This window comes from Pinus tabuliformis, chromosome 3_2 (genome assembly GCF_031772625.1).
Source record: "Pinus tabuliformis cultivar Carrire ecotype Pingquan chromosome 3_2, CPIR1, whole genome shotgun sequence".
NCBI classification, from domain to species: Eukaryota; Viridiplantae; Streptophyta; class Pinopsida; order Pinales; family Pinaceae; genus Pinus; species Pinus tabuliformis.
Window position 1 is genome coordinate 652,987,957 of NC_142302.1, and position 69,943 is coordinate 653,057,899.

At 37.7% G+C, this 69,943-nt stretch overlaps 1 long non-coding RNA gene across 14 annotated transcripts; it reads right to left on the bottom strand.

Moving 5' to 3' along the window:
* Positions 1–10,798: 10,798 nt before the first annotated feature.
* On the bottom strand, positions 10,799–29,978 carry LOC149182354 (uncharacterized). 14 transcript variants are annotated; one of them, XR_016257119.1, is made up of 9 exons: positions 29,618–29,956; positions 29,321–29,408; positions 27,694–27,779; positions 27,033–27,408; positions 13,434–14,297; positions 12,556–13,282; positions 12,184–12,331; positions 11,868–11,964; positions 10,799–11,726 (listed from the first exon to the last, which is right to left on the bottom strand). It is a non-coding gene; the product is annotated as an uncharacterized LOC149182354 (long non-coding RNA). The 14 variants fall into 14 exon arrangements; XR_016257109.1 differs by adding an exon at positions 26,783–26,882 and having other exon boundaries at positions 10,799–12,331; positions 27,033–27,102; positions 29,618–29,978; XR_016257114.1 differs by adding an exon at positions 26,783–26,882 and having other exon boundaries at positions 10,799–12,331; positions 29,618–29,957.
* Between the last annotated feature and the right edge of the window lie 39,965 nt (positions 29,979–69,943).

Sequence of the window (69,943 nt, forward strand, 5' to 3'; positions counted from 1 at the left end):
GAGAGCCACATGCCCAGCATGGGCTGCCACGTGATGATCAGAGGACTTTAATGCCTCTCGCCACCGAGACATTAAGCCGGGAGACGCATAATGGTAGCCTTAATGAAGGCGCTGGAGGCGATGGCGAGCCTGCAGAGAGCATTCAATGCGGGCAAGTTCCAAGGGAATGTTAATGGGTTTAAGAATGATGGAATGTTGTTGTGCGGGGCTCAGAGCGCCGAGAAAGCTACTCAGATCTCTAAGCGAAGATGTTGTGATATTGATGCTGAGAGCTCGGACGAGGTTCGCTCCATGCTTGTTTTTCCTGGTCTTTGTCTATGCTCAATTGAGCTCTGCCTCGAGCCAATTTGGGGACGGCAATCAATTGGGAGGGAACGCAGTAACAACAGGCCCTCCTCTGCTCTGGAACAAGATAAGGAAGTTGCGGACACCATGGTGCGACTGCGTGAAAGGATGTCGTGTAGAAGAGGCTCAGGGCGTGGTGAATCAAGCAAGTCATTTGGCTAACTAAGCTAGGAGAAAACTTGATTTTCCCAAGGTCACTTTAGAGGTGCATCAATTCTCCCGAGGCAATTGTATTTTTAACATTTCTCTAAAACCATGACACCTGTGTAAAAAGTGAAAGAGGTTTTTCTTCCTTGGCCTATTTTGGACAAAAACCTCTCTCAGTTTTCCAAAATTCATCTTCTCTTGCTCAAAAACATCATTTGAGTGAATTATTGAGCCTTCCTCTGGCCTGCAAGTATTATTGCAGCACTTTGAGAACAACAATTTGCAAACCTTAGACCTAATGACCAAGTTGACTCTTTGCTTACCAAGTGATAAAAACAAGACTGTAAATGATTTCAAGACTGTCTTAATGAACTTTAATAAACAGAGTTAAGCCAGCAGGACATGGCATGAGGACTAGGTCCTTCTGTCAGAATATGGCATGCTCCTAAATGGAATGCAGGTGATCGAGCAGAATGGGACACCTAAAAATGAAATGCAAAAAGAGTTTTGATCTCTGAGGAGGACTGAAAAGACCGACTCTAACAGACTCTAACTTCCCTGCACATACAGCTGCAGGGGTCGGCGCACTCAGCTGCGAACTTCTACCCTAGGCCTCTATGCACTCAGCTGTAGAGCCTCTTCCTATGCTAAGATTCTTTGCTCTTAGCTCTCACAGACCCATTACATCAATGACTCATCCATGATCTACTGAAATGAACTACTAAGAGACTCTTCTAGAACTTCTTTTTATACAATCCCATGGTCCGTGGACAATGGGTAGATCTCTAAAGCTGACATGACTTACAGAAAAGAAGGGCAGAAACCCTTACTGACTTACTTCATCAATGAAGTTGACCTAAATAAATGATGTTGATAAATGTCAATTCAAGGAACACGACCAGGTCTCTGCAAAAGAGGAAAGGTAAAATCAAAGGAGGTACTTATAATTTTCTATGACCTATATAATTTTATAGGTCATGATAATGATCATAGAAACAATCTGCATAAATTAGAGACATTAAAGATAAAAACCATGTCAATTGTTATGGTTTTGCAACATGCTTATAGAATTTTGAAAATGACAAGTCTTAATAACTCTGATCAATCTAGGGTTTGTATAAAATATGTTATTTCTAACAAGACCTTGAATACCTTAAAAATATAGGGTTTTGCATCTAACTATTTTATGTGGTTGTACAACTTTATAGTTTGTAAGTGGCAGGTCTTGGTATCTAGGATTTGTAAACCCTAGAAAAGTATGGAATGAAAGAATAAACCCTAGAAATAGAAACCCTAACTAATTTCCGCTTTGAAAGGAAAACGAACCTAGATATTGCCAGATATTATATCATGATGATGTGAAAAACAGGATTTGATAAAAAGGGGTCCAAGAGTAAGATGGAGTCAACCTTTCTCCAGAGATAAGTATTTGACACCTTGATTATTATTAATGCTATTGTCTTTATATTTTGTCTCCTTTTTCTTTTATAAGTCTTCTAGTCAAAGTTACATGTCAAGGCTAAGTTCTATGTAAGGCTTGAATAAGTAGATGAAATACTTGAAGGAATGTGGCTTAGCATGAAGACTATGAAGGAAGGAGTAGTTTGATGTATGTATCAAGAAGGCTATCGGATGGGAAGCAACAAGAAGGAAAGATAGAGCTATAAAGGTCCTAATGGTTACGATATTGAAGCCTCCTGATTAGTTCGAATTGATGATTGAAAGCTAAAGAGCATAAAGTTGAAATATGTTGTAATATGAGATAGATTGTGCAAGGGATTATTGACCTCAGAGGGAGAAAGTAACAAAATTTGACACCTTGACTTGAGGCCATTATGATTTGGCAAGGCTGATACTGATGATTTATTTTAGATGTGATTTGGCTCCCTGAAAAAGCATATTGCAATAGTATATGCAAAGGATGGAAATATATAATTTGTTGGATCTAAACTACGTGGTTTGATCATGGAACACATAGATTCTATGGATAGCACTATTGATGACTTGGATAAGCATGAGAGAAAAATTGATATTGGAAATTTGATATGACTTTTTGAAGAATATGAGGAATAAAGTTATTATGAAGAAAGAATACATGTGTTAGAAGTTGTGAGGAAGCTCGGCTCCTTGAAGATGATAGATGAACATTTTAATAATAATTGTTAAGATCTTGAAAGGTTGAATTTTGATATGATGTGATGCTATTAAGAGCCAAGAAACCCTATCATGAAGATGAAATGTGAGATAATTTAGCTCCATAAATTATTTGACATCTCAGAAGGTTGAATCCCAGTAATGATGATACATGAGAAAGGGGCCTTGCATCTACAACTATATATCCATGGAAGAACAAGTAGATGATGTATGCGACCAGCTAAGGATGGTGATGATGTCTCCTTGATTGAGAGGGAGAAATAAATCTCCTCCATTTTTTGAGGAGTAAGGATCTCCTCCCTAGTTGAAAGAGAGTGATGATGGACACCATATTCTTCATATGTGTCATACACTAGGCCATGATTAATTGCCACATGTCTAGTTTATGGCATTGGGAGGGAGAATGGAATATTGGATAAGAATCTAGTAATCATTACTCCTAGAGGATTGGGAATCCAGGATAGGAAGCAGTCCCATGGAATAAAACTCTTTGAGGATCTGATAACGTATCCAAGGTAAGATTGGTCGATGAGGAACGATATTTTTTAAGGATTGGGAATCGAAGATAAAAATAGTTTTGGAAGGAAATACCTTGTGAACATTCGAACGGGGAATGTGTTTTGAGAGGCTATGATGGTGTCCATGTGTATGCCTCCCAACATTGTGCTCCCAACATGGCTTATCAATATAACTCTTCTTATGATAATATTTCAATTTGAGAAGTATCCTTGTACCGATTATGTAATAATGAATACATACCTAGTTAAGAGGGAGTGTTGGAAAATGTAACTAGGTTTGGTATTCATAATGATCCATGTACTTAGGTCATTGTATATTTTATGTACAAGCAAAGAGAAGAAAAAAAATTATTATTATTAATTTTTATTAGTTAAGAATGTTCGTCATGCTTATAGGATTTGTTGAATCAAAATCCTCATTGGACTTCTTGTAAAGAAAAAGAGAAAATATGTAATGTTGGGTTAAAAATGCCTCTATATGTCAAGTCGGCCCTACCCAAAAAGGAATGCCTATTCAAACCCCTTTGGACAATATAAATATAGGGTGATATGATCTCATTTCGACACACAATTTTCTTGATTCGTTCTGAAATTTCGTAGAAGAAGGAGGGAGTCTGAAATTGAAGAAGGGTTTTTGGAAGTTCTGCCTTATCATATCTCTTGTTTAATATTTGTTGTTGGTCTCCTGCTATTCATGACTTTTTTTGTGTAGCAGTGTTTGACTTGGAATCTAGAAGGTTGAAGTCTTGGATATCTTACTTTGATCTAATTCTATAAGAAAATATTCTTTCTCGATTTTCCCCTTGGAGGGGTTTTGGCCTGGCTTGGAGCTTATATCCTGTGTTCATTATTTTTCTTGTGATCTTCATGTTTACGTTTTGGTAATTGTTTGATGGAATAACATAATAAATATCAATAAAAGGCCAACACACTTCATAAAAAAATATCAAGGAAAGAGAAATCTAATATAAATTGTAAGCCTCTTGATTTCTCAACAAGATGGGTGGTTGGGGGATGTTAGAAGAAAACATCTCTCTTATAGAAAAACTCATAAATCCATTAATTTGTCTTATAGCGATCGATCTCTTTCCCATGCATGGCCTAGAGGGTCTTCAATTAATATGCATTAATTGTATTCTCACATGTTTCCTATTTCCTTATTATATATTTACCTTCCCATAAATATTTCTTTTCCTTATGTCTGCTTCCATAGTTTTTTTCCATTTTTTCCAACAGGTGTTAGTCTTTTGCAAGATATTCAATCATCCAAATATTCTTCCTCCATATGGTTCTCGAATCCCCATATTTTTGTTATTCTTCGTGCATCTTTAAATTCCACTATTTTCTATCTCAACAAGTTTAGTGATTGGAAGCTTAAACAACAAAGTAATATATTGATCTTAAAACTACATCATAGACCTAGAAACAAACCAAAAAAGTATATTGCAAACATGGAAAAAAAATAATTATATCTATCACAATGCCAAACAGTTAATTGTTGCCTATATCTTAAACTATAAAAAAGATTAGTAAAAAGGCATAAATGTGCAAAGGGGAAATCCAATGTTTCACCTATTTTTATCTTGGACCTAAAATTCAACCTAACAACTTATATAATGATATTCACGACTACAACATAAATCTACAAACAAACCATCAATGTGGACAGAACACACAAAAAAGAAGTTTTATCCAATACAATGCCAAAGAGTTAATTGTATCCCATACCTAATTTCCAACATATCTATATCATAAAACGAAATGTTTGAACTCTATAAAGTAATGATGAAAATTAAGAGTAAAACACTGGCATAATAAAACAAATGTGAAAGGATTAAAAAAAATTGAGGCAACAGATAGAAGTACATTTTAAGGTGTCAAAGGCTTGTTCATGGGAATGCAGTGACAATGGCACGATTAGGTAAAGGGTTGTACCATATTTTATACATATATACATACATAACACAAAAACATTAAAATCATATTATTCACCACGTCTCATCAAGTATCAATATCAACATTGATAGTAATATAATATTAAATGGAAAGAGTCAGCATTTTCAATTTTTACAATACTACAAATTAATTGAGAATCCAATTCAAAAGATGTCATACCTAGACATTTAAAACAAGGCTAGATTTCTCATCAAAACCATGATACAATGCCATGAAAGATGGAATACTTATTGTCCACATCCTATACATACTTCACTAAGATGCTCTCTTGGTTTTGGAACATTTATGAGGGCTTCAAATCATAGGCAACAAGAGAAGCCAAACTAGTTGAATCTCCTAATCGACATGCCATATTCATTGGTTGCATTTACTCAAAAGACCTTTTTGTACCATATCCCAAACAGGTGCTCTAATTCCTCTCAGGGGAAAAAGAATCGCCACATATGGGGGCAGACATATAAAAAATTGTAGTAGCTCTAGGATATGTTCGTATGAAGCTTTCACTAGTTTATTGAATTCTACCAAACATCTCTATCATATAAAGTGTCTATTGTGCCAAATTTTCTCACTTGTAAGTGAATAGGCTAAACAAACTCCTAGTACGATACATGCTCTTCCTATTATGTACCTAAGCACCAACAAGGTAAAATTGCCCATCATGAAAATAGTTATAGGCTTCAAATTATATCATATGAGTCAAATCATGCATAAACATACTTGCTAAAGCCATTATGTATTAATAGTTGAGTATATATCAAATTTGATTAGGCATAATAATGCCTAGACAATGGATAGGACTAAACGGTCCCTGGAAAATGTTCATTTTTTCAATTTAGCGGCCTTAGTATACTTCAACTAAGAGCGTAATGCTTTGTGTAGAGTCAAAATGAACATTTAGCTTTAACACATTGTACCAAGCCACCGACAGAGGGCCCACAAATGGAGACATTGTCTATAATTACTTGTGCAAGTTGTTGCTTGATCTAGAAACTATTAAGTGAAGAGAGCTTGATTCTTGTTCTTAAAGTAGTTTTTCCACCATGATAACCCACTAAGGGTATATGGATGTTGAATTATTAACATTAATATCTAGGTGTGCATCATCGATGTCATCACTTCTATTGTTCGATATTGTTCAATAAGAAAGGCATTGACCTTTTTGGCCAACAAGTCGTGACAACATTCATTATCAAAATGGCAATATTTCCTATTGATAGAATCAATGTTTCTTCTTCCCTTCGCCAGTCAAACTAGGTGTTTCTTGATTATGAGCAAAAACGAGCAACTTAGCATCTTGGAATATATTTAGGAGGGAAGATCCAAGAAGGAAATTGGTAAGAGTTTTAGCTTTGTGTCGATGCGAGAAAGAAAACCTAAAGTATACTTTATGCAAAAGGGTTAGCTTTTGACGTTTAGTTGTAAAAGGTGGATACATTCTCCATTGGATGGGGCATATTTCCACATCCTACAATCCCAGCCCTACCATCCAAATTGGTATTCTATGATAACAACATCTAAGAGATAACTCATAGTCCTTATGAGAGGAGAAAAATGACAGAATAACTCATAGTGCTCATCAGAGGAGAAAATTGTCATAGCGTGAGGGCACTTTGATTATTTTAATTTGGTTCAATTATTTAATCCCTAAAATAGGATATGAAAATGTCATCATGATGACGTGATCTTACAATCTTTCTCATGAAAGACATCATCGTTTGTAGGAACTGAGGTGACAGAAATAACCTAATTGGATATTAGAAGAATGGATTTTGAAATGAGAGTACATGGAATAATTACAACAACATGATGTTGAGTTATAGAATGTCCTCCTAATAAGATTAAGTTAATCATTTGTAGCAGAAACACCTATGCAAAAGATATGACCTTCATATCCTTAGTTGGAGGTGCACCATGGAGAAGATGCTACCTAGGGCATGGTATGAAGTAAGTTGAGGATTGGAGTTGGACTCGGTGCTCAGGAAGACATCTCCATGCAAAAGTGTGAGTACTATAAAGCAAGTAGATGAATGCCAACAAGGATGAACATTAGAACATATTAAACATTTTGAGCTTGTGGATATCTATATGGTTATTAACTTATCTTCTAGCAAATGCAAAATAAGGGAAAGAAGAGATGACATTGTAGACCTTATTTTCCTTGCAGAGCTTGTAGAAGTTATAATACCCACAATTTTATGTCTTTATGTGAAATTGGTAGGGCTCAGAAAAAATCACATCTCAACAATAGAAGGGTGTATCATCACAATCAATTGTATCAATGAATGGTCTAATGGAAACTCTGATAAACCACTACAAACATAAAGTAAATATTGCTTCATGGATCCATCCAAAATGATATGGTTGAGGATGAGTGGTAGAAATTTGAATTTTTTCAATCAATTGTTGAGAAAGCAAGTTCTTTTTGTTTCCATTGTCTATGATTAATTGTGCAAGTTGTTGCTTGATCTAGAAACTTAGATGAAGTGAAGAGAGCTTCATTCTTATTCTCACAGTGGTTTTCTTCCATGAGAACCCACTAAGGGCAGGTGGAGATTGAATTAATAACATTAATATCTAGGTGTGCATCATCAATGTCAACACTTATGTTGTTCGACGTTTTTCAATAAGAAAGACATTAACCATTTTTTCCTACAAGTCGCAACAATTAAAGAAACCATTCTATATTTAAAGAAATCATTCTATATTTAAAGAAATAAGAATTTAATTCAAACCCATTTCGATTTTTAATTTATGAAAAAATTTCAAATACCATACATTTTATAAATTTTATATTTAAAGAAGAGTCTAAATATAGGAATTTAATTCAAATCCATTTCGATTTCGATTTTTAATTTACAAAAAACATAGATTAGAAATCAAATGCATTGAATCCAAACTGTTTCGATTTCTAAGAAAAACATAATTAGCAAAAAAAAAACATGATTAGAAATAAAATGCATGGAACAACTTTGAAATATCTATAATCAAATATATATATAAAGCTTTAAGAAAAGCTACTTAGCGAAAAACATGATTATAAATAAAATGAATGGACCCACTTTGAAATATGTATAAAAGTGCATAACACTAAAATGCATGGATCAACTTTGAAATATATATAATCACTTTAAGAAAAGCTAATTAGCTAAAAACATGATTAGAAATAAAATGGACCCACATGGATCAACTTTGAAATATCTATAATCACTTTAAGAAAAGCTAATTAGCTAAAAACATGATTAGAAATAAAATGAATGGACCCACTTTGAAATATGTATAAAAGTGCATAACATTATTAAACCAAAACTTCAAATATCATAAATTCTATAAAAGTGCATAACACTATTAAACCAAAACTTCAAATACCATAAATTCTATAAATTCAATAGAAGTCATATATCATAAATTCTATAAAAGTGCATAACACTATTAAACCAAAACTTCAAATACCATAAATTCTATAAATTCAATAGAAGTCATATGCACCCACCTTGAAATATGTATAATCAAATATGTATAAAGTTAAGTTATATAACTTTAAGTACCATAAATTCTATATTGCATTGAAATCTTATGAAGCTACCTTTAAATATTTATATTGCATTGAAATCATATGGAGCTACCTTTAAATATGTATAACAAGTACCATAAATTCTATATTATATTGAAATCATATGGAGCACCTTTAAATATGTATAACAAATACCATAAATTCTATACTGCATTGAAATCATATAGAGCAACCTTGAAATATGTATAATCAAATCACTTTATATTTCAAATGCCATAAATTCTATATTGCATTGAAATATAACAAATACCATAAATTCTATATTGCATTGAAATATAATATAGTCAATGAATTCCATAAATTCTATATTGCATTGAAATATAAAGTACTATAAATTATATATTGCATCAGAATATTCATAAATTCTATATTGCAAATAACATAAATTCTATATTTCATTGAAATCATATAGAGCAACCTTGAAATACGTATAATCAAATAACTTTATATCACATTGAAATCATATGAAGCCATATAGAACAACCTTGAAATATGTATAATCAAATAACTTTATATTGCATTGAAATCATATGGAGCCATATAGAGCAACCTTGAAATATGTATAATCAAATAATATTGCACTTTATATTGCATTGAAATCATATGGAGCCACCTTGAAATTTATATAATCACATAACCAAAAAATGATAATAATATTGTTAAACCAAAACTTCAAATACTCTTTAAAAAGAAGGAAGTCTTTGAACATAGGAATTTAATTCAAACCTACTTCGATTTTTAAGAAAAACATGATTAGAAATAAAATGCATTGAAGTCACCAATACTTGCTCTTTAAAAAGAAGTAAGAACCTATGTTTTGCTCTTTAAAAAAAGTAAGAGTCTAAACATAGGAATTTAATTCAAACCTATTTCGATTTTTAAGAAAAACATGATTAGATATAAAATGCATGGAAGTCACCCAAACTTCGAATACCATAGATTCTATATTACATAGAAATTTAACTGAATATGATTAGAAATAAAATGCATTAAAACCAAAAACATGATTAGAAATAAAATGTATTAAGAAAAACACGAGTAGAAATCAAATGCATTGAAGTCATATAGACTCACCTTGATTGAAGTCAAATGCATTGAAGTCATATAGACCCACCTTGATTGAAGTCATATAGACCCACTTGAAATATGTATAAAGTTCACGAAAACTTCAAATACGATATTGAAGTCATATAGACTCACCTTGAAATATGTATAAAGTTCAAGGAAACTTCAAATACGATAAATAAATTCAAATACGATAAATTCTATATTTAAAGAAGAGTCTAAACATAGAAATTTAATTCAACATGATTAAACATGATTAGAAATAAACTGCATTAAAAAAAACATGATTAGAAATAAACTGCATTGAAGTCATATAGACCCACATTGAAATATGTATAAAGTTTCATAACACTTTTGAACTAAAGTTCAAATACCATAAATTTGACTTGCTGAGTATTCAGTGCATTTAAATTTATTGTATAACTCAGGAACACTATCTTTTTAAATTTATTGTATAACTCAGGAACACTATCTTTTAACAAAGGATCTGCACAAACTTCCTAAATATGAAGTCATATAGACCCACCTTGAAATATGTATAAAGTTCCATAACACTTTTGAATTAAAGTTCAAATACCATAAATTTGACTTGCTGAGTATTCAGTGCATTTAAATGTGCATTTAAATTTATAGTATAAATCAGGAACACTATCTTTTAACAAAGGATCTGCACAAACTTCCTAAACACGAGGATTTAATCAAATCCATTTCGATTTTTAAGAAGACATTGTTAGAAATCAAACGCATTAATGTCATATGGACCCACCTTGAAATATGTATAAAGGTCCATAACAAGTTCAAATACCATAAATTTGACTTGCTGAGTATTCAGTGCATGCATTTAAATTTATAGTATAAATCAGGAACACTATCTTTTAACAAAGGATCTGCACAAACTTCCTAAACAGGAGGATTTAATCAAATCCATTTCGATTTTTAAGAAGAAATTGTTAGAAATCAAACGCATTAATGTCATATGGACCCACCTTGAAATATGTATAAAGGTCCATAACACTTTTGAACCAAAAGTTCAAATACCATAAATTCAGCGCCCTTTTATTGCAAAAGCAAAACCAGCACACTCTGCAGTTTTGGGCTCATAATCTTGCAATTTGTGATATCCAATATATGCAATATTCAATTGGGATCCCATATTGTATGAATATAGACTGGCAAGCGATTAGATCCAAGACAATATTGCCCGTGACTTGCTGATTGTTGCTTTCTTATTGTAAAAGCAAAACCAGTACACTTTGCAGATCTGGGAGCAATGTTGTTTATGGTGCAATTTACAATATCCAATTGATTGTCCAAGATGGCAATATTCAATTGGGATCCCATATTGTATGGACCAACTGAAGTAGTGATGTGAAGACTGAGCATCCAGGAATCATTAAACCTGAATATGATGATGCCACTGGAATTGAAGGAGGGATGTGAAGACAGAATCCAGAATTTCTGCTATGGTATGCTTCGATTTCTGATTTATCGGCTTGAAGGCTATGAGAATCCCAAACTGAAGGAGGGATGTGAAGGCTGAGAATCCAGGACTTCCTGATCTGGAATCATTAAGCCTGAATATGATGATGCCACTGGAACTGAAGGAGGAATGTGAAGACAGAATCCAGAATTTTCTGATTGATGACATTCTGCTATGGTATGCTGCGATTTCTGATTTGTCGGCTTGAAGACTATGAGAATCCCCAACTGAAGGAGGGATGTGAAGACTGAGAATCCAGGACATTCTTATCTGGAATCATTAAACCTGATAACTGAAGGATGGATGTGAAGATAGAATCCAGAATTTTCTGATTGACGATGACATTCTGCTATGATATGCTTCGATTTCTGATTTGTCGGAAGACTATCAGAATCCTAGAGTTTGTAATTGATGACGACCTTCTACTATGATGTGATTCAATTTCTGATTTCTGATTTGATAAAAGCAGCCCCAAAAACATCTCTGCCATCTGCATCTAACACTCGGGATATGAAAAGCAATTTTTAAGTAATTTTTTCAGATCTAACAACTAACACTTTATCAGCAGCTAGGGACGCAGGAAGTACTGAACACACAAAGAATGAGGAAATAGGATAGAGATCCGCTTTACCCAAGAATACAGATGCCAAAACCTCTTCAGTAAAGGGTAGATAACTTTGCCAAAGAGCTCCCTTTGAGTCGACAAGAAATATGCACATTGCATCAATCTGATTAAAATTGTTGCAGAGACATTGACATATTCATTAAACTTGATCTGGAAGCATTAAACTTGAATATGATGATGCCACTGGAACTGAAGGAGGGATGTAAAGACAGAATCCAGAATTTTTTTTATTGATGATGACATTCTGATATGGTATGCTTCGATTTCTGATTTATTGGCTTAAAGACTATGAGAATCCTCCGAGTTTGTAATTGAGAACGACCTTCTACTATGATGTGCTTCAATTTCTGATTTCGGCTTTCAAATCTTATTTGATAAAAGCGGCCCAAAAAACAACTCTGACAGCGGCATCTAAAACTCTGCTTGCCAATCTGATTTGATAACAACAGCCCAAAAGACAACTCTGCCATCTGCATCTAAAACTCAGAATATGAAAATCAATGAAGTAATTTTTAAGTAATATTTTCAGATCTAACAATAACAACACTACATCTAAAACTCAGAATATGAAAATCAATTAGGTAGTTTTTAAGTAATATTTTCAGATCTAACAACAACAACACTACATCAGATAGTGACGCAGGAAGCACTGAACACACAAAGAATGAGGAAATAGGATAGAGATCCGCTTTACCCAAGAATAAAGATGCCAAAAACCTCTGAACAAGTCTGAAAACATTGGTATAAATCTTCGTGTCCAAAATGTTATTGGATGCTCTGCGTTAGAAGAGCTGCCAAGTCTGACTTGCTGCCTCGCTGACTTGTTTTTTTAAGAGCTGCCAAGTCTGAACACATTGGTATTCATCACCAGTCTGAACACATTGGTATAAATCTTCGAGTCCAGAATGTTATTGGGTACTCTCCGTTAGAATAGCTGCCAAGTCTGACTTGCTGACTGTTGTTTTTTATTGTAAAAGCAAAACCAGCACACTTTGCAGTTCTGGGCACAATGTTGTTTATGGTGCAATTTACAACATCCAATCGATTGTCCAAGATAAACAGTATTCAATTGGGATCCCATATTGTATGGACCAACAGAAGGACGGGTGTGAAGACTATGAGAATCCAGGACTCTCTGATCTGGAACACCATTAAACCTGAATATGATGATGCCACTGGAACTGAAGGAGGGATGTGAAGACAGAATCCAGAATTTTTTGATTGATGAGGACATTCTGATATGGTATGCTTTGATTTCTGATTTATCGGCTTAAAGACTATGAGAATCCTCCGAATTTGTAATTGAGGATGACCTTCTACTATGATGTGCTTCAATTTCAGATTTCGGCTTTCAAATCTGAATTGATAAAAGCAGCCCAAAAACAACCCTGCCATCTGCGTCTAAAAATCTTCTTGCAAATCTGGTTTGATAACAACAGCCCAAAAAAGAACTCAGCCATCTGCATCTAAAAGTCAAGATATGAAAAAGCAATTTCTAAGTATTTTTAACTCATGCTATATCAGTGCTTTGAACTGTTATGGAAGACAACATTTATCATGGCCGAGTTATACCTCCAAATGGTGTAACTGCGACGGACCTCAGTTGTCGCTGTCAGCAGATTGGTAGACCTTCCTTCCATGATGAAATGCCCCTTAATCTAGTTCTGGCACCACAACCCTGCTCTCGGATACTCTGTATCTATGTATCTTGTATCTGCATCCTGTCCACCAATATTCTCATTAATATCTTAGTAGGTAATCCACTTGCAGCTACAGTCCGTGTCTTTTTAGGATCCACTGGTTGGCTTGAGGGCACTGATTCCAGGAGAATGCAAGTCCATCAATACTCTCATTAGTATCTTTGTAGACAATCTCCTTGCAGCTATAGTCTGTGCCTTTGTAATATCTTAGTAGATAATCTACTTGCAGCTATAGTCCGTGTCTTTGTAGGATCCACTGGTTGGCTTGAGGGCACTGATTCCAGGAGAATGGAAGTCCATCAATACTCTCATTGATATTTTAGCAGACAATCTCCTTGAAGCTATAGTCTGTGCGTTTGTAGGATTCACTGGTTGGCTTAACGGGGCTGACTCCAGGAGAATGGAACTCCCTACCTTTCTTGCTATTCATCGAATCCAATGATCCATCCCGTAGAAGGTGGTTCTAGTGGAAAGTGGTCCAAACGATAGAGAAGCCCCGTGACACATGGAGACTTCATCTTCCAGTAAGGGTGCCCATACAGCTTGAGGTTATTTATATTAATGACATTGTGAATACCAAAATGAGACCGCAACTCCCATCTCTTTTTCGACTCTGGGCTGCCCTCTGCTCTGGAAATTGTCAATTTTGCTACATTAATAATACATTGCCATTTGGCACAATTTTCTGTTTCCTCGCATTTCATTCATGTCTGTCAAGCTGCTTAATAGCTATACCCTGCGCACAATAAGAACAAATACTTAAAAACAAAAATAGATGAAAATAATTTAACAGACAACGATAAACAAATAAAAAAGTGATTCCGGGAAACATGATTTCTAAGGTTGTGCAACTCTGTCATAAATGTTTGCAGAACTTTCCTATTGATCACCAAGAAACTTGATTGTTAAGACTGATCAACATTGTTATAAATGGTTGGAGGGAAGCACAACATGGGTTGAGTGGAGGAGCAGAACTTTACTGTTGATCCCCAAGAAACTTGATTGTTAAGTCTGATCAACATTGTTATAAATGATTGGAGGGAAGCACAATATGGTTGAGTGGAGGAATAATAGTTTTCGTAATCCAAACATTGGGAAGAGTTCTCTGTAAGGATTCCTTTTGAAATGGCTCTATTCAAAGACTGCCGAGGAAGCCAATACATGATAAACTAATGATGATAAATTTAGTTGGTTGGTTCGCATGCCATTATGGCATTTCCTTTGCACAACTTGGGTTCAATGAATCTCCCACGGGATCTGTTAGTTTTCCTGATGTAGGAATTGCTTCATAGGAAATCTAGCAGAAATTTTTACTAGTCTCTTAAGAAGAATGCTCGATCTGGAGATTGGTGCCAGAACCAATAGAGGTCCCGAGCTTATGAAAATAAAAGACTATGGACTGACAACATGTAATACTAAAGTTAAAAATGAAGATAGAAGGAATTGTGAAGATGTTGATGTGGTAATTTTGTCATGCAACACAACCGATTAACTATTAACACTAAAAATTGACAATTTATCACAGTAAGGATTCTATTAGTAACATTAGATCCAAGAATCATTAAACCTTATTATGATGATGCCTCCAGAACGGAAGGAGGGATGTTAAGTGAAGACTGAGAGAATCCTTAAAGGAGTTTGTGATTGATGACAACCTTCTGCTATGTTGTGCTTCAATTTCTGATTTTTGGGCTTGAAGTCTCTGAAAAAACTCAATCTGCTTCGATTTCTGATTTTTGGGCTTGCAAATCTAGTTTGATAACAACAGCCCAAAAAACAACTCTACCATCTGCATCTAAACCTCTGCTTGCAAATCTGGTTTAATAACAGCCCAAAAAACAACTCTGCCATCTGAATCTAAAACTCAAGATATGAAAATGAAAAGCTATTTTTAAGCTTGTCTGCTTAATTCATGCTCTATATAATTTTTCACAGGGCCCTTTCCCCCAAAGCTGGATTTTATATCTAAATTCAACATGATTGATGTCTCACAGAACAAGCTCAGTGACCCCCTTCCGCTAGATTTGTGCAGTGGAGGCAAGTTTCAGTAAATTCTTGTCTACAGGGAAAATCCCTCAGTCGTGAGGAAACTGTCAGAGTATGTTGTGTTTTCATGTGACTAAGATTAAACTGAAAGGGAGAATTCCCAGGGAAAATTGGAGTTCCCACATGTTTCGATGCTGGATTTTAGCTTCAACACTTTTGAGGGGGAGATTGCTCCTGCAATTGCAAATGCAGGAAATTTGTCTGGATTATATCTGCAAAGGAATGGATTCTCTGGAAACTTGCCAGCAGAGATTGGACATGCTTCGCGGTTGACAAAAATTGACGTTAACTGGAACTGTACCTTATGAGAAGGACCCATACCAGGTCAGATTGGACACTAAGTTTCTGTCTTCCATTAATCTTGCATACAATAGCTCACAGGAGTCATTCCCTCCACCCTCTGTTCTACGGAAGTCCTTAATTCTCTGAATCTTTCCCACAATATGCTTTCCAGAGAAATAACGAACAGCTTGGCTTCTTTGAAGCTCAGCTCTGTTGTTTTCTCTAGGAATTCATTAACAGAACCAGTGGCGATTGAGCTCATCAGCCAGACCAACAATAGAAGCTTTTCTGAGGACCCTTGCCTATGGTCAAGGCTTGGAATCTTTGTATCCCTGCGATTTACATACAAGAGATGTTTATCAGGAGAGATAGATAACTGGATGGAATTCAGTCCTACTTGCAATAATGGTGAAACGCTCCGTGAATGCAACCTAGCAAATGTGAGTCCATGAGTACATCATCAACTCTTGCAGATTTAAAGACCAAAAATATCTAATGGAGAATAGTACTCGCAAGGTACACATCTTTCAGAATATTGTCTTTTGACATGGCATTATTCAAAGACTTCCAAATAAGCCAGTGTGTGTTATTGTTGTGGGATCCTATTTTGGGTGTCCATTGAATGAACGAGTTGCATGAGATCAAGTTGGGGTGGGTATATCAATGTGATATCTTTTGATTATTATTATCAAAGTGATTCAATGCCATTTTGTATCACGTCAGGTCTGTGTTGCTCGAAAAGGTTGAAGATATATAGGGAGATTTCATGTTCAGTGCAAATTTTCTTTCTTGAGGCTCGACCTTGATCATGGTCTTGTAATGATGGTTACGACACCATAACAACTCCTCTTCCTACTACTCTTGGTTTGCATCATTTATTGTTCCTTTTCTACAGATATTTCCATGCTGCTTTGCCACAATTTCTTCTTTCCTAGCATTTATTTCCTGTTAAGTTGCTTAATAGAGATAGCCTACTCACAATGAATAAACACAAAACCTTAGAAACAAAAGTATATGAACACAATCAAACTAACAACGATAAACAAATGAAATGGTGATTTTGGGAAACCTGATTGTTAAGGTTGTGCACCATATTATAAATGTTTTCAGAACTTTAATGTTGTTCCCCAAGAAATTTCACTGTTAAGTTTGCTCAACTTTGTTATAAATGGTTGGAGGGAAGCATAATATGGATTGATTGGAATAATATTTTTTGTTATCGAGACGTTGGGAAGAGTTTTTTGTTATACTGTCATTTGTAATGGCTCTATTCTGCCATGAAAGCCAATACATGATGCAACAGATGATGATAAACTTGGTCGGTTCGCATCCCATTATAGCATTGCCTTCGCACAATTTGAGTTCAGTGAAGCTCTTACGGGATCTGTTAGTTTTCCTTATGTAGGAGTTCCTTGCATTCGAAAACCAGCAATTAATTTTGCTAGTCTTTTAAGTAGAAGGCTTGGTCTCGAGATTCGTAATGTCCCCAACCGCTTAGGAGATACAAGAAAATGATCCACTAGCCTAATAAGTTTTCGTAGGCTAAGGTAGAGAATAAAAAGACATGATTCAAGCAGGAAAAACATTATAAATGCTTAAAGAATGAAAATGGGGGCATATGCTCGGCTAATGAAAAGTCACTTTCATTTTATAACGTGAAAAAATTCTAAAGTGACTTTATGAGATTATAAAAGATAAAATGTGAGCAAAAGTGGCCATCACAAAGTTATAAAAAGATAAAAGTGAGGAGTCTCTCATCATTCTATCACTTGCAATTTGAAAAAATAAGTTTTTTGAGAGCTTTTTCAAAGAAGCTTAAGGTTTGGGAAACCCTCACCATCATTGCTAGCTTTGGTGTTGAAACTATACACCCTACTACTTTATGAGATTATAAAAGGTAAAATGTGAGCAAAAGTGACCATCACAAAATTATAAAAAGAGAAAAGTGAAGAGTCTCTCCTCATTCTCTCACTTGCAATTTGTTCTATCACTTGCAATTTGAAAAAATAAGTTTTTTTAGAGCTTTTTCAAAGAAGCTTGGGGTTTGGGAAACCCTAACCGTCGTTGCTAGCTTTGGTGTTGAAACTATACACCCTACTTGGTTTGGAGAGACTTCGTGATTTCGCCATTGCATTTCTAAAAGGACAAGGTACCTGCACAAAGAAGTAAACCCTCAAAGTTATCAGTGGATTTATTTTTCTAATATGGGATTTCTCTCATCTCTTGGGGAGGTTGGGCATACCCTTTAAAGAGGGTGAGGTTCTCAACGTAATGAGGGCCAAGTTCATTGTATTCCAAGGTCGAGCTACCTCTCATTCCTTGTTGGTCATATTTTGTGGGGAAGGCAGCATATTTATCATTTAATAAAGAGCCGAGTACAGTGTTCTTTTAGTGGTACAAATTCTCTGCTGAAAGGGATGAGATTCCCTTCTTTCTTCTGTTGAACAAGTTTATCATTTGTGGGGACAAGTTACTAATGTTTGGCTATCCGAGTTATGGTTACCAAGAGGTCTAGTTTGTTATAGTTTGGGTCAAAACCCTCTCTACATTCTACTGGTCGAGTTCATTTTATCGAGGATTGATTGTGTTCTGTTTTGTGGGTCGAGTGACATCTCACTGCTGAAGATTGCTATAAAATATAAAGGATTCGTGGGTATCCTCTTGTTGGAGTTTCTTGTGCATGTATACCAATTCCTTATCCTCTTGCACAACCTGCTGATATTATACAGAGATTGATCTTGTATTGGGAGTTGCTTTCCTGAAGCGATATACATATATATATTAGGTTCCTTTATACCATTCTCCAAGTTTGCAAACTCTGATATGTATTTAGTTAGAGGCTAAATATTGTATGTATCAATTCATTTCCAGTCATTAAATTTGAAGATGCTCCTTTATTTGCACACAATTGTGATCTAAATAATTTATGGCTATTACATGAATGATATGTGGTTGTTTTAAAAGTGTTTTCATGAGCAAATTTCATACTATATAATTGGACTATGACACAAATTATGAAATGAGCACGTACAGCAGTATGACTTCAAACTGTTTGATAAAATGTCTCACTCAGAAAACCAATTAAACTCATAAATTACAGTGGGTATTGTTACCCACCACAAGTGGATGACACAATAAGAAAACGTTTCTTCAAATTGTTTCATAAAATGTCTCACTCAGAAAACCAATTAAACTCAGAAATTATAGTGGGTATTGTTACCCACCACAAGTGGATGACCCAACAGGAAAAATTGTCTTCCACATTTGTCTTCAACCAGTAGCCAACAGCCCCTGATAGCCACTTGTGTAGTCGATATATTGTACCAGTTGATCTCCACTTCCTGAGCCAGGCATATGTGCCCTCGCCCACTTTTCAAGAACATATGTTTGAAGGTGGTCCATCCAATCCTAAAGGTATGTTTTTCATTGTGCAATCGGGTGCTTATTCTTGTTTTTCCTTGCGCACATTGGGTACGGATTATTGGGTGACTTGGAAGAAGGAAGGGTTTTAACTATAGTCTTGCTCCTTCACCTTAAATGGGGATTTAATCCTCAACCCTAGTCCCATGGGATCTCCCCAATTGACTTATAGCTTCAAGATGGGCACTACTACTTGGAAACCCAAATTTTGGTACCACAGTCCCATTTTCCCATTTCACATTTTTCACTCCCCTCTGCACATTACATTCCTTATTTCATCATCTTCCCTCTTTGGGTCCACATGACCACTGGTTCCACAAAGCTATGGTACACCCACTGCCCTTGTCCCCATGTTTGGGCTGAGCTTGGAAATGTTGCCCCAAAGGTTGATGCAGCTAAAAGAAATGATATGCTTGATAAAAGCATATCATGGCCACATGCAACAGAAAATAATATCACAAAATGCAAAAGATGGTTGGGACCAGTGTTGCACTAATCAGGAAAAAATCGCGATATTATCGTTTTATCGCGATTTTTTCAAAACCACGATTAAATTGGGCCATAATTAAAAAAAAAAAAAAAAAAAAAAAGCCCCGATTTTTTCGGTAAAAATCGCGGGCCCGTCGGGCAGCACGTGTTTAAAGGGAAAAACACGATTTTTTTTGGTCATTTGGACAACAGAAGGCACGCTAGGGTTTGGAGACTTGGAGACTTGGAGATTTTAGAGCTGAATCAACTAACTGGAGGAGAAAATCGAAGAGTGAGCTAAGGAGGAGACACATTATCTCCATAAAACCGATATGGGCACCAATGTTGTGTTTTCGTTGTTGTGTAACTTTGTTTTTGTTTTTTTCTATGTTTTTGGTTGGGTTTGGAATAGGGTTTTTGACATTTGTCCAATGTAATTTTTTTTTTGTTTTTTTAGTTGGGTTTGGAATGGGGTTTTTGACATTTGTCCAATGTATTTTTTTTTTAGTTTTTTTGGTTGGGTTTGGAATGGGGTTTCTTAAATTGTATGTAATTTTTTTTTAGTTTTTGTACAATGTAAATAGTAAAATACTAAATTGTAAGTTTGTAACTTGTAAATACTAAATTGTAATCCTTATTTTCCCATAGGTTCACCGAAACACCATTCAAGCTTTTAACTTCAAAGTTCAAAATCAAACATGCCAAGGAAATTGGACCTTTTCTGGGAATTTGGTGAACTTGATGCTCCAAATGATAGAATAAACTTGTCTTGCAAGTTTTGTGGGCACCATATGTCCGAGGGGGTGTACAGATTGAAGTATCACCTTGCACAAATCCCTGGATTTGATGTAGGGCCTTGCACAGAGGCAAATCCTAAACTCATCTGAAGAGCCATGAAACTTTAGACCACACTAGAGAGGCCAAAGCAGAAATGAAGAGGCAACTAAAAAAGTCAGCTGAACAAGGAAGTGGCAGTGGTTCTACTGTAGCATCAACCAACCCGGTAGCTGCCTAATCATTTTTTGTTCCTCGAACCACACTTGGTTCACAGCCATCTATCAGTTCAATGCTAAAAAAAAAAACTGAGAAAGAACAAGCTGACAAGTTGCTGGCAAAATTTCTCTTTTGGAGTGATATTCCTTTCAGCATTATAAGGAATAATCCATTTTTCCAGCCTGTTGTTGATGTTATTTCAATTGTTGGCCCAGGGTACAAAATCCCTTCTTATCATGACATGAGAGGCCAGATTCTTCAAAATGAAAAGCTTGACTGCACCAAAAGATTGGAGGATTTTAGGGAATCATGGGCACAAACAGGATGCACTGTGATGTCAGATAGTCACTGTGATGTCAGATAGTTAGACTGACCAAAAGGGGAGAACCCTTATAAACTTCTTGGTTAGTTGTCCCAAGGGGACTATGTTTATCAAATCTGTTGATGCATCTGCACAAATCAAAGATGCAAGAACTTTATGTGATTTGTTGGATGTGTTTATTTTGGAGGTGAGTGCAAAAAATGTTGTCCAAGTCAAAACGGACAATGCTGCAAATTATGTTGTTGCTGGCAAGATGCTTATGGACAGGCATCCTACTTTATTTTGGACACCTTGTGCTGCACACTGTATTGATTTGATGTTGCAGGACATAGGGGAAATTTCCTTTGTCAAAGATATTGTTGAGTCATCCAAAAGCATTACAAAATTTATATATAATCATGCATATGTGCTTAGCTTGATGAGAAGATTCACCAACAACAAAGAGTTGGTGCACCCCGCCATTACACGGTTTGCCACCAGTTTCATATCTCTTCAATCCCTCTTGAATTCTATGTGAGATGTGAAGAGAATGTTTCTTTCAGAGAAGTGGCGTGCTTTGCCAATGAGCCTCAAACCAGAAGGAGAGGCCATATGTAGACTAGTTTCATACCAGGAAGACTTCTGGGCGAGAGTGCAGGAGGTGTGCGTCGTTACTGAACCTTTGGTAAAGGTTGTTCGGTTAGTTGATAGTGAAGCTCGCAATGGGCGATTTGTATGAGGCCATGGACAGGGCCAAAGAAGCCATTCAGGCCTACTATGATGATAAGGGAGATGAGGGGTTTCAGAGACAACTCCTATGGGGAGTGATTGATGAACGATGGAACAACACACTCCATCGTCCCATTCATGTTGCTGGGATTTTCCTGAACCCCGCATTTTCTTACGCATGTGGGTTCGTATTTGATGCTGAGATCATGGATGGATTCTTAACCTGTGTCCAGAGGATGGTGCGATCTCCAGCATAACATACAGAAATCTCTAAAGAAATTGAGACATATAGGATGGCAGGTGGCACATTTGGCTTTGACATGGTTGTGGCTGATAGGACGATTAAAATGCCAGGTATTTTTAGTTTGTTTCAAATTTCATTGTCTCTTCAAATTCCATTTTTTTTCTTATGTTTATTTAAAATTTTATTTGTAATTTTGTTGTAGATGCATGGTGGAGAATGTATGGTGCTAGGGTACCCCTTCTGCAAAAGCTTGCCATTCGAATCCTCAGCCAAACATGTAGCTCCTCAGGATGTGAGCGCAACTGGAGTGTATTTGAAAAAATACACAACAAGAAGCGCAATAGGTTAACACAATGTCTAATGTGTGAAATTATTACAACTAGTTAATTCTCTTGTGCCCTAATTTGTTGAATATCATTGTAAAAGGTTATTTGGTTGCAAATTGCACATGTCACTCGTGGCATGACAATTAGATGAATGTTCCTAGTGGATGGAAATTTGTTTCTCTTCCATGAATATCCATAAATCTTGAGTAGGTAAATGTTGAAGATTAGTTGCTAGGGCATCATTCTTTATCCTCCTTGAAGACAGTTTTGGAAAATCTTGAATGATCTTAGACTCCATTGCCCAAGAAATGTTAGGCATCGGTTCAAGAAAAATTGGTCGTCAACCTTTCCTTCCCTTTCTTTTCTTATCTCCAAAATTTCAGCCCCGCTTTCCTTGGACATCTATCTAGGTCATCTAGCGAAATTATTTGGAGCAGGAATTTCCAAATTTTGTTTAGATAGAACTCTTCGTTTGTGTCTCCTCTGAAGGATCTCAAATTTCGGTGGAATTTCCATGGTTATTTCTCCATAAATTTGTATGCCCTAGGTGTGCCATAGAAGGGAAATCTAGTTAATTTTCCTTGGTTAAGGTGGCCTTCTCGGGGTCATATGAGCTTAGTATTCGGTGGAATAAATCATAAGAGATCCTTACTGCTCTCTTACCTAGGCCTAGTGAATAACTTGGAAGAAATTCTTCCCACGTTTATTCCTAAAATCCCCAAGTCTAGCGTAAGCTTTTACTAGGTCTCTCAAGAAAAGTGAAAGGCCTATTTGAGGTGTCAAACCATTTCGCAAACTTCTTGAGAGGTCCTATCTCACCTTTGGAGCCTTGACTCTAGACATACCTATCATTATTCCAAATTTTTAAGCCCTAGGTCTTGGTCTCCATCCTAGTTCATTCTTGGAGAGCCTTTAGCTTCCTTGAAGCATTGAATCATCGTTGAGCCTCTCCTTGAATGGGCTTAGTGGAATCATTTCACAGATAGATTATTGATCCTTCCTTTTTAAAGTGATTTCCTCTAACAACCCCCCTGACTTGCCACATATGGGTGGTGTCACCGCAAATCCAACTCCTCTGGAGCTGCTAGAAGAATGGGATTAAAAAGATTGTCTTTTATCTTTTGTCCCTCCAAGTACTTGGGTTGTTACCAACCTTTTTCCAAATACCATGACCAGAGCCTTCAAACCTCGCCACATATACATATATATGTATATGCCCTTGAGTAGAGCACGATTACAAAAGGACTAGTTGGCATGCTTAGTTTGGGCTCTGCCTCTAAAGACCCGCCATGCTCAAAGTCCCTCCCCGGCTAAATCAACCCGTTGTATTACTTAGACAACGAAGGTCGTGATGCCCTTACCAATGCTCACCCACACCAACAGCATAATAGAAACACACTCAGTGCCTCTGACACTAGTGTGTGTGTGTGTGTGTGTGTGTGTGTGTGTGCCTCCTTGCATTCAGAGCACTGAGAGGAAATCACAGTCACAAGAACCATTTAACAGGGTCTCCTTCCCTTCAAATTATCACTGTAAAATAGATATCAATGTCTTTAACCGAAGTTCCCTATTTCCAAACCAGATTACAGTGGGATGTAAACAAAATGATCACAAGCATTCCTTGATTAATGCAACCATCATTCAACCAGAAAAGAGGCATTCATTCATTAAAGTTGCAAGTATAAGAAGGAACACTTATCTTATCTATCATGGGCATCTGAGTCTAGGACAAGGACTCTCCACCCAATCATACATAGTTGTAGCCAAAGCTCACTTGCAACTATCAACCCCGAGCCAGATTTCGGACTCTGAGGGGCTTGCACAAAGGATTAAAACACCAATTGCCCACTAAAACAAGGACTCTAGAGGACCTCCACCACCCACCAGCGATTCAGTCATCCAATAACATATAGGGAATCCAAAACCCACTGTAAACATCACAGTAAGAAAGGCTTCAGAGGTCCTCCCTCCACGAGTCCAAGGGCACAATCCTCCACCCACACCATAAGGGAATCCAGAGAAAGACAATATCCACCCTTTGGCTTTACAGGGACTCGAGGGGCATTGTTCCTCACCAGGGATAGACCATCTTCATGCCAGTCATGCCAACCGAATTGTTGTCACTATCTTCTCTTCTCTTCGACTCTGTTCTCTGTAGAATGTTGCTCGAAATTGGATGGATTTGGTTGAATGAATGAATGAATCCTCAAGTGTGTGTTTAAGTGAGTCCACCAATGAGGTTGAACTACCTTCTTTTCCTTCTCTTACGCAGTGCTTGACTATCACTGTCCTAACCGCTAACACATTGAATTTCATTAATTTTTGTCCTTGTTGCCTTGGTTCTCCAAGGCAACATGGGCTTGTGTACTTCTCTTGCAAACAAATTAACTTCAAAAAAACCAATTCATTAAACATACCAACCAGCCTTTAATGGCTGGCATAACAACTTAGATTTCTCGCACAAGGAACCCTTGACTACCCCAAGCAAGCAACCTCCTCGGCTCTAGAATCCGTAGCCCTTGACTCAGCCCAATTTTAATTTTCTTGTACAAATATTTACATTGAAATTTTCATGAGGAAACTCGGGTTGGGTTGTCACAAAACCCTCCCCCCTTAGGGAACACCGCCCTCAATGTTCTTTTGCTCATATGCAACACCAAAAACAAAATAAAACACACATTGTTTCATGGAGCTTTATACAATATTTAAAGTCATATATACATTTGCTTCAACCAACAAACAAAAATGGATAAATAGACTTCATGGTATTAGTCATCTCCTAAGTGGTTTCCTCTAGCCCAAAGTGCTTCCACTACACTATGACTTTCTCTTTGACTTGCTCTATGGCTCGATTCCAGAGCATGAGACTCCTTTGGTCTAGAATGCACAATGGCTTTGGCTGAAACTCGCCGTCTAGTTCCACCTATAGCACAAACCAATCAATCACATGATTAAAATCCTGCACATATCTCTTAAAGAAAGAGACATAGAAAACATCATAAACTTTAACTAATGGAGGTAAAGCCAGGCAATAGGTCACTAGTCCAATCCTTTCAAGGATCTCATATGCCCACAATATCATGGTGCCAACTTGGCACATGACCCGGTCTTCAAGGAACTCTTCTTGGGTTTGATTCTCAAGTAAATGTGTTCCCCAACTTGTAACTCTTTATGCACCCTATGCCGATCTGCATAGATTTTCTACCTATCTTGTGCCATCTTCAGATTATGTTCGATAATCTGAATTTATTGCTCCATTTCCTTAAGCATATTAACCCAATACGGACCATGTTCACTGGATCACTGATAGGAGAATTGCAACTCCTCCCATACAATGCCTCAAATGGACTCATTTTTATGGATTCTTGGTATCCATTGTTGTATGCAAACTCTACAAGTGACAAGTACTCCTCCCACTTCTTGGGTTGATGCATTACATACATACTCAACATATCCTCGAGGATTCTATTTGTCCTCTCCGTCTGCTCGTCTGGTTGTGGATGATATGTTGTACTAAATGCCAACTTGGTCCCCAAACTTGCAAACAGTTCCTTCCAAAATCTTGAAGTGAACTTAGCTTCTCAGTTTGAAATAATTTTCTTGGGGATACCATGCAGTCTGATGATTTCTTTTATGAAAATTTGTGCCACCTTGCTCAACTTGTCAATCACCATCATGATAGCATCATGTTGTGCTTGGAGGTTCTAGGCAAACCTATGATAAAATCCATGGATATTACCTCCCATTTCCATTTTGGAATGGGAATGGGTTGCAACAAACCTGTTGGATGCTTGCCCTCAGCACTTACTTGTTGGCATTCTATGCATTTGGCCACAAAATCAACCACTTCTTTCTTCAAATTTGGCCAACAATAGAACTTTTTAATGGTTATGAGGATCTTTTGGTACCCTTGATGGGTTGAATAAGGTTTGGCATGGAACTCCTTCATTATGAGCCTTTTATTTCATTGGCACATAAATTATGTTCTTGAACTTGATTGGGCCATCATCAGTGAGGTGATATTCCTCATCCCCACCATCTTGTAGCAACTTTCATCTTATTCTAATACCAAAAATAACAAACCCTAAATTGGTGATGATGGTGGAGAACCACTATATCTATCAAATCAAGGAGGATTTCACGATCGAGCATACATGAGTTCTGCACCCTTTACTTCTACTTATTTCCTCCTCAATTTTCGTTTACCTACATTTATATAAATAAGTAAATCCCAAATAATATAAGAAGCATTTAACTTAAATAAAAGTACATCTTATTCTAAAACCAAAAATCATAAACCCATAATCATAAACGTTAAATAAGAGATGGGGATGGACAACCATTGTATCAAAACTAAGAGGATTTCACTAAAGAACATACAGTGTTGCACCAAAAGATAACTCATCCTCTACCTTTGCTTCTACTTTTGCTATAGCGCCCCATGTCTCTCTCACAAAAATATATTCAGTAGTTTCACCAATGTTTCACCAATGCTCGTTCACCTTTCTCAATCTTTATTGCATGTAAATATCAACAAACACACATGATATAATGGTGAAGCAACAAATGACTTAAATTAAAATAAGCATGAAACCACAAGTAAAATTGGCATAAAACCATATACTTATCTAGTAGCAAACGAGTAAATTCCACCATGCATACCTCTCTTGTATTTGCCCATAAACAAGTAAATTCCCCTGTTACAGACCTCCTTTGCCTTTGCCCATCACACCTACGGAATCCACATTAGCTTTATATCTGCATTATGGGTTGTTAAGGTATTCCTTAATTTTCTGACCCATTGAACCAAATAAACCGCAAAAAGCATGGCCATGCTCACAAATGTAAAAATATAAAATCCACAATAGAAAATAACCAAAAATAAAAGCAAAAAACATCAACAACCGTACCTAAAATAAAGTTAATGGTACTAAGAAATTAAAATAAAAAATAACAAATAACAAATAACAAAAATAATAATAAAAAAAACTAAATAACAAACTAGAGACAGAAGTGTCCATGGCCAACCAAAGGAAGCCTGCACACCAAAAAATAAAGAAATATTAAATAGAGTCTACAAAATATTATGAAAAATATTAAATACACAAAATATTGCAAGTATTACAAAACAGAGATAAAATATCTTATCAAAAATCTTAGACAAAGATCTAAAATCTTAGGAATAATCTTATGCCACAGAAAATACATAATATCATAAACATAAACATAAATATCATAAAAAGGTAATGAGGGAAAAGAACCATCCCGTTTACAATGAGAAAGAACAAATTATACATGGATTTTGTACCAAAAATAAACTCACCTCCACTTTTGCCTCTACACTCCTCAATAATGTCTCACAAAGATAGTTTAGCACTTTACTAAGGCATCCTTTCTACACTGCATTACCTGCATTGCATTGTCTCAATAATTAGATAAATCACAAATAATGGAAGATCCCTTGAATTTACATAAACAGACATGGAACAATATATATCTCCTCAACCTTCGCCTTCTCACATACATGGAAGGATACATATCACCTCAACCTTCACTTTCAACCACTACACCTATGGAATCAGGGGTTTTTAGGACCTAGCTTAACTTCCCACTCAAAATACCAAATAAGCGAAAACAAAAATCCATATCCATAAAATTATGCAGCGTGTCTTGTGCAATAACCAAATATTATAATTCCTCAATAATGGAAGAGGGAAACGAACCATTGTATTTAAACAAGAAGATAACCATGCCAAGACCAAAAGAAAACTAACATTCTCCCTTTGCACTTTCCCACATTTCTCCAAGTCCCTCTTATGCAAAAATATCTCAAAAGTTTCAAAGTGCTCCTCAACATTTTCCTACATTTAGATTGCATTTTTTTTTTGTAAGCTGGGGCGGGACTCTCCGATTTACATGTCCATTATGTACCCCTCTACGGGGGAGGGGTAGCCCAAGATTTGAACCCAAGACTTCCGGTTCGGTGAGACTTCATTTCCACGGCCCTTGCCGCTTGAGCTACCCCATGTGGACCATTTAGATTGCATTTAATTAATAAGTAAAATCCCAAATAATATAAGATGCATTTAACTTAAATAAAAGTAGATCTTATTCTAAGACCAAAAATAACAAACCCTAAATTGGTGAGGAAGGTGGAAACACTGTATCTCTCAGAACAAGGAGGATTTCATGGTACATCATACATGAGTTATGCACCAAAAGATAACTCACTGTCTACCTTTTCTCCTACTTTTTTCCTCCTCAATCTTCATTTACTTATGTTTAGATAAATAAGTAAATCTCACATAATATAAGATGCATTTAAGTTAAATAAAAGTACATCTTATTCTAAGACCAAAAATCATAAACCCAGAATCATAAAAGATAACTCACTGTCTACCTTTTCTCCTACTTTTTTCCTCCTCAATCTTCATTTACTTATGTTTAGATAAATAAGTAAATCTCACATAATATAAGATGCATTTAAGTTAAATAAAAGTACATCTTATTCTAAGACCAAAAATCATAAACCCAGAATCATAAAAGTACATCTTATCCATCATATTATGCAATAGTAGATCTTGTGCAACAACCAAATATTGTAATTCCTCAATAATGGAGGAGGGAAGAGAACCATTGTATTGAAACATGACGACAACCATGCCACAACCAAAGGAGAACTACGCTTTCGCACATACATGGAAGGATACATATCACCTCAACCTTCGCCTTCACCCACAACACCTTTTCGATCAGAGGTTTTTAGGACCTAGCTTCATTTCCCATTTAATGCACCAAATAAACCAACCATAAAATAACATATCCATCATATTATATGCAACAGTAGATCTTGTGCAACAACCAAATATTATAATTCCTTAATAATGGAGGGAAGAGAACCATTGTATTGAATAAGAAGACAACCATGTCAAAACCAAAGGAGAACTCACATTCTCCCTTTGCTCTTTCCCACACTTCTCCAAGTCTCTCTTATGCAAAAATATTTCAAAGTTTAAGTGCTCATCAACCTTCGGTTTCCTACATTTAAATTGCATTTAATAATAAGTAAACTCTAAATAATATAAGATGCATTTAACTTAAATAAAAATTATATTTTATTCTAAGACCAAAAATCATTAACCCATAATCATAAACGGTAAATAAGCGAAGAGGATGGGCAAACATTGTATCAAAACTAAGAAGATTTCACTTTAGAACATACAATCTTGCACCAAAAGATAACTCACCCTCTACCTTTGCTTCCACTTTTGCTATAGTGCTTCGTGTCTCTCTCATACAAAAAATATTCAGTAGTTTCACCAATGTTCATTCACCTTTCTCAATCTGTATTGCTAGTAAATATCAACAAACACACATGATATAATGGTGAAGCAACAAATGACTTAAAATAAAATAGGCATGAAACCATATACTTACGTAGTAGCAAACGAATAAATTCCCCTTTTACATACCTCTTTTGACTTTGCCCATTACACCTACAGACTCCACATTAGCCTTAAAGTTGTATTATTAGTTGTGAAGGTAATTCCTTAATTTTCGGACCCAGTACACCAAATAAAAATATAAACAAAACAAAAACAAAAGACACAAAACAATTATAAGAAAAAAAAAAAAAAAAACAACAACAACAACAATAAATTAGCATGGCCAAGCTCACAAATCTAAAGAAATAAAAGCCACAATAGCAAATAACCCAAAAAAAGCAAAAGACATCACCAACAATATTAAAAAAAATAACGATACTAAAAAATTAATTAAAAATTAAAAATTAAAAACAACAACAAAAATAATAAAAACAAAACATAAAATAACAAACTAGAGACAAACTCTCTTCTACAACTCCAAAAAATGTCCATGGCCAACCAAGGGAACGCTGCACACCAAAAAATAGAAAAGTATAAAGCAGAGTACAAAATATTATGAAAAATATTAAATACACAATATATTTTGAGTACTACAAAACAAAGATAAAATATCTTATCCAAAATCTTAAGAATAATCTTGTCCCAGCAAATACATCTTATTCAAAAACCAATAACCATAAACCTAAACAAGTAACAAGAGAACATAACCATCATGTTTACAATGAGAAAGAACAAATTATATATAGTTTTGTACTAAAAAACTCACCTCTACTTTTGCCTTTGCACTCCACTATAACGTATCTCTCACAAAGATATTTTAGTAGTTCACCCAGATATCCTTTACACTGCATTACTTGCATTGCATTGTCTCAATAATTAGATAAATCACAAATATTGTAGGATGCCTTCAATTTACAGTAACATACATGGAACCATACATATCACCTCAACCTTCTCTTTCACACATACATGGATGGATACATATCACCTCAGCGTTCGCCTTCACCCACTACACTTACAAGATCAAGGGTTATTAGGACATAGCTTAACTTCCCACTCAATGTACCAAATAAACCAAAACAAAAATCCATATCCATAATATTACGCAACAATAGATCTTGTTCGACAACCAGATATTATAATTCCTCAATAATGGAGGAGGGAAGAGAACCATTATATTGAAACAAGGAGATTACCATGCCAGAACCAAAAGAGAACTCACATTCTCCCTTTGCACTTTCCCACACCTCAGCCTTTGCCTTCACCCACTACACCTATGGGATCAGGTGTTTTTAGGACATAGCTTAATTTCCCACTCAATGTACCAAATAAACTAAAACAAAAATCCATATCCATAATATTATCAAACAGTAGATCTTGTTCAACAACCAAATATTATAATTCCTCAATAATGGAGGAGGAAATACTGGCCCTGAATTCAATTTCTGAGTGGCAAGTTCTTGTCCACAGTGTCTTGGGCAAGGCGACTTTGCCAGACTGGGATGGAATGTGGGCAGCTCTTAAGCAAGAAGAGCTGAGGAGAGACTTGGACAAGTGTAAACTTGAAGAGAACAACAGCAGTGGATTGAAGCCCAAGGAGGAAGAGAATGCAGCCCTCGCATCCAAGGGGCAGCAGGAGCAGCAGAGAAAGAAGAAGGACGTCTCGAAGATTAAATGCTTCAGGTGTGATGAATTCGGTACTATGCTACAAAGTGTCCTCTCAGGAAGAAGGACAAGGCTGAGAAGCATGATCTGAAGGTTGCAGCCGCGAAGATCAAGGAGGAGTTCGCCATGACAACCCAGGAATCTCCAAGAGGGAGGTGGGGAGATTTAGAGTTGACAACAAGATCCTTGAGGAATCCACCTCTCGGATCAATACCTTGCTACGAGAGCCTAGATCAATAGTAGCAGGATGGACTAGGTCAGTTGATAAAGAGGAGTGTCGCAACGCCAGTTACAGTGGCTAAGAGCTCCAGAGACTGAGTAGCGCAAAGCTAGAGTTGACCACAGTGCAGTTGGCACAGAGCCGAGTCAGCAGCAGCGCAGAGGCTTCAAAGGGTCAGTGTAGAGAATAGCAGCGATCAGAACTCCAGCAACAGATGCATCATGTTGAACACCAATTCAATAATTTGGGATGCTTTTCTGTTGTGGATGCAATAGCAGTAGCAGTTGGAGAAGGATGCAGTGTTGGCAGTGGCATTGTCAATAACAGTACAAATGCAGCATTTGCACAGTAGTTGGTGGACAAGATGTCAGCGATCAGTAGTGCAGAGGGAGATGTTTCAGAGTCAGAGTGATGCTTCAGCAAGTTGCATTAATAGAGCACGTTCCTCGCTAAGAGGGAATGTTGATTTTTGGTAGCATCGGATGTGCTCTAAGTCTCAAAATTTGCAGGGAGGATAGACATGTGCATTCTCCAATACCTAGAAATCGTTTTGGGAAATTCCACCCAGAGACAATTTTATTAAAATAATTAATTATTTTTAATGGGTGCCTAGGTCTAATCTTAGGAAATTAAAATAATTAAAGGGTGTTAATCTAACTGTGGGTGAACCTTCTATAAGAAGACAGAGATTGAATCCAAATGATTTGAGCCATTGATTAGAATCTAATATGGGTCGTTGGTTCTCAACTAGAGGATTATAAGAAGGACATTGATGGGCACCTGGAGAACACGTCGAGTGGAAATCAAAAGATCAAATTTCTGAAGCACAGCAGTTGCCAGGAAGAGAATTTGAAGTGATCTTTTGCAGTGAGGGGCAGGTATAGTTCTAGTTGGAGATTTCTCTTGATTCGGGAATACCTAGCAGAGGAGGCAGAGAGAGATCTGGGAGAGGCAGCACATAGCCAGAAGAGGCTAACGCAGGGTCATGCAGAGGCAGCGTAGGCTGAGACAAAGGTAGCGCAGAGCCTTGAGGAGATCTGAAATTTGCTAGAGGGATCAATTTTTGTAACTGGAAGCCAGGGTGTGAGACCGGGAGAGCAGAGTCAAAATCTCAAAGACAAATCGATCAAGCGGGAAGAGTGACGCAGACCCTAGACAGTGTGACGTTGGGCTGACGTAGTGGCTATGCAGAGACAACGCAAAGGCATCACACTATCACAGGAGACCTTGGTTGATCCAGCCACTGAATGAGGATCAACCAAGGTCTCCTGTGATAGTGTGAGGTAATCTCACTTGTCTCTCTGTCAGTGATATTATATATATTGGATTGCCAGGAGGGCATCCAGAGGTTGTATTCAGAAATTACTACTGCATAGTATCAAAACCCTTAGCTGCTACACCAGTTTTCCCGCATTGGGTTTTTCCGAGGATATTTGTCCAAAAATAACTGTGTAGATGTGTCGTGTATTTCTTTCTTGCTCAGTTTCTTGTTTCCGCATTTAATTTAATGAGTGAAGACTGCAATGTATTCATTTCAGTGTTCACTGTAGGAAACAGTAAAAAAATTTGTTCAGTAATTAACAAATAGGAGAAACATAATCAGTTGTTGCAGTACAAACTTAGGGCTTCCAAATTTTCACATAGAGTTCTTGCCTTAATGAGGTGACTTCTCCCATAGTGCTTACGGGATACAACTCTACCAGTATGTCATAGATTTCTTTTGAAGTTTCGAGTTTAGACACATGGGATGAGGGGATCCTTGATGGATTCTATGAGAATCCTTTGAGCCCTAACTTCCCCTTTATATACTTATCAAGGGCTCATAATTAGCTGACTTGAAAGAGTTGAGCCGACATGTCTTTTTCAGTAGGTTATTTACTCCATTTTGTAGCCGACTTGAAGGAGTTTTTATGTGCTTGGTCTTGGAGGGCTTATATACTGATTTAATGACTCATACAAAATGTAACATACCCAAGAAGGGTCCTTCATATTTGACTTTATGACCAATCCTAAGGACTCATAATAGGAGTCATACTAAAAATAAAATTCCTTGCTCATGAAACCCATGAGACAAGCATTACAATAATAATTTTATTTTTCTTCTTTGCATCAATTACATAAAATCGCAATAACACATGTCATTATGAAGATCGAACTTAGTTACATTTTTCAACATGGTCCAATCCTTTGATTTGTGGTATCTAAAGGAGAAGCCTTAGGGGGGTCTTGATTTGGTTTGACCATAATATTCCCTAAGTTCTACTAGGGCAAACCACCCCTTAAGCTGGAGGAGGGTTGGCCAAAAGTGAGAAGAGGGTTGGTGAGGTGACAATTGGCCCATATTGAGTACGCGAGATCCTGTTGAGAAATGTAACTAGTAGCGGTCTTCATAATGTAACTGGTATTGATCTTCATAATTGTATTTGAGTCATGTACTTATCAAAAGAAAGAAGAGAATTTATTATAAGAGAAAAAATATTTATTAGCATGGGTTTCATGCTTTATTACTTTATTTTTAGGTCAAAGCCTCCATTGAAGGCTTCTAGGGTTGAGTCATGAGTCTATGTCCTTGTCATTATGATCTAGACCCTCATTAGGCATTTTGTATCAAAAAAATGAAATTATTTTTTTGTAATTGGGTCATCTTCTCCTCCACCATCAAGTTAGTCTACCCACTATTCATATCAGACTCAAAGAGCAAATTCAAACCACTATATAGCCAAGCATTCGACCTAGTATGATGGCCATGTAAGGAAGTTTCAACCTGAAGTTGCAGATGGAAGAAAAGGTATGTGAAATCCCTAAAATGAAAGGAAAACTACAGCGAAATAGGAGACAATATCCCAGCTCACACGTGTAAAAGGGATGAAGATTTTGATCTATTGTGGGTATGAAAAAGTTGCAGCCTTGTTATTGTAGGTTCGAAGGTATAGTATTAGCTTCAAAATGACAGAGCAGAGACCTTGTTCACAAGTTTTTTGTTTAGGAGTAGACTTGTGTTGCCCTATGAAGGAATGGGCTAGTGTTTGACTGATTGACTTAGGAGGTTCACTTGATGGATGGAGAAAAGTCTTGGTCTTGGTCAAAGGGTCTTGGTTGTCTCATTTGATTTGGTTCTTGAAAAAGGGAAGAGATTTTTGGGTTTTCCCCACAAGGAAGGGTTTTGCCCTGGCTAAGTGCCTACATCTTGTGTCCTCCTTTTTGTTTGTGATCTTCATTGTTTGGCATTTGTCTTGATAATAAGAACATAATAATTTGAAAGAACTAATGAGAAATCATCACAAGAAAATGTCAACGTAAGAGAAATCAATTTAAGAAAACACTAAGTTGTTGCCTTAATGGATTTCTCAATAAATCCACACTTGAACTTTTGGACTTTATCTCTGGAAGTGTGAGATTTTGTCGTCTTTGTTGGGGATAAAGCCCATTTCCTAAAACACGACATTGAATAAAAATCAATCTTGAAAATCTTTCCATCCAGGCGAACTCTATTGGAAGAACGAACTCCTTGTTCTTTGAAGACTTGATGCTTGTGAGGTGAGATAAGCATCATTGTGAAGGCATTTGACAACTCACCTTGCCAAGTCCACAATTAAAAAGGTATAAATTGTATTTATTATCAGTTTGGAATTTGTATGGATGAAATATGGCTCCTTGGGATTTGCATGTGTTATCCCCTGCATTGAACATTGAGAACATGTTGAGATACCCAAATAGGCCTCCCTATAATTTGATGAGAGGCTTCCCAAATTTGATGATGCCTCTTTAGCTAGTGTCCCATTATCCATATGTCTTGGCATTCATAAGAAACAATGTTACCTGGGAGCGGAAGCGAAAGCGGGGAGTGGGAGCGAAAACAAGTGCGGGAGCGACATTTTCAAAAGCTCCCAGTTTGGGAGCGAATCCCGGAGCAATTTTTATATAATATATATATTTTTTTATATTTTGATACATGTATGTCAACAAAAACATGTAGAATGATGAATTAGATATAAAAAAACATAGATTGATCATTGAACCATATAACATCAATCATCTAGAAGTTATAATCTTCATCAACCACGTCCACAAGTTAGTAGCATACAACATATTGAGTCTCGTGAATCATGATGCATCCATCTTAAAGTTTCAACTTCAAGCTTTCAAAATTGAAAATTAAATATATAACATTTATCATCATTGATCACCAAAGTTGTACTTGTAAGCTAAGTTTAACCATTAAAAGAAATAATATCTAACATGAAATGAAATGTTATAAAATGAATTATGAAATGAAATGAGACAACTTTCACGAAGCATCATATTCATAATTCAGAATAATTACCAATGAGTTATAATTGCCAACTTCAAACTTCAAACTTAAATTGTCACAATCATATATTGTTTACAAAAAATATCATTATGATATGAAAGAGTCAAGACTCAATAATTATGAAAAGTTGAAAACTAATAGAAACTAGAAAAGACAAGTAAACTGTAAATCTATTATCTACTACTTCATGTGGCCCTTGCCACGAGAAGAGTCTGATGTATGAGCAGGTCGTGGTGGTCTTCTAGGAGTCTCCTCCTGCACAGACCGACAACCAAAACCAGAAGGCACATGCCCTCCACGTGACGGTGTAGATGGAGGCGGTGACAACAAAGGAACAAGACTCAGAACTCGAGCATTGCTACTGGATGGTAGAGGTGGCATGGTTATCCTCTGGGTGGTTGTCCCAAACTCTATATGTTGGATCCTCATAAGCCCGATCACAGTAATGACTCAACAACCTCAAGTTGTAGTGCACATAAACCAAGCTTTCTGCCCAGTTTTCATTGAGTCTGTTTCTTTTGACATTATGTATGAAGTTGTAGGTGCTCCAACACCTCTCTGCAGAAGAAGTATTTACAACCTGTGAGAGAACTTTTTTGCCAATTTTGGCAAAAGTCCCTAGCCGCCATATGATTCCCACCATGTGAGAGCATCAAATCTGTCTCTATCTTCCATTGCATGAAAGGTACCAAACAAACCAGTGTAACTGAAGTATCTGCCTAATTCAAGATGCACACTAGCACATTCCTCCCTGTCAGGTATCAACTTTTCTAATGCTTGAAAATATCTTGTAGATACCTCTTTATCTATATGGGGTTTGACCCTAACCCCACCCCCTGGTGCAGGTTGGCCCAACCAAGATGCAAAGTAGTATTTTGGCGTAAGGATATACGCCAAGCAATGTAGTGGAACATTAAGTTCATCCCACCATATACACACACAATCGTGAATCAGTTTATACAAGTTGGTATCATTGTTATGAACAATATCTTTTACTTGCCCCAACATGGTATCCATCTGCTCATACACCTCGCCAATGACTGGTTTATCTGTATTTGCAAACCGAATCATGTGATAAACGGGCTTGGTGAAATCCAATACTTGCCTCACACGTGCCCAAAACATACCATCAAGAGCGGGCTCCTCCACCTGTTCAAAACCTTGCCTATCAGGTGCATTTGTAGCCGTTTCCTTTAATACCTGCCAGTGTGGACTTGATACCATGCTAGCCAATGACTCTCTTACCTTCAAAAGGCGCTTGAAGGTGAGGTAATAGCTACCAAATCTAGTCCTCGCAATCTTCAACAACTCCAATCTTGAGTGACTGCGGAAAAGGCCATGGGTATTGCTATGATTTGTAATAAATTTTATCATTTCTTTGCCTCTCTTGTACAAATCACCAATCCATTTGTATTGTTTGTTTTTGTTTTTAACAATATCATGCATCAAAAGGTTCATTGTGTGAACCAAACACCCAGACCAAAATATGTTGGGGTATTTATCCTCAATAATTTCTCCCACTGCCTTACATTTAGGAGCATTATCAGTGATGACTTGGATGACATTGTATGACCCAATACGCTCAATTTCTTCAAGTAATGGTTCTGCAATGTTGATGTCAGTCTTGAACTTGTCTGAATAATCATATGCTAAAAGAAAGATGGCACCACTAACAGACACAGCAAGAACATTTATCAATGGCTTGCATTTTATATTTGTCCATCCATCAAATACAATGGACACCCCATGGTCAGTACAAGAACTTGTCATTCTATTCAAAGAATGTGATATTTTTGCTTTTTCATGATCAAGTCTAACGGTTCTTGCCTTGTCATACCCAGGGTTTTTGTATCCTTTAGGGGCATCATTTATGGCAGAAACCATTTTGTGCCAATAAGATGAGCGAAGAACATTGAATGGTATCCCACATGCATAGAGAAACCTGTAAACTTCTGAATCCACATCATTCCTACACCCTTCATCAAGAAAATTTGATATGCTTCTACGCCTTAAACATGGTGACCTTGTGCCTCCATATCCACTGCCTTGGGAGGATGTTGAAGGAGTTCTTTGTGCATGTGACTGTGAGCTTGGTTCAAAGAAACCCTTGGAATTTTTAGATTTGTATTGGGCTTCCTCCTCTTCCCTTATGTATTTGGCTCTATCTGCTGCTGACACACCTAAACAAGTTTTGATTCCTATTTGTTTATCTCCATCCCATGGCCTTTTCCCGCAGAGGTGCTTTCTGGCACGGGCGTATGAACCTGTGTAATTATTGTTGCAATGGGGACAATGAAATTTAGTGGTTCCACCCCCCTTTCCTTGCTTCAGGCCTATTAACATATTTCCACAATGGAGTTTGGTCTTGTTTAGTTTTTTGAGTTGACTCATGTTCACTCTCCTCTAGCTCCTCCTCACCGAAGTTTTCATCAAACCCACTATGACCCCCTTCTTCATCCCCTTCTTCATTTTCAACCCTCCTTTTTCTACTCTCCAACACCATAATAACCAAAAAAAGAACCAAGAAGAAGAAAATGCCAAGAAATATAACCATGATGTTTGAATCTGCAAAAAAATGGAATGGGAATGGGAATGGGAGAAAAAAAATTATTTATTTATTTAGTAATGAACATTAAAAAAAAAATTGCTAGAATAGAGCCTACCTCTTTGGCCTCCAATCACCCCTCCTTGATTTCTCTTGCTCCTTGCTCCTTGGCACTTGCTCTCTCCTTGCACCTTGCTCCTTGGCACTTGCTCTCTCCTTGCACCATGCTCCTTGCTCTCACTCTCACTTGCTCTCTCTTGCCCCTCACTCTCTCTTGCTCCTCACCCTCCCTTGTGCTGACTCTCACTTGCTCTCTCTTGCCCCACTCTCTCTTGATCCTCTTACTCCCCTCTTGCTCTCACTCTCACTCTCTTCTAAAATAATGAAATTAATTGGAGGGAGGGTTCATTTATATTCCCTCCCTTTTTTCCCCAAAACCGACGCCTTTTTTTTATTTTCCAGCGGCTTTTTTTGATCCGCATGATTTTTTTCACCAACCGGGAGCGTTTTTTATAGCCCAGGAGCAGTTGGGAGCGATCACTCCAGACCGCTCCCGGGCTACAAAAAACGCTCCCGGAGCGACGGGAGCAATCGCTTCCTAATTCGCTCTGACAATAAGGAGGGAGCAGAAATTTTTTACGGGAACGTGCTCCCGCCCAGAGCACGGATTGGGAGCGGGATTGGGGGGGCGCTCCCCCGCAACACTGATAAGAAATAGTTGAAAATTCAAGGAAAGACGTGAAAATGTCATGATGAGATTTTTTGTTCATTCATTCGCACAAGGGAATAATGATTGGATTAGACACTTTTGGAGTCCAAAGATAATATCCTCATTGGCAACCTTCATTGAATGTTTTCTCAAGTGTTGGGATATAAGATTGGGGCATAAGATAGCCAAAGTTTTGAAGACACGAAGAGCTATTGGCATTCCTAAAGGAGGAAGACCAGCTTGCTTTCTTTGAAGGTCATAAAGGCGCCAATAAAGGAGGAAGACCAGCTTGCTTTCTTTGAAGGTCATAAAGGCATTGCTAAGTATGACGATGAAGATGAAGCACCATAAGTGAGAAAGCTCTTATTCTGCCCTTTGGAGAAACTGAACCACATGATGATGTGTCTGTTGTCCCAAAGCAGCAGTTCTGTCACAACAACAACGGAGATGAAGACATTGCTGAAAAGTTTGAAGAAGACAACACTATTGTAGTTATTGAAGAGTATACATTTCACAAAGAAAACTTGTTTACTTCTCCAGTTTATAACAGCAAGGTTGTTGACCTACGTCATTTGCATGAGTTCATCTCATCAGAGATGAAGACAATGCTGAAAATTTTGAAGATGATAACACTACTATAAGCACCATAAGTGAGAAAGCTCTTATTCTGCCGTTTGGAGAAACTGAACCACAAGATGATGTGTCTGTTGTCCCAAAGCAGCAATTCTGTCACAACAACAACAGAGATGAAGACATTGCTGAAAAGTTTGAAGAAGACAACACTATTGTAGTTATTGAAGAGTAAACATTTCACAAAAAAAACTTGTTTACTTCTCCAGTTTATAACAGCAAGGTTGTTGACCTATGTCATTTGCATGAGTTCATCTCATCAGAGATGAAGACATTGCTGAACACTTTGAAGATGATAACACTACTATAGTTATTGAAGAGTACGCATTTCACAGAGAAAACTTGCTTACTGCTCCAGTTTATGACAGCAAGGTTGTTGACCCATGTCATTTGCATGAGTCCATCTCATCTCACAGAAGAGAAAAGCCTTACTTGGAAATCATTTAATGACTTTATTGTGATAGAGATAGTGAAGCTCATGGTGAAAATAGTTGCATGTGGACTAAGCATACTTGTGAAGACACATCCACTTGTCAATTTGCCTAGGTAGAAAATAAGAAGGAACAAGCTGATAAGAGTCCTAAGTGTGAAGAAATATGGATTTATCATAGCCTAAATGTGCACAACCTTGGTTGTAGGGATATTGCTACACAATTTTGGTGATACTGAGGATATTACTAATTTTGAGATGTATAAGGGTGATGGTGATAGAGAGGATATTACTAATTTTGAGGTGTCTAAGGGTGACGTTGATAATTGTTCTCCAGTTCGTATCATCTATGGAAACACCACAACTCCGGGAGAAGATTTATTTTACAGGGAATTTTGTTTGCTGCCCCAAAGGATAGCCACTACAACTCAGTGTTGGTTAGAACATGTGAAAGCATTAATAATCTGAACTGTAGCATAACCAGTTTGACAAGAATTCTTGGCAAAATTATGGTAGCCCAGATCGTAATCAAGGGGATGACCATCCTTTTAGGTGGTATCAAACATTTTGTAGGTTGCTGATTCTGCACACATTGAAAGCCAAAACCTTGAGGTTACAAAAAAGGTTGAGAACAAGCAGCCTATAAAATGGAAAAAGCATGTTTATAACAATGATGGTGAAGTAAAACTACAACAGATTTATGAGGTTTAAAGGGCAAATTCCCACCATAATGGTGGGCCACAATGTAAGCAGATCCTTGAAAACTGTGACGAGGACAGAACTTCGGTAAGAGATGAGCTGGAAATGACAGAAATGTTCAACAAACCTGAAGCTTTAAAAAGTATCCAATGAGGGAAGCCCTGCTGGCATCATTGAAAAAATTTTGTGGCAAGAATATGGTAGTAGTAATAAGGATTATAACTTCATTCTTGTTGAAATTGAAAAGGCTACACTTGTTGACAAGGATTCATTTTCCCAAGTGAATGCAGAAGAAGACAATGGGATTCACTTGACAGAGCAAGTGCATCAGGCAGAGTTTGGCCATCCACTGTATTCCAGTACATGGCTTGTAACAATTGGAACTGCCTCTATTGTGACCGAATGTTCTTCCACTAGAACAAAGGGAGCCATTAGGGGTATAAAGAGGATCAAACTAGTCCTCGTTATGATGAATTTATAAGCTTTCATGAGAATGTATTCAAAACACCCAATTTGCAGCTCAATCACCAAATGGTAAAGCACGAAACCTTCATGTCAAATTTTAACACCCTCTAAGGGAATGATGGTTGTGACGAAGCTCATTCAAAAGCTCAGTTCAAGGCCGATGCCACTGCAGAACTTTGAAAAAGAACCAAGTGAATGTGTGATTCATGCTCTAGTCTTTTCATCAAGCATGTGATCATCCTCTTATTTTTAAAAGTTTCTTCTCAATTTAATCCCAAAGAGTCAAGACCCTTCAAATTTAACCATAATTTGCTGAAAGAATAATGTTTCAGGAATTTGATCACCTATAATCGGAAGAAATATGAACCTAATACAAGGGAGACAACTATTTGAGAATCTGCAATAAATTTGATGAAAGTTTAAAACATAATAGCAGAGTGGGCAAACAAAAAAGCCTAGAATGCTCAACAAAATCTTATTGAGACCAAGGAATAGATCAAGAAATTGTCTGCAACAAATAAGGAAGGAATCACTACAGAAAGGGAGAATACTAGTCTAAAAGCTTTAGAAAGAATAAAAATGAAGCTATTGGAACAGGAAGAAATAGAGTGGACACTGAAGAATAGGGCTACTTGGCTAGTAGAGGGCAATGAGGGTAGTGTCAACTTTTGATGGATTTGGTAGCATTGGACAAGTGTTCTAGTCTCTAAGGTGTGAGAGAGGCTAAGGAACACAAGATCTCCAAAACCCAAGAAAGGTTTCAAGAGAAAGCACTTAGAAATCTCTCAATTAAATTATATGATCAATAATTAAGAAGTTCCTAAGTCTAACTTAGGAAAATTGATTAATTAATGGGTATTAATTGAGAAAATCAATTTTGCTCTAGAAACTTCTGGAAAAGGTGATTTGACGGAATCTAAGATGATCTGAGCCATCAATCACAATTAGATCTTGGTCGTTGAAGCTCCAACGGGAAATTATAAGAGTAGGTCGAAGGGATTGGAAAAGACACATCGAGTGAGCACTGCAATTCGAACTACCTACTTATCCCTTCGAGAAGACACATCGAGTGAGCAAAGCAGTTCGAATTACCTAGTTCACAGTATTCAGCAAGGTGAAGTTGGAGGCAAGGTAGAAGAAGGTAGTATGGGTTTGCAACAGTGAGACTTTCCGGAGAAATTCTTCGGAGGATTTCCCGTGTTTCAAAGTTAGGAAAGGGAGGCCGAATTTATTTGTTGAAGAGACCATACAGACTCTAGAGCAATGTGACTTGCCCAAATTGCTAGTGCGAGTTGCCAAAATCAGCTTGTTTCAGTTGTAAGAGACCGAATCTAGAAAGGCAAAGCAAGTGGTTTCCAGAGGAAGAAAGAGGCAAGACGGCTCACCTGGAGGCAATTTCTAGGTTGTATGAATTTCATTCAATCAGCAATGTGCATTTCAGGCAGCTAGAGCGAGTGTCGGGAAGGATAGCGAGCAGGGCCAAAGGAGACCAAGTTGATTTGCAAAGGAGATCTTAGATCTCTAGTCCATTTCCAGTTGAGATAAAGTGTCGAAGGATAGTCGTAGGGCATCCAGTTGTAATTCTCTATTTTGGTTGCATAATAATAAAACCCTCATTTGTTGCATTGGTTTTCCCTTCAGGGTTTCTAAGGACTACTGTCCAAAAATAACGATGTCATTTTCATTGTGTGCATCTATTTTTCAGTTCCAATTTAATATTTCCGCAACGTAATTTTATTGTGAATAATTTCAATGTGAATTATTCGTTATTTGTCATAATAATAATTATGGAAGACAAATAAACTGTTAAATTTAGGAGAATAATATCCAGTTGTTGCAATTCAAGGAATTTTCACATTCAACTGGATTGAGAGATCAAGATAGATTGGATGGTGCTTCTAACTTTGGTGTTAGAAAGCCAACATTTTATTGTTGTTGGATGAGAATGGTCTCAAAGAATATGTGACTAGTGTTTTAGTTGTGCCAGCAAATGCAGCAAAGCTTCTTGCATACAAGAAGGAAGATGCCAAGGCGAGGTACATAATACTAGACAGGGTTAAGCATCATATTGTTCCACATATCGGAGATTTGGATACAACAAAGAAGATGTGGGATGCCATCCTAAATTTATTCTAGAATGCTACCGTGAACAAAAAGTTGATTCTCAAAGAGAAGCTGAGAAATACCCGGATGAACAAAGGTGAAGGCGTAGTTAGTTACCTCACCAGAGTCTAACTTGTCAAGGACGAGTTAGGAACTATCAGAGGGTATTTGTTCAAGGGATTAATGGACGAGATACCCTACTGAGCTGGGATCATTTGCGGAGCGATTTCACTCAAGAGGAGCTTACACAAAGTCTTGTCAGTGGCAGTAGTCATGAGACGCAGAAAAGTGAGGAAAAATGAGAAAACTTGGCTCTAGCGGGAAAAGGCAAAGCAAAGAAGGGTTCTAGCAAAGCACCTAGCCCCAAAGGAGAAAAGAAGAAGAAGGATGTTTCAAAGGTTAAGTGCTATGGTTTCCATGAGTTTGGCCACTATGTCAGCAATTGCCCACATAGGAAGAAAGGCGAAAAGAAGGGAAAGAAAAAGATGATAGCTTCAACAAGTGTAGATGAGCTCTCTTGTAGGATGGAACAAGAGTTCGCACTCATAGCTTGCCTCACTAGCTCGATCTCACAGGGTGTATGGTGCATAGACAACGGGGTGTCATTTCATATGATAGGAGTTAGGGAGTAATTCTCGAACTACAAGGAAGACATTAGGTTCCAGATTGAGATGGGGAACAAGTCCAAGTGCAATCCAGTTGGGAGAGGGATTGTTCTATTTCAGTGAGTATGGCAAGTCAATTCCCATCCATGATGTGTTGCATGTGCCACGAATGGGGATGAATTTGATTTTGTGCCTATTCTTTAGGATAAGGGGTACAATGTACTCTTTAGAGGACAACAAGTGTTGATTAAGCACCACAAATCGAAGTCACCCATAGTTATTGGAGTCAAGAGCGACAGACTTTACAGGTTGCAGTTGGATACTTCAAAGGCATTAGTGAGCAACAGCAATCCTAGAGATCAGGGAGAGCTATGGAATAAGAGGATGGGTCATATCCATCAAGAGGCACTTAAGTTGCTCTGAGAGATAATGGCAGGTGTTCCAGAGGTGAGCATGGAGCACAATGATGTGTGTAAGGGATTTGTGATGGGGAAATTCGCCATGCCATATTTTTAAAGGAGTGACACCATATTCAAAGGTGTTCTTGATCTAGTACATTCTAATATATGTGGCCCAATGTTGATGAAGTCTCTCAAAGGGCACGAGAACTTTGTAACCTTTATTGATGACTACTCCAAGAAGACCTGGATATACTTCTTGAAGACCAAGGATGAGGTCTTCAATCGCTTCCGTTCAAAGCTCTTGTGGAGAATTCAATAGGCAAGAAGGTGAAAGTTCTTTGGTCAAATAATGGAGGTGAGTACACAGGGGAAGCTTTCGAGGCATTCTATACCAATGAGGGCATCAAGGGAGAGTGGACGATTTCTTACAACCTACAACAGAATGGGGTTGTTGAGAGGAAAAATTGTTCAATATCAAAAGCGGTGAGGGCCATGTTGTATGATCAGGATATGCCACATTACTTATGAGCAAAGGCATGCAATACAACTGTATATATTGAGAACAGGGTCCCACACAAGGTGTTGGGTAAGATGACACCAAGGGAAGCGTTTAATGGGAAGAAGCCAGATGTCAGCCCTTCAAGATATTTGGCAGCTTAGCATATTGTCACATTCCAGGGGATATACGTTCGAAGTTGGATCAGACTGCAAACAAGGGATACTTTGTTGGGTACAGTGAGACTTCTAAAGCATAACAGATTTTTATTCTAGGGATCATGAAAATAATTGTCAAGAGAGATGTTCAATTCATGGAGGACAAGGCATATTGGAGGTCTAGAGATTTGCCAATAGCAATTGATCGGAGTGAGCAACTAGCAAAAACTCCAAGGGTAAAACAGCAAAATCAGGGACAGGATAGTACGCATACTATTACTAGTACGAGTATAGGTACAGGTGTTCCAAAGAGTTCACAAAGTGTGGAGAAGCAGATTCATCAGGTTCGAGAGATGCCTTAGGAGGATGTGGAAGTCCAAGATCACCATCTACAATAAGCAGGAGGAACCAAGAGGTTCAACAAACACTCAGAGATGCTCAGAAGCTTGTGGGGACTCATAGGAGCTGGAGAGAGCGAAGACAACCAGAAAAGTACATTGGCTACATGGAATTAGTGAGTCATATCGTGGATAGCAAGCCTTCCAACTATCAGGAGGTCACACAACAGCAGGGGTGGCAGGATGCGATGGTTGAGGAGTATGCCTCAATCATGCAGAACAAGGTTTGGGAGGTGGTGCCTAGACTGACAGACAAGGCAGTGGTTGGATCATGTTGGATCTACAAGATCAAACATGATGGAGATGGCAACATCAAGAAATACAAGGAAAGGATAGTGGCCAAGGGGTTCTCTCAGCAGGGAATAGACTATGAAGAGACATTTGCTCCTGTGGCCAGGTATACTTCTATCAAGGTTGTGATCTCACTAGTAGCACAGATGGGATGGAAGATCCATCAAATGGATGTCAAGATGGTGTCCTCAATGGTGAGTTGGAGGAGGAAGTGTACATTGAACCAGATGACTTTGTAGCACACGGCAGCGAGACCCACGTGTGCAGGCTCCCAAGGCGTGGTATGAGGTCATAGACAGACACTTGCAAGGGACGGGCTTTGTGAATAGTGAGGCGGATGCAAACCTCTACTATTTGATGGTTGGGGGTGAGGTACTCATTCTTGTCCTATATGTGGACGACTTGCTCTTAACATGTTCATTGGGGCTCATAGAGGAATGCAAGAGGGACGGCAATAAAGTTAGAGATGAAAGACTTGGGGCTCATGCACTACTTTCTAGGCATGGAGGTGTGATAGATAGATGGGAAGATTTTCCTTGGGCAAGGGAAATACAGCATAGAGATCTTGAGGAGATTCAAGATGGAAGATTACACCATGTCTACACCCATGCTCACCAATTGGAGGAAGGTAGATACATCCAGGAAGAAGGATGTGGACCCCACGCTCTATAGGCAATTAATTGGCTCTCTTGTGTATTTGAAACACAAATCCAAATATATCATTTGCATTAAACTCTCTTAGTCAATCCATGGTTGAATGGAAGAGCAAAGCACGTGTTGACCTCATCAAAGCACTTTTCTAGAAGTCGCTAGATAGAAACTGACTAAGCAGCAGCAAAGCAAGTGTTGCATTATTTGCGAGGTACAATCGAGTATGGTATCAAATATACTCAAGGTGATGGTATCAGGTTGATGGGCTATAGTGATGCATACTGGGCAGACAGTACATTGGACAGGAAAATCACTTCAAGGTGTTGCTTCAGCATGGGATCGGGAGTTGTCTCTGTAGTGCCCACTCTAGTTTCCTGACTCTATTATGACATTATCTTACATACTTTAGTCTATGAGGAACTCAGGCTGAGGATCCAGAAACGTGACTCTATTATCAGTGAATGTGATGGTTATGTATGTTCTCTATTAATATTATGATTACGATATAATTAATGGTTGTGTACTCTCTATTGATATCATGATGGTGATAGTAGTAAAGGATAGACATGTTTCTATTGATGTTATAATGATGATAGCTTTGATCTATATGTATGGTTCCATTAAGGTTATGATGATGCTAGCCATGATGGAGGTATCCCCTATGTTAGCTACTTACATTAGTTCTGGTTCACAATGAACAATGATGTGAATGACTAGGTGATGGTAAAAATGCTATTATGACAATGAATAACACTGAAAAACCTGGTTACTGGTTATTATTGAGTATGGCAAGAAACCACCAGAGGCACTCGCACATGACGAGTTGACGACACCTGGTTTGATGAAAATTTATATTATTTTATCTTTGAAATTCTAATCGATTTTGAAACCTGCTATATATGTTTATCTATATTATGATGATATGTTAACGGTTGCAGGCACAGATGAGTTGCTTGGCCGAATGACTCACATATGGTTGATGGGGTTGTACAAGTGGATGGAACTACATGGGAGGGGTGGGACAGTGTCCCTGATCTCACCCACTAGCACTCCCGCCGTGACTTGGGTTGGAAGGGTTGAAACACCTTCGCTTTGAAAATCACGATGCCATGAGGGCAGGTCCCCAAGTTGGGTCGCTCATGAGGATTTTACCGGGGGGCGCGCATCAAGGCGGATTCCTTGATCCCTGACACCATTAGTCTCACTATAGCAAGCAACATAAGAGATGATAGCGGTCTATGATGTTGCACCTATATTTTCCCCTCATAGTCACTGAATGCTTGAAGGGCAAGTGGCGTGGCACCCTTGGAACTTCAAGGGAATTTCTTGAAGGGCACGACCAACCTGGCACCCTTGGCATCACAAATAAAATGTTAGGCGTGGCACCCTTGGAACTTCAAGGGACTTTCTTGAAGGGCACGACCAACTTTGCACCCTTGACATCACAAATAAATTGTTAGGCGTGGCACCCTTGGAGCTTCAAGGGAAGTTCTTGAAGGGCACGACCCAAACTTGAAACCTTGGAATCATTAAAAATAAATAAATTAATAAATATAATCAAGAAATAAAAACCAGGTAAATTTACATCAAGGGTAAGTGATGTTAGAAACCGAGGTAATTAAATCAAAAATAAAACTTGGGTTAAGAGGATCATAGGAAGAAATAAAATAGATTACCTTAAAAATTCTACCCTTCCCATGTTGGAAAATACTAGGTAGATTATGTGGTTTAATTAGGTAAAAGGAGAAAGAGGGATATAATTGTAAGGATAAAGATTAATCCTAAACTAATTAAACCTAATTAAGAAAAGAAGAAGGTGAATTAAAATAAGAATAATAAATTAAGTTTAGAGAAATGTAGAGAACCTCCATGCGGCAACAACCAACATAAGAAAATCCATCTAAGAGATAACTTGAGTTAAATTAGGGGGATAGATAGGGGATCAAATCTTGACTCATTAATTGACTTTAGTAATGAACCCAAATCAAGGAATAAAAAAGGGGATAAAGAGGCAACTAGGAGAAGAAATAGGAATCTTGTTGAGGTGAGGAAAATATTAATTTTAAATTAAAATTTAAGTAAATAATTTTGGGAGACCCTTGATGAGAGAGTGACACTTGGGTGGGTGAATAATCAAGCTATTGAATTATAAAAAATAAAAAAAAAAACTAATTATGCATGACATGCCAAGTGTCACCTATGAGGACTCCTATAAAAGAAGGGGCAAGCCATGAGAGAAGACACTTTGGGGAACCCTATTGTTGGATGGATGAGATGATGTCAAAGCAGTGATTACAATCCTATAGTGAGTTTGGTGAGGTAGAGGATTTTAGAGAGGGGACTCTTGAGCCAAGGAGTGCTCTCCTCTACCAGCTATTGCAATTCTCCATTGTACAACCCCATTGCAGCTCGGGGGTCCGCGGGGAAGAAGAGTACCCAAGGAATAGGCTGGGAGGTTAACCGATGGGTCATCGCATTCGGATCAAGTACATCGCCATTCATTCACGGAGGTGACCGACAACAAGGGAATACTAGCAACAGCAAAGCAAACGGAGTCTCGTCTTCTGGTGAACGGTACATATGTGTTGCAATACTATTTTGGTCTTAGTTAAATGTATGTAAATGTTATGATATGTTTCTTGAAATGAATTCCTAATGTGTTTCTCTTCTAGTTGCATTTTGCTGTGAAAAAAAAATATATATATATATATATATATATATATGTATATAGTCTGGATGTGGTCCTTACAGTCTCCTGGTACAGCATGAAGCAAAAGTCTGTGGCATTGAGCTTTGCAGAAGCAGAGTACATAGCAGCTAGCATGGCGACATGCGAGGCCATTTCGCTACTAAAGGTATTAGTAGCCTTGTTTGGTCAAGGATAGAGACGACAATGATACACTTTGACAATAAGAGTTGCATCAGGCTTCCAAAAATTCGGTGTCATGATAGGTCCAAGCATATAAACATAAGGTATCATTTCATCAGGGATTGCGTACAGCAGGGGATGGTTTAGCTACAATATAAACCTACAGATCAGCAAGTAGCAAACATCCTGACGAAGGCCTTGGGGAAGGCAACATTCATCTTCTTCAGAGATAAGATGGGTGTTGTGTAGAACACCTTCCTCGCTAAAAGCGAGTGTTAGTTTATGTAGCTCGGACAAGTGCTTTAGTCTTAAGTGGTGTCAATGAGGCTAGAAACACAAATGGATTAATTATCTCCAAGCCCAATTCATTTTATAAAGGCAAAATTTATTAAATAGATTTAATTAACCAGTTTCAATTATTTTCCTGAGACTAACTTACAAAAATGGGTTAATTAATCAGTATTAATTGAGACAAGTCATTTTCACTCTAGGGACTTCTAGAAAAGTGATTAGATGGGATCAAGATGATCTTAGCCATCGATTGAGATTAGATCGTGGTTGTTGATTTGTCAATGAGAAATTATAAGAGGAAATCGATGGGGCTCTTGGAGACACAATTCAAGTGAGCAAGGGCACAGTGATAACATGGAAAACACCAACAGCAGGTTCAGTTTTCATTGAGATCATTTTGTCGAAGAGAATTTCTTCACAATGATTTCGAGTTTCTTAATGATAGAGGGAGATCAAACTATTCTACAGAGGTTGAGCTTCTCCAGGTGGCGTGAATTGAAAGAGAGAAGTTGATTTGCCAAAGTGAACGATTTGCAAAGGATTAGCCGAGTTTGCCAAAGAAATCAATTTTCGAGTGGAGGTTGAATTATTCTGCCAAGGAGTGCGAGTTGTCAGTGCATTCTCCAAGCCACATGTGTGGATCAATTCTGGGTCGTATAGGAGGGTCAAATTGATTCAAAGGGGTCGAATAGCTTCCAAGAAGTCAAGGCACAGTTGAAGTTGCCTGTAAAATTGAATAAAATAATTTGTTGGTGCTTTGATAATTTACAGCAAGCAGTTTATGTATTGTTTCAATTATAAATTCATTGAAGATTAATAAAACCCTCATCTGCAGAACTGGTTTTCCCCACCTTGGGGTTTTTCCAGGGACAATTTGTCCAAAAATATTGGTGTCCATTTCATGTGTGATTTTCTCAATTCTTATAGTTTATTTAATTGTTGAAATTTGCAGTTGTGTTTTATGCAGTATTTGCAGTAAATTAATTTGTTGGGAAAAATAATCTAAAAGAAAGGAGAATAATAACCAAAATGACTGCAATAGAATTTTCACAATACACAGAAGGCAAGCTAAATTCGGTCAAATTTCAATTATAGATTCATTGAAGATTAATAAAACCCTCATCTGTAGAACTGATTTTCCCCACCTTTGGGTTTTTCCAAGGACAATTCGTCCAAAACTATTGGTGCCCATTTTATGTGTGATTTTCTCAATTCTTATAGTTTATTTAATTTTTGAAATTTGCAGTTGTGTTTTATTCAATATTTGCAGTAAATTAATTTGTTGGGACAAATAATCTAAAAGATAGGAGAATAATAACCAAAAAAACTGCAATAGAATTTTCACAATACACGAAAAGCAAGCTAACTTTGATCAAATTAGTTTTGTTACGACGAAATTTAGAAAGTCTTGGAGCGGAAACCCCACAAGGCTAAAGTTAAACCAAGTGCTAATGATGGGGTAGTGGCCTACTGTCACCACAGCCAAAACCCCCTGCTCTTTGCGGACTTTCACAAATGTGAGGAGTCCTGGTAGGATAACATCACCTATTAAAGGTATTCTAAGGGTGGAGAATAAGGTGATCAACTACGATCTCCTTAAGAAAGACTTAATATTTGGCTCAAGGCTTCACTAGGAAGCAATATGCTTTCAACAATAAGGCTTAGAAAGATATACATAGGCATAGGGTTTGATAGGTTAGGCAAGTGTTGGAGTTCTCAAGAGTCAAGGCAAGAAGAAAAGGTTCCTTGAGATTGATTTCGACCAGGTCAAGGCTCATGAAACCTTTAAAGAAATCCTCAAGTTGAGGAAAGAAAACTAGGGTTTCTCTACTAGGGAAAACACATAGGGCTATAGAGTTTATGGATGGAATTGAAGTGTATACCCACCAAAATGAGAGATCTTGTAGCCAAGACACTCCTTTTGATGTTAGGGTCTCCAACCACCAAAAATCTCCTTCTCTAAAATTTTGCACCAAGCCCTAGTTGACTAATCTAAAATTAAAAGCACTGATTTTGAGAGAGAAGAAGAGTGGATAAATTTTGAGGGTGATCAGTGGATCACCAAGTAATTGGACTAGTGCCTTGTCCTATGGGCCTATGGAGACCCTACCACCAAAAATCTCTTATAAAATTTTGCGCCAAGCCCTAGTTGACTAATCTAAAATTAAAAGGACCGATTTGAGAGAGAAGAGTGGATAAATTTTGAGGGTGATCATAAAGTAATTGGGCTAGTGCCTTGTCTAATGGGCGTATGCAGTCTAGGATGCTTAAGATAAGCCAAATTTGTTCCTAAGGAGGCTGAAATTTGCATTCACCCATTCAATGGGACAATGGAGTTTCATGGGAAAGCAACAAGGAGTTCACCACTAGGAACATTCATTACATGTTATGATGAGCAATGCACACAACATTTATCTAGATATCAATGAATTGATCTTCAACAAATTAGGGCACAAAAATTAACCTATAATCAATAATTTCATGCATTAGACATTCAAGAAATAAATGTTCAAAAATAAAATTGATTTACAAGATAACATGCAATATATACCAAGAATAGCTCCAAAGAATATCCAAAAATCAGCTTACATACGTCAAAATGCATCCAATGATCTCCAATTTACCCACAAGAAGCAAGTTTGAGTTCTCTAAAGAGGCCTAAATTCACAAGTTGATGATGAGAAGATCAATGAAATGATCTTCAGTATATACATGTACTACTAACACGAATTACGCCTATAAGCCCCCCAAAATTATAAAATAGTGTGAAACAAAGCCTCTAGGTCATAGGCCAACCTAGTAACCAATGTGCAAATAAGATAAATCTCCAATAGAAAGGCCAAAATGTTGATGTCATCTAGATGTAGGCCCTCCTAGGGATGCGTTGAGGCATGCTTGTGCCATGATGTGTGAATAAAGCTTCTAAAATCAAGGCCTAGGGGTTGGGCCCTAGCCTTGTTTGCAAATCATCCCTTAGCCCCTCAAAGTGGCTTTGGGGCATAATGATGGGTCTCATGGGTCTCCAAGAGGTAAAATCTAATGCATGAAATTAACCTAGAATCAATAATTTCATGCACTAGACATTCAAGAAATAAATATTCAAAAATAAAATTGATTTACAAGATAACATGCAATATAGACCAAGAATAGCTCCAAAGAATAACCAAAAATCATCTTACATACATCAAAATGCATCCAACGATCTCCAATTTACCTACAAGAAGCAAGTTTGAGTTCTCTAAAGAGGTCTAAATTCACAAGTTGATGATGAGAAGATCAAATGAAATGATCTTCAATCTATACATGTACTACTAACACGAATTAGGCCTATAAGCCCCCCAAAATTATAAAATAATGTGAAACAAAGCCTCTAGGTCACAAGCCGACCTAGTAACCAATGTGCAAATAAGATAAATCTCCAATAGAAAGGCCAAAATGTTGATGTCATCTAGCAGTAGGCCCTCCTAGGGATTGCGTTGAGGCATGCTTGTGCCATGATGTGTGAATAAAGCTTCTAAAATCAAGGCCGAGGGGTTGGGCCCTAGCCTTGTTTGCAAATCATCCTTTAGTCCCTCAAAGTGGCTTTGGGGCATAATGATGGGTCTCATGGGTCTCCAAGTGGTAAAATCTTTGCCTTTGCGCCAACATTGAGGGCACTGAAGATGGTTCTAGCCCTCCCATGTCTCAAAGTGTGAGATAAACCTCATCTTGGCCCTGGATCAATTGCCACACCATAAGCAGGTTGGGGCAAACTGGTCCAAGTGCATCATCCCATGAATGATATAGGGAAAAGTGCAGAAGTTGTGGGTGTTGAAGGTGTCGATGGTTATGAATGATGCTCTACATTTGTCTAGAGTCCAATGGCTCTCAACGCATCACTTGTGGGTGTCAATATGTCCCTCTAGAGGGACCTAGACCCCAATTAAGTTGCCATACCTATAAATGAACCACCTGCCAATTACACACAATATCTAGTGTTGCAATTTCCATCATCAAGTACATTGATCATTATTGCATCTAAGTGAACCAAGCTTGAAAGAAATGGGCATAATAACACTTCATATTGGGCTTCCCTTCGAAAATTGGGGCCTTAGTTGGGTAATGGTGTTACCTCCCTCGGTAGGAGTGGCTAATAGGCAATCCTTTTAGGTGTTCCCAACCCCCAAAGGGAAGTGACATGTCTTCAATTCACCCTTCAATCGACAAGTGCCATATGAAAATGATGGAACAAAGGAGGAAGGAACTCCATGGCCAAGTTCCATGGTCGAAGGGACCAACTATGATAGAATATTTCATCCTGGGTGTATAGGTGTGAGGGAGCAATCGTGGATGCATGAGTTACCCCGACCTTTGTTTTTCCACCTCTCTATATTGCCTTTTTTTTTCCTTGAATTTTCCTTGTATTATTGCTCTTAGCTCGAGGAAGGAGAGCTTGCTTTGTATGATGTATAGCAGTCATTACCCCCTTTAGATGGGGCAGTTCATCATTCATCAAGGGTTGGGACATGCAAGGGTTCCTTGTCTTCTATGAGATAGGGCAACATTGGCCCAGGAACTAGGTGATTGCCATATGAGAACAAGTAGAGCTCATGCTTGGCTTTTGCCCACATGCTAATTTACAAGTCTCAACCATATTTTGCATTTTGATTTTTCTTTTGTTTTTCATGTGGCCATTATATGATCTTTCTTTTTCTTTTAGCTACATCAACCTTCCAAGGCGCATTTCCAGGCCCTACCCAAGGTATGAGGATGTGTGGAAACCAAACCCCAATGAACCAGTGGTCAATTGACCCAAAAAAGGGAGATGGTATAAGGGCTTGTAATGTATGATGGAAAGTGGTATGTAAAAGGGATAGATGGGACAAGTTATCTCAATCATGGGTTCCCAAGTCGTGCCCTTCCTAAATCCATGGGCCATTAAGGGTAGGGATTGAAATGAAGTGATAAATCAGGAGGCCAAGGATTTATAACCGATCACCAGCGCTTCTCCATATTTCGAGAAAAGAATCCAGTCATTTCGTTAGCGAAAAAGGGCCAACATCCTACCTTACCAGGTAGATGCACTCGTCATCGTTCAAACTTCTCTTGCCCGAGGTCACTCATTTTGGAAGGAGATAGAAAGCCCTGTGATCGTAAAAAAGAGGAGCAAGGTTTTCTAGTTGGACCTTATGGGTTGACGAGACGAGCCTTCCAAAAGGGTTTTCAAGTTGGCCAAGACCAAGCGACAAACCAACAGTTTAGGAGCATCCCAATTAGAATCAAAATGGCGCAACATCAACATGGTGAGATTGTTTCTTGTGTGGGTATTTATGCACAAAATCCATGCCAAGGGATGGATTGGAGAGAAGTGATGAGTTGGTATCCTACTAAGTGGATAATTTATGGAGCATCATCCATAGTTAGGGGCAGAGCGTAGCAGGAGCCCTTAGACATGGGCAATGATGGATGGCCAAGGTGGCATTAGGATCCAAGTGGATCTATTGGTGGCAAGTTGAGTCGAAGGTTTGTTTGGGATCCAAGTATTGAGGGATCCATTGATAATTGGGTGGCACAAAGGCATGATGTGACACAATGGTTCATATGGGATCCTAGTAACCTTTACAATTGGCAGATGTGGATTGCTTGAGGGCAAGCAATCTTGGGGCGAGAGGATTTGTAATATCCCTTTTTTGGTTTCCCTTATGATGCAGTTAAGATGGATTTCCATGGATTGTGTCAGCCAAGTTACAAGAGCAAGATTGAGTCATCGGTGGGCCTGGAGGGTTTTGGAGGAGTTTTATGGGGTTCGAGAGGGTTCGCTTGCTATATTTCATCATCAAGGTCATTTTCGCACAGTTTGTTCTTGGTTTTGTTGCATTCCGACAATTCCCGTAAAACGAGGTGATTTCAAGCATATTTTATTTGAATACGCTAAAAGTGTTATTTGGAGTCGATTATCTAGAGAAACACCTTAATGTAATAGCTCGATGGAATCGGGATAAAGAGATCTACAATATGGGATGATGAAAAATGACTTTCAATGGCCAAAGAGATCATAGAGCCAGATTTACCATTTTCTAAGATTAAAAGTGACTCAATAAAACAGTGTTCCACGAGGTCACGTCCCCCCACCTGGGGGTTGAGTTTCCTAGCTCCCTCGCGCTCCGGGGACTCCGGGGACATTTCCCCATGCTCCCAAAATACAAGGTATGCAAAGAAACTTGAAAGGGGTCGATTCGTCCATTTTTGGGGTTGTTTCCTCCAATTGGGGTCATTTCCTAGGTGAAAGGGGTCTTGAGGGCTCGTTTCCCTAGAAAAAAATTGCAAATTTTTTTTATGAAACAAAAAAAATCATAATTTTTAATATTTGTTGACCGACCGTGAAGGGTTTACATTATGTTCATTTCACATATCATTTTTTGTTTGCTCCTTCGTTGAACTGAACACTGCTGCCATCGCCAAGCAGTGTTTGTCTGCTCCTTCGTTGAAGGGAAGGTTGTCGCTCATGTATCAGACTTTACTTTTATATTATTCAATATTCAATGTTCATAGTTGGAAGTCGAACATCAATATGGTTTAAAGTTTAAAGTTTAAAACTTTAAACATTTCAAATTTTATTATTTATTTCATTGTGCATTGTTAGTAAGTTAGTAGACTAGTAATTACACTGTACAGTTACAAAATTACATGTATGATGTATGATTATAATTTATATGATAATGATATCAATGATCATGCTTTTCGTTTTAAATTAGTTTCAGTTATATGATTCATCGATTTATATTTTATATTTATAAATTTTTAAGACGCCGACGTCCCCCCACGTTTCCTAAAAATTGGTGGGGAGCTTTTGCATAAGCCGCTCCTGCGTATCCCCGCTCCCTCATCCCCGAAACTTGGTGGAATATTGGAATAAAATTAAATTAAAAAGTCACTTAAATAAAATAAAAGATTCTAAAGTGGAAATAAAATAATAGAATAAAAGTGCTTATAAAAGGTTGGAGAGAGATCCATCCAATCTTTAAAATGGAGGGGGAGCAAGTCATTTGGAATATCTTGGATTTTGAGTATTTTCTTTGGGAAAGGTTCTCAGAACTTGGTTTTTAGGCTTAGAGAGCCATAGGACGAAAACCCTTGGGTTTCTTGGTGTGTTGAAAAAAACCCCAACTCACTATTGTGGAGATTTCATTCAATAACCTCATTCGACTTCATCTCAACTATTTTCCAGCTATTTGTATTAGCATGTAATCATTTTCCAGTTAATAAAATCAAGTTGAGTTTCACTGCATATGTCTCGTGTTTATGGTAAGTTGTTGCAATTCTACTTATGTTTACATTTGCAATTTTATTTATGTTGTGCTTTATTATGGTGTATGTTTCTGGAACAAATTGTTGAAAATTTTAGCCAAATATTCTGATAGGAATATTACACGTCATCAAATTCTAATTCTAAGAATGACACGACTTACCATTCATTTTGGGCGGAAACAAAATACATAATTATTTTGAGATAAACAATTAACATAATATAAAAACTTTAAAATGCAATGGTAAATGGAATTGGCATGTTTTACATTTTGGATCATTAAAACGTGTTTTGAACTATTTTTAAAACACATCAAAAATTATTGGATGGAATAGATGTTTGTTATAATGAAACATGTTTATTGATTTATTTTTTTTATTATGTAAAAAGCATTATTTTTTTATATTTCTAATATTTTAATTTATTTAATAAATGTGAAATAATTAAGATAGTATATACATTCTTTGTATAAATATGGGTTTCTATAATTTTGTAATATGTATTCACTACATTTTGTTTGATTTTGTAAAAATATATTTTCTTAATATTTTAATTTACTTAATCCCAGATGGGGGTGGCTAGTGGGGCAAAGATGTGGACTGGGGGGTGAGCTCGCCACCCTGTCGAGGAGATGGGAATTTATGAATGAGGTGGCATGGCTCGCCCCATGCATGCACAAGTAAGCGAGCACCTAAAGCAAAATTAATATGGTGCAAAGGGCGAGAGGATGTCCATTTAGAGGAGGAGGATCACCAATGTTTGAGCAAGGGAAAAAAACTTGAACCCCCGCTGCAAGAAGGAATATGCGAGGTTTTTTCCATTATTGATGTGCCTCAACCATTTAAGGAACATTCTAACAATGTTGTTGTCAAGGAGAAAACGAGTGTGTCGTCTGAGGGTTGCAGCAAATTGCCTAGTTGTGTGAAAGCAAGTTTGGTAGGGTGGAAGTTAACTTCAAGGGAGTTGTTGAGGAGGAGTGGAATACAGCAAAGTGGGGGGTTGTTAGACGAAAGTTGTTGGCAAGAGATGGATTCTCATGCTAGTGGAAAGAAGCAGGATTCGCTAGCACTATTGTTCGTGATCATTCTGATAATGGTATTTCTATTTCCTCTCGCGTTTTGTCAACTGGTGTGGCGCTAAGTGGTTTAGCCTCATTACTCTAGTTTTTATTGTACTAGTCTCTCAGGGTGGTGGGAGGTCGGAGGCCACGATAATTAGTTGGTTCGAAAACTTTGGTACTTTACTGGATGCCCTGGCAAAGGCCTTCTTGTTCCTCCTTTTTGCCTAGTCAATTTGTGTGAAAGTGGGTTAATTCGCCTCAATTGTTGGGATCTTTTGCTTGGATACAATATCGGCTCCCTCGTTGTGGATTAGAGTCGATATTTTGAAATTTTTTCAGACCTATAGAGTGAGTTATTCTTCAACCTAGGTATTATTTAGGTGTGTGTTGACACCGTAGGGATTGTCTGCATTTTTTCATTAGTAAGTTTGATTTAGCTAGATCTGTCTCAACTTCCTCTATCTACAATTCTGTGAAAGTTGAGAGAGTGACACCTCCGCACAATATGCCATTGAGGCAATATATGCGCGCAGTTAGAGGGAAGGAGGTGGTCGAGGCCCTCAAGGCAGGAACCGTGCTCAACAACATGCACAAGAAGCCATTGAGACTTTTTATTCTTTGTTCCCCCCGAGACTCGTCATGTGGTCCCCAACTTGAGTCCTTGGTGGATGTAGACCGTCAAGCCTTTTTTTATTCAAAGATCTTTATACAGCTTGAGACTTTTCATTCAATTCAATGTCATCCTTTTGCCTTTATCATTGTTTGTTCAAGAAAAATAGAGCCCATAGTTCATCAAAGGGAGTAGTATCTTTTCTTGAGAAGACACTAGTTGTAAAACTGCTCCATTCAAGTGGAAAAGCATTTAATATACAAGTGGTCATCTCTAAATCAGAAATGACTTCCCCAAGCCCTTGCAACTAGTCCCTCAATTGTGAGATCTTCGTAAGATGTGGACATATCTTCATTCTTTGACATCTTGTTTTATATAGTTGATTCCTCAAGGATATTTTTTGACCTAATGTACTTATAGGGTACAATTTCAAAAACTTATCATAAACAACTTTAGATGTACTCAAATCAGCAACAAAGGGAATGATAGGATCCTTTATGGATTCAATAAGAATCCTTTGTGCCCTCACTTCTCCCTTCTTGTATCTTGCTAATTCTTGAGTCTTCTTTTTATGGTTGAGTCTTCTCCAAGAACATATTCCATGACTTCATTTTCTGTGAGCACTAAAACAATCCTCTTTTTCCATGCTACGAAGTTTGTTGATCCAACAAGCTTGTTGCTTTCCTTGCAAAACGAAGTCATTTGATTTGTATACTAAGACATGGAGAACAATATGGTACTTGTCAAACAAGTGTCCTTCTTGATGATACCTTCAACTATCTTGATGCTTTCAAGATCTTTCAGAAGACTTCAAAGATGCCCTAGAGTTATGACTTCTAGGATGCCTTCAACAATAGTGTCTTCAAGTTGCTCCAAAGAGTGGATGATGTTCCCAGGATTCTTGATGCTTCCTTGCCTTCCTTATCCTTGTATGATGTTTCCTACAAAGATGTCTTCCAACGAGTATTCAAAATGATAGCCTTCCAAGAGAGAGAGATCAATATTTTTTTTCAAGATAGAAAGCCTTTAATGGAGTAGAAATCTTTCTTCAAAATGTTCCTTTGGATTCTTTGTAGACTTCCTTGTATCCTTCTCTTATGTCCCTCCTTAAATTCTTCTAAGAGTCTTTCCTTGTGTCCTTCTTGCAAATGATGCCCTTCAATGAATGTCTTTCACTTCTGCCAACAACAATGATCTTCAAGCTGCCTTCTTCTCACCTTAGCTTTGAAACCATGTTGGAGAATCAAGTAGGGCAGTTATTTAAACAATTCTCCTTATCCTTGATAAAATCTTGTGAGCTTATGTTATTCTTGTTATTCTTTATTAGATTATTTACATCAAACATCAAGAGCATAAACTATGAAGATCATAAAAGACAATGGACATAAAAGATAAGCTCCAAGCTAGGGAAAAACCCCTCCAAGGGGAAAACCCAAAAAGAATCTCCTTTTCTTATAAAATCAAATCAAATGAGAAATCCATGACCCAAAGACCAAAGTCAAGACCTCCTCTAAGCACCAAGTCAGCCCTCCAACTGATCTTCTTCAAACAAGACAAAGTTTTCCAAAGTCAACGAAGGTCAACCTCTTCAAAGTTTGCTAATCAAAGTTTCAGCCCTCAATTCAGGTCTACAGCTTTGGCCTGCAATTCTCAGCCCTGCAACTCACACAAAAACCCTAGACTTTCGCACGTGTGGGCAGAAATAGGTTAGATTTCAGATCTTCTTCATTCACTTCGTCTTTCTTCTTGTTTCCTAGTCCTTCGCTCTTGTTGTTGCAGATCGAACTTGTGAAGTACTCAAAATAAGTCGAAGACTCATGCTATATATACACTCTTCATGAGGTCAACTAAGCCTCTTTTAGGCCGACTTTTCCTACGTAGGGCCGACTTGACCTTGGAGGTCAAATTGACTTTCTAGATTCAAAATAATTTCTCTTTCTTGTTACAAATACCCCAAATGGCTCTTATACATATGACAAAGACTTTCTTGACTTGACAAACCCTAGAAGCCTGAAGAACATGTTTGACCTAATGACAAATCAATTTGAGCATGAAACCCATGATTAAAACAATATTCCTTTTTCTCTTTTTACAAATATATACAATGTCGTAATTAAAAAAGACATTATGAAGACCGAAACTAGTTACATTCTCCAACATGGTGTTTGGGTCATAATGTTGAGTTTTCCATGGACCAACCAAGCCTGCGAAGAAAACAACGTGAGGGTTCTCGTGCACAGAGCTAAAATGAAAAGACATACAAAATCAGCACCTAGAGTAGGGACAACACAGTAAAGGGACTTCTAGCCAACAACCCGCTCATTCGTCAACAAGTCGTGAGGGAAAGGTGGGTCAGCACAACCGCTAACCACCGTCGATAGCCAAAAATACACAAGTCATGAAGGAAATGCTCACGGGCTATCAAGTGCAACAAGGAATAGGGCAGCGTCGACAATAGAAAATCTAAATTTCCAGTAGCAATTTTTTTAGAAAAAACATCTAATTTGGAGATGGAAGCAACCAATTTGAGGTTTGAGGACAAGTTGGAGGGTGCATCTAACATCATCCCTTGGAAGGTGAGGGTTTCATTGATTCTGATGGAGAATGGCATGTGGGAGTTTGTTGATAACAAACTCACCCCGCCTAAAAATGTTGCAAAACTAGCTGCCTATAACCAAAAGGACGAGAATTATCTTCGATGTGGTGAAGGATCATGTGATTACTCACCTATCCGAGAAGAATACAACAAGGGAGATGTGAGTTACATTGACAAAGCAATACTAGAGTAATAACACCAGCAGGAAGATGTTGTCGAGAGAGAAGCTCAAGAACACCAAGATGACCAAATCATATACATGACCACTAATCTCAACAAAATCACATAAGTTTCTAATGAACTTACAACAGTTGGGGAGGTTTTGACAGATGAAAGATGGTAAGGACAACCCTAAATGATTTCACCAAGTCATGGGCCTCGATCATCAAGTGCATCATTGCACGACAAAGAGTTGATGTACCCCAAGATATGACAGAAATCCCCCTGGCATTACACCACCTTGATGGACACTGCTTTTTTTTGGGATGGTTTGATGATGAATGGCACATTTTGATGAGAAACGCACCTTTTAGAGGATGACGTCACCCTTGGAGGCCTTTTACATCACATGTGGGTTAAAAAAGGTTTGTTTTTATGTTTTATCATTGAGTTAGCTATCTTTAGGAGTCAACTTGTGACCTATCCAACTTGTAATTACGTTACTTGTGACCTATCCAACTTGTAATTATATTTTATATTATTTTTAGGGCTTTTAGTCTAATTTTGTAATCATAACTAACGAAGGTGTTCTTGGAAGTTCTAAGGGTTCCCATCATTAAAAGAATAATAGTTCAAGGTTGCCCTAGCAAGAGTGGGATAGGGAGAGGAGATGGATTAGCGAGGAGGGAAGAGGAAAGAAAGGCATGGTTAACTAAGGAGATAGGGGCTACCAAGAGGTGTCGTATAAATGGTATAAAGTGAGCAATGTTTAACTATTCATGACCTATTCTAGCACAGTAACCTCCCACCATGAAAGGTGTGTGAAGTGGCTAGAATTTAAGAACAAAAGGAGCTTGTTCAAGATCAATGGCTCATGTTGCACAAAGTGCTTTCCATAAGTTGTATCTTCTAGATACAAAGCACAATCTTGGACCTATTAACACCAAATCCATCTACATGAATCCAAGTGTCAACTTCCATCATATGTTTGTCGACATTATACATGATGAACTCAACATTACAAAGTTTGTCATTTTTCATTAACAACCCATCGGTACTGTAGCCATATAGGTATTTTCACCATAAAATCTAGCGGGCCTAATGCAAAGCCTCACTAGACAAATCCAAACCTCAAAGCAACAAGAGATTGGTTGCCATTGTCACCTCAACAACCTTTCTCTAGCTATTTAGTGGTATTAAAACCACAAGGGAGAGTTCCCCATAGATCACTTAAAGGATATTCAATAACCAAAGTTCAAGGTGATAGGTAAGGTCTAATGATTAGGATAACGTATTGACATAGCCTAGAGGGCTAATGTGATCTTCACCAAAGCTCAAGCACTCTATCCTTGGACCAATTAAACAAAATATAGGTATGTTACAAGTTAGGGTTTTACAACATTTTCAATAATAAGGCATGCAATGTCATACAACAGCTAGAATAAAGTCTTTCAATGATAAATCAACAAAGGATCAACCGATCAAGACTATCGATTAGATATGCAGAGTTCAAGTTTTGCAATGGAGTTTTGATGGGCAAACCATGTCCTAGAAATAGGGTTTTAACATGCAATAAATGTTACATTTTACTGTTAGACAATTATTTAATACAATTCCTACTTAGAGAGCAATGATATGTCAAACAAAATTACCTTTTTAGCAATATTTCATAGAAACCCTAACCCTAACATGGATATCTAGAATTTATGAGAGGAGGGAGAATTTAGAAAAAGTAAATGGTTTGATCCCCACCACCTAGACTTGTGCCTTGATCTAAATAGGCAATGGAGTCATCTAGCGCAAATTCAACGAGGATGGCTTTGTTGAAGAGGGTGAGATGACAAAGGCATCTACATACAAACCCTAGCAGCTTCCTTTTTAGGGATATTTTAAATTTACGAGATGTACAACTTAGATTTCTCTTAAAGAATTCAAGGGAAATAATTTTGCATACCATAGAGCAAGATTTCTAGATAAATTTAGCAATTTTAACCATGGCACATGTAGAAACCCTACTTCAAACAATATAAAATGAAACTATAGAAGATATGTAGTACAAAAGTACACTAAATTCAATGAAGATGGCTTTGTTGAAGAGGGCATCTACTTACAAACCCTAGCAGCTTCATTTTTAGGGATAATTTAAATTTAAGAGGTGTACAACTCAAGTTCTCTTAAAGGATTCAGGGAAATAATTTTGCATACCATAGAGCAAGATTTCTAGATAAATTTAGCGATTTTAACCATGGCACATTTAGACACCCTACTTCAAATAATATAACATGCAAACTGTAAAAAAATATGTAGTACACTAAAGTGGCACCTTCCTCTTCTAGAAGTCATACACCCCCTTTGAAGAGCCTTCTTTGACATTTAGGAAGATTTATTCTATTTTGAAAAGCTATGTTACCTTGCAAACATTTAGGCCTACTCTATAAAGGCAAAAAGGGTAATGACGAGAAGGGTTGGATCTTATTATTGGTGATTGTTTTCTCCTGAGTTCTCAACTCCACACCCCCATCATCACTAGAGTGAATGTGAAGGTCCATAAATTTTCAGTGAAAGGTAGTTATTCCCAATTAGTTCATGTAAATCCATTCCTCAACTATGTGTGAGAATGTGCTGCAGAAGAGATTTGACACGCATTGGAAGTCTTGTAAATGTAGTTTATATTCCCCCAAACTTTATACTTGCAACATTGGAAATAAAGTAATATCTATTTGGCGGCCATACATGACTAATGATTATGTCTTTCGATTTACTTCAGTCCATGGATCAGTTAACAATGAACATTTGATATTACTCCCTCTTAATCAATTTTCTAACTCCATAACACCTAAAATTCAATGCACTGCAATCATGATTTATAATTTCCATTCTTTAAATTTATGTTTTTTACATTCTCATACACAGACCTGTCCTTTCTAAGGAGGATTTCTGTGTCATATCCACAGACTTGCACATTTCCCAACATAGAAATTTGTCCCTAGGGGTAAATCTCTGATTCTGTTTGCTGTTTTAGTGTTTTACAGGTCTATTATTTCAATTTACAGCAAGCAAATAATACAGTATAACAGCATTCCAGGTACCTAAATCTCACAGTTTGCTTTGAGATTGCAGAGGGATTCTCCCCTGTGGTGTGAAAGCACTACTGTGAAGTCCAGGGAGGTTCCATGAGGTGACAGTGTGCATTATCTAGTTACCTTGGAACCCTTCCAATATCTAGCATTAGGACTGACATGGAAAGGAAGTTGGCGATCTGTGGTGCACAAATTGAAATATCCACGAGGATGAGATCACCCATCACAAGCATTGAATTATGTCAGCTAACAAGTCTAGATAAGGGTCCCAAACAGAATCACTATAAATGGCAAAATAAGAAAATGTTGGGGACAAGTAGAAAACTTAGAGTAAATGTCTTTGGAAAGAAGAATTAAACCATTGATTTGAATCCACGTGAATCTTGCAAACTTGTCAGTAGCTACCATAGTGACACTGCCTCAAAGAGAATCTCTAATTAAACAAGCTATCCCATCTGAACCTCAAATGCCAGCAGAGCACTTCATCTCCTAACTGCAAATAGAAAACTAATGAAACCCAAGAATATTGAGAAATAGTGGGGACTCGCATGGGTCTCATTAACAAAGAGAATATCTAATGGACCTAATGCATCAAATATCATTCCCATTGATGACCAAAAGGCCCCATTGCCATTTCAACACCCCCCTAAGATTCAAGTGCCCTTCCTCCTCTCCCAATGGGTCGATCATTTGGAAAATCCCAGAACAACACTTGAAGGAAATAGCTGATTGAATAGCTAATTGCATGCTCCAATCGAAGATAGTAAGTCCTTATTTTTGGAGACTATAAATTATGACAACTACATAGGTAATTGCACTCTCACTTGAGATTTTAAAAATATGGCACCAAGCAAAGCATGGAGAATCATTAGAAAGGATGTAATCCACTTCCATATGTTTAGCGATGAAACTGAGGCACACATCCCTAGGGAGCAAAGAAAAACTTTATAGCCTAAAACTGAAAAGTGCATTTTTATTGGTTATTTAGAATATGAAAATTCAAAAAGGTTATCAACTTCTTGTATCTAATCAATAAAAAGTCATTGTTACAAGAGATAGTAAGATTAAGTCTGCCAAACTGCATGCCTAATTTAATATTAGTGCAATCTTCGACCTACGAGCCACCTCTGACAAATGCTTTTACTTCTTTTATACTGACGTTTTTTCTTCTTATAATCCTTTTTCTTCTATGATGGATCACAGTGAGAGTGAAAACCCAATTCCACGTCCTCCAAATGAGTCTATCAACCCTACACTAGCTCGACAACTCCCTCAATGTATCCATACAAATAAGAAAGTAGGCAATAATCTAGTCCATGACCCTCCCTATCAAGACCTAACACATTCATAGTTCCAACAAGCCTTGTCTCTTTTGGCTCAAGTTCTAGAGACTCGTATTCCAAAAACATTTATGGCCATCCAGAAATAAGATGCAACAATGAATGAATAATTTCCTTACTCAATGGCAAAGGATACTTGGTATATAGTCCCTCTTCCAAAAGGAAGAAAACTTGCCAAATGCAAATGGGTTTACACTAATAAGTGTGTTGCAGAGGATAGTGTGTACGAATGCAAGGCCTAATCAGTTGCTAAAGTTTTTTCACAGGTATAAGTCATTGGCTACAACAAAACATTTTCCCCAGTTGCCAACATGAATTCTATTCCCCTCATTTGATACATCACATTGATGGGAGGTCCATCAAATCAACGTTAAATCCACTCTCTTAAACGGAATTTACAATAAAAACTTCATGAGGACCAACCTCCGAGATTCCTTTAGAGTGATTCAAGTCTTGTCCTCTGCCTCAAGAAATACCTTTATGGCCTCGAGCAAGCTCCTCAAGCTTTGGATGAAAAAATGGACAGGTTCCTTCTAACTCCAGCTCTTCTAGATGCCACTTAGACCACAATATCTATACCAAGTGAGTCGGAGACCATATTTTCATATGCTTACTTCATGTTGATTACCTTATATTCATAAATAGTGACACCAAGCTTATAACCCATGCGAAATTTAGCCTCAAGAAGAAATTTGATATGACAGACTTGGGACTCTTCTAGATGTCACTTAGACCATAATATCTATACCAAGTGTTGGCATTATGGTTCAGGTGTTGTCCTTGATGGCAACCCATTCAGGTGGTAGATCACTGTTCTTCATGTCAGCAGCAAATATTGATGATCAGCTCTTAATTTATTGAAAAATTTAAGAAGGACGCAGGTACACCTTTCAGAAAGTGCGTACCCGCAGGTAATCCATGCATAGACCGCGTCCAGGGACGCAGTCCAGCCGTTCAGAAGGTGCGTCCACCCAGTGCACACTTTTTAAGGCAGAGAAAAGCACACGTGGGGGTTTCTTGTGATTTACTCCTGGTATCTAGCCGACGGTATTGTGTTTTTAAGGTGTCGGCTCGTGGTATTGTTCCTTGATTTGAGGAGGAGCTTGCCTATATAAAGCAAAGGAGATCATTTGGTTTGAGCATGTCTTTGGTTGAATATCTTATTGGGTGAGATCTGGTCTAGATCTAATCAAGGCGAATCTATTTATGGACCGAGATCTCTTGGCGCATGTTCAGATCTGTGGATCTGATTGTCTGGGTTACTTCTGAAGTCTTGAAATCATCTATGCCCGGAGGGACGCAGGTGCAGTAAGGGTTCAGGTGCGTCCGGGACGCAGGAGCGAAGCGTTTCAGGTGCGCCGGGACGCAGGCACAGAAGGGTTAAGGTGCGTCGGGACGCAGGCAGTTCAATAGACTCAGTGCGAGGGACGCAGGCTAGCATTGAGCAGGGTGCGTCCGGGACGCAGGCTAGCAATTGAGCAGGGTGCGTCCAGGACTCAGGCCAGCAGTTGAGCAGGGTGAGTCCGGGACTCAGGCTAGCAGTTGAGCAGGGTGAGTCCGGACTCAGGCTAGCAGTTGAGCAGGGTGCTTCCTTCTCTTAAAATCTTTGTTTATCACTGTTGTGTTCTAGGTTTGGTCCTATTATTGTTGATCTGATTACTACAGTTGATTGGGTAATTCTCTTACACTTGATGATCAATTGATGCTTATGGATCCAGTTTGAAAATTTATGAAAAGTGGTCCTTGTATGAAAAGAAGTAGGGGGTTGTAGCTCCCTTCCAAGAGAAACTGGAAAACGAGAGAGAGTTGTAGCTCTCTGCAGGTTGCAGCCTGCGTACTGGTAAAGGACTGCACCAGTACAAATCCATTGTAAAAGAAGTTTTCTAATTTGAAAGAAGATAGAGACATATTGCAGCAGGTGGTTTTTTCCCCACATTGGGTTTCCACCTTACATCTTGTGTTCTTTGGTGTGACTATCTGTTTTCATTTGTTCATGCTCATTATTTTATGGTACTAACATGCAAAAATAATTCAAAGAACAAATGAAGAAGATTTATTAAAAGAATTATATAATACTGATTCACCCCCCCCCCCCTCTCAGTATTATTTCCAACAATTGGTATCAGAGCAGGTCCTTCAGAGAAGCTTGATCGCTTGAAGGTAGATCATTCATCATGAGCAACTACGAGAGAGAAGCATCAATCAGGCCACCGGTTTTTGATGGGACAAACTTCAACTATTGGAAGGTAAGAGTTACTGCATATCTTCAATCTCTTGGTACAGAAGTTTGGGACATTGTAGAAACAGGCTACGCTTTTCCTTCAGCTACTCCTACAGATCCAGCTAAGAAGAAGAAATATGAAACAAATGCAAAAGCAGTCAGTACTCTATTAGGAAGTATATCCCAAACAGAATTCATGAAGGTAATGCACTTCAAATCAGCAAAAGAGATATGGGACAAAATGGTCACGAGCTATGAAGGATATGAACAGGTAAAGCGAGCTAAACTTCAAACTCTCAGGATTCAGTATGAGACTCTCAAGATGTATAATGATGAAAGTGTGGCTAATTATTTTCTTCGGGTAGATGAGATTGTTAATTGTATGAACAATTTGGGTGAAGAAATAAAAGAGGTATAGTGGTTGAAAAGATTCTAAGATCATTATCCCCCAAGTTTGAATCTAAAGTATCTGCAATAGAAGAAAAGGAAAATCTCCGAATTCTCACTATGTCTCAGCTACATGGAATTCTAACTGCTTATGAAATGAGAAAGGGAGGTCCATCTGACAGAAGGGAAGTTGCTTTCAAGGCATCAGGCAAAGAAGATTACTATGAAGCAAGCCATGTTCCAGAAGAAGAGGAAGAAGAATCAAATTTCGTCAGAAATCTTCAAAGGGGTTCTGGAAGGTTCAGAGGTAAGCTACCTTTCAAATGCTTTGCTTGTGGAAAAGTAGGTCATTATGCTGCAAAATGTCCCTATAAGGATAAAGGTAAGGAACCTGCTAGATGGAACAAGAAACAAAGTACAAATAAGAAAAGCTACTACACCCATGAAGACAGTGATGGTTTATCAAACAGTGATGAAGATGAACAAGGTAATAAATATAAGTTGTTAATGGCATTTGAAGATGATGATTATGAGGATGCTGTAGATGTGAATAACCTCTATGATGAAATTACTAGACTCAAGAGATGTATAGAAGAAAAGAATGTGATTATTGATACTCTACAATTTCAAATTGATGAAAAGGAAAAACATCTTGAAAAACTAAAAGGTGAAATTGTTGGTCTCAGAAAAGAAATTGAGAAAACAAAAGCTATTAATCTTAAGTTTGTCAAAGGATCTGAAACTTTGGATGAGATTATCAATGTGCAGCGTCTCCTCTGAACAAGACAGGTTTGGGTTATAATGGAAAAACCTCTCAAGCATCCACCTCAAAAAGTTATCTTGATGCGGCAAGAAGAAATGAGCAGAAGAACAATGAAGATAATCAGGTGAAGCAGGGACAAATACAAACAGAAACTATCAAGGGCAATCCATCTTAAGGGTGAACAAAAGCTACAACCAGCCACAGGTAAAATCTTCTCAATTTGGTTCAAGAATAGATGAAAATAGAAATTACAATCAGTTGGCAGGTAGATTCAATAACCGCAGAAGCTTCTTCAATGGACAATGCTTTTCTTGCCATAATTTTGGTCACAAAGCAGCTCAATGTGTTGCATATAAAACAATCATGACTAGGGAAGCTCAAAAACAAAGAAGCATGACAGGGATTACAAAAAGGACCTATAACAACTTTTCGGCTCTTGAAAATGAAGTTGAATGTTCCATTTGCAATAATTTTGGTCATGAAGACTCTGAATGCAGGAGCAGGTTTCAGGAGAGAAAGGAACAAGAGCGGAAAAAGGAACAAACCTCAAGCACCAAAACATGGAGAATAAAGGAACCTCAAACAGAAAGATGTGGGATAGCATTCTATGCAGAGGGACAGGAAAATCTATGGTACATTGACAGTGGAATTTCGAAGCCAATGACAGGTGATAAAGAAAAACTTGAGTCTTATTCTACTTTATAGAAAAGGGAAAGAAAGTCTCTTTTGGAAATGATACTCCCTGCAAC